Below are 72089 nucleotides of genomic sequence, written 5' to 3'. Positions count from 1 at the left end.
ATATATCCAACCTGTTGCATAAATCAAGAATTTTCTTGATTTGTGCAATAGGTTGGATATACCCCCCAACTTGTTACTCAAGCAATAGGTTGGGGGTGCATTGGATATATCCTGCAACAGGTTGGGAGTGCACCCCCAACCTATTACTCAATGCTCAAGCAATAGGTTGGGGGTGCACCCCTTACTTGTTGCAAGATATATCCAACTTGTTCCACAAGTCAATAAATTTCTTGACTTGTGGAACAGGTTGGATATATCCCCCAACCTGTTGCTCAAGAAATAGGTTGGGGGGTATATCTAACCTATTGCTTGAGCAACATGTTGAGGGATATATCCAACTTGTTGCACAAATCAAGAAAATTCCTTGATTTTTGCAATAGGTTGGGTGCACCATTAACATGTTCCACTTGCAATCCACTTGCAACAGGTTGGGGGATATATTTAACCTAGTGCACAAATTGAAAAAAATTATTAAATTTTGGTTGTATTTTAGGGTTAGGGTTTAGGGTTTAGGGTTTAGTATCTAGGATTAAGGATTTAGGGCTTAGGATTTAAGATTTAATGTTAGGGTTTCAGGTTTATGATTATGTTTTTAGGATTTAGGGTTTAGGGCTAAGGGTTTAGGGTTTAGGGTTTAGGATCTAGGGTTTAGGGTTAATGATTTAGGATTTAGCATTTAGGATTTAGGGCTTATGATTATTATTTTAGGGTTTAGGATTTAGGGTTTAAGTTTTAGGATTTAGGGTTTAAGTTAGGAACCTAGTAGCCATGACCCTACTCACCAAGAACTTGGTCATGAGACTCTAGAGCAGCCTACTAGTCAAGTGCTTGAAACTGAAGAGCAAACTACTGAGGACCTTGCTACTGAGACTCTAGTCTTATAGCAGCCTATTAGTCAAGACCGTGGTAATCAAGGGTGCATTGAGGACATTGGTACTATCTTAGAGCAGCCTATTAGTCAGGACCCTGATAGTCAAGGGCCTAGCATTGAGGACATTGGTACTGAGGAACATGATGGCTGATGGCTTTGTAATCACAAGTTTTGAACTTCTATGTAAAGTGAATATCTAATAAAAAGTTAACTACTTTTATTATTTCTTTACTCATTATTGTGTATAAAGATTGTTTATGAGGTCCATTTTATACTTAATGGTATATTTTAAACTTTATGTCAATGTATTTTTATAGTTAAGGGTGTTTTTTAATACCAAGTGAGGTGTATATGTACACCACTTACACATAAAACCTTTCTAAGGGATTTATATACACCACATTTCTAAAAGAAATGGTCATAAAGGTGTGTGCACACCACTTATACATAAAGGTGTTTATTTACACCAAACTTCTAAGAGAATTGGTCATCTATTGATGTTCTTAGGTGATAGTAGCTCAATTCATAAGAAGTTACGAAGATGTTTATGTAGATCACCTTTGTAATAGATTTGGTTATGCATTGATGTTCTTAGTACTTAATCACCAAATCTTTTGTTTTGAGTTGTCAAATCTAGTTCAAAAAACATTACTAGTATATTCAAAAAATTTGGATTGTTTTTTAGTCCATTTCTCAAATTGGACTTTACACAAGTCCAAAAATTTTGAATAGTGTGTTAAAGAGAACATTATAGAATTAAGGAATAGTTTGAGTAAGTAGGTAAAGCATCTATGAAATTGCATAAAAAGTATATAAGAGCTTTAATAAGAAATGACAATAATATTTTTGCAAAAAACATTTTTACAAAAAAAATTAGAGCTTGGTGAAGTCTTGATAAGCATCTCTTTTATTGAAGAGGAGAGTTGGCATACCTACCACCATCTAACAAGGAAACATGGTAAGAACTAGCTTAACTTTAATTGGGAAGACAGGTGTCATAAACACCCCTCCCTTGTTATCAGGGTCACAATAAAATAGTGGCTTAAACACGGACTTAAACAACTCGATGTGGACTTTAAAGGTGTAAATAAAGGACCTAGAGAGAATTTGAAAAAAAGGAGAAAGAATTTAAAAAGTTAGTTTTAAAAAGTTATTAAAAATAATTGGAGGAAAATCAAGTGAAATTAGGGAAAATTATGGGGAAGGAAGAGGAAAAAATAGGGAAGAAAGAGGAAAAATAGGGAAGAAAATATGAGAAAATTTGTTAAAGATGCGATTGGAGGGGAAAGAAACTTTAGAGCTTTAAGAAAGAAATTGAAAAAAAAGAGGAGGAATTAGGAAAAATTAGGGTGTTTGTGAGATAGAAGGAAAAGGAATTAGAAAATTTAGGAAAAGGGAAAATTAAAAAATTAAGTGGATGTAAAAGAAAAAGGAGAATAGTAAGTGTGTGTGTGCATGCATGCATGTATAGGCAGGTTATTCCTAGATTGTTCTTTGTCCCTCTTGGTCCTCTATAAAGCCCTTTGGGAGGAGCATTTTGGGCTCTTTGTCTTCCAATGGCATCTCTATGGCTACCCACATTACATCAATTATTGCTATGCGAACAGTGTAGAGGGTTGGTAGCTTATCTTCAATGTTTGGGTTGTATCCATTCTAAGCATTCATGCTTGTATTCCTTTTAGACTTTGCTCTTGTCCATTGGTATTCGCACATCCTACACAATGGTGTTCGTATCACCTTCCTAGCTCTACTTATTTTGATGCACACAGCCTTAAGCATACCCATTTGCATCACCAGCCTCTAAATTCCAATGCAAATTTTGAATAGAGAAGGCTTCATGCTTTTAAAGTTGAGATTCCTTCAAAATTCTTAAGAGATGATGCTTACTCAAGAGTCTACATCAATGAGCACTCCATAGTATGGTTTTGAATTTTGACATCGACCATGGGTACCTCTTCATCTCGAATTGCAATTTCAATCATCTTCATGCTTGTGGTCATAGGCTTCATGGTAGGTCGACCCTTCATTAATTTCTAGACTTTGGAAAACCCCTAGCTTCTTCTCTTATATTCAAGAAACCACTAGCTCATTTGGCTTCTTTGGACTCATCTAGATTCAACCGTGTGACCTTGTGATTACTTATGCACCAACACCACTCTAATAGCCGATGCTTGGTCATCTTGGTGGAGCAATTGTCTTGGTCATCATGCCTTCTATAGATAGCATGTCCAATGCCTTTCATAATCTGCATTTTCTCTTACGGCCCTTCTTTGCCATAGAAGTTGGCATGCCACGATAATCGATGTTGGTCTTTCTCCTTAGTAGGGCCTTCTTGCCTCCCTCTCTGTGCAGTGGATCTCTACCGTTCTCTAGTGCTTGTCAAGTCAACACTCTTCGATTGCATGGTTTGAGCAATTGCAAGTATTGGATTGACATCCATTGTTATATGTACATCCACCTTGTACTTATGGCATCATATTTCTTCTTTCTTTGAGCACTTTTGATGCCAATTTCCTTCAAAATCTAGCCAACACTCTTTGAGCACATGCTCTAAGCGATAGCAAATTTGCTATATGGCCATCCACCTTGTACTTATCACCATACTTTCCCTTTCTTTGAGACACCTTTGATCCACATTTAATTCAAAATATTTTTTGGCTTCTATTTTCTAAAGTGGTATCTTTATTGATCATAGGTCGCCTTTAATATTTCTATATGCTATTGACTTCGCAAAATAGGAGCTTTTTCCTTCTTTTGGGTTCTTTGATTCCTTTGTCCATACCAATTGGTTTGTGGAGCAATTCATCGAATGCCTTTGTTGTGTAGGTAGCCTCTATATCGTGCAAGTATGTGCCACTAGTGAGACCACAAAACCAAGATCATGCCACCACTTTGTCTTTAATATTTTTCAATTGATTTGGCAACATCCTCACTCATGCTGCAAAGTCATATCACAAATAGGATGAGAGATAATGTCCCTCTTGTATCACAAATACTCTTCCTTTGCATGGACTTGCAATATCATTGCCATTAATAAGAAATTTTCAACATGGGATGAGGGATTGTCACTCTTGTATTTTGTCCTTATCTTTGATCCGCTCCTTGCTTTTGTGCACTTTATGGTGGGCTTGCCCCAAACACCTCCACTGCAATTGATACCGATGAACTCAAACTTTGCCTTTGTGAGGTTTATGAGGATCTACTTCTCAATTCTTGTAGAAATGATTGAATATTGTCAAGGTCAATGACCTTGACTCCTTTGGTCTTCTTCCTCTCTTCATGAAGAGTCATCTTTGGTAAACTACATTGCTTCCTCACAACCTCGATTCGGTTCTCTTCTTCATTCAACATCCCAATGTCCACTTCTTGATCTACCATTCATGCTGTCCACTCATCTCTTTCCTATAAGTGCCATAAAAACAAAAAACTCCATGAACATTTAGTAACAAGGTAAAATCCAACAATTGCTTTAAAGATGGTATCTTGAATGTAGTAACACCAAGGTGTAATCAGGTCCCACTTTTCCCTCCCTCAATCCTCAGTGAATAGTTTCTTTTCAATTTTAATGTGTTTCTAGATCTCTTGGTTGACTGCTAGTATGTAATGCTGACTACAATAGAAAGCAGTCAGGGTCTATGACACCTGCAAGAAGCTGTACTTATTCTAGCAATGCCTTCTCTTGGATGGATGCAGGTAATAGTCCTCGACACTAGAATATGCTTGAATGTAGTCGGCAATGAGATCAGTATTTATTGCTTTGCTTGCTTGTTATCACCGTGACTTGGGGGCCGTAATTTCTAAAGGGTTTCTACCTTATTGTATTTCTCATGTTTCATTATAAATGTAATATTAAGAATCACAAGAAGTTTTTCCACTCATAATTCTAGGTCCAGAACCACTACCTAGGTGTTCCCAAGGCAAATTTCCTATAGGCTTAACACACACACACACACACACACACACACACACACACACACACACAAATTTTGATTAGTAAATGTATCTCACAAAAATACTTATTTCTTTACACACACACACACACACACATGTATACTTCCCCAACTATGAATTATTCTTTTATGTAACCTCCCATGAAATCTCTCCTTTACACTATCTTTTTAATCAACCCATGCACCAAGCACACTAATCCTCCCATACCTTCACTAATCCCTTCTCAACCCATGCACTAATTCACTCCTTAGTCCACTTGTGACTTAAACTTTATATATATATATATAATCTAAGAATCCATATGGTTGTCTATATTCCTAGGTAAAGTGATAACAAGGCGGGGAAAATAGGCATTACTTGTCTACTCAATCATAACTATGATGTTCTAACATCTAGTTTGTTTGGATGGTGGCAGGTTAGTGGACCCTAACCTCGGAATGTGGACTGCTTGAGGATTCGACATCTTTTTTCAATATCATGTTTGTCAAACTCAATATTATTGAAAATTCTTAATTTTGGATTTTTTTTTGCAAACTTTGGTTATTGAATTTTTCAACTTAGATGTCTTAAACATTTTTTCCTTATATGTTCCCCTTAAAAAAAAAACTTTTTATCCAATTGATGGAATTAATTGTATGGCTCAATTATTGATGGGACTTTTTAATCTTAACACACACACACACACACACACACACACACACACACACACACAATCCCTTTTTTCCTTTTATCCATGCAACTTACATTCCTTCCTTTTTTACCAATTTGGAAATTTTTTAAAAAAAAAGAAGCCTCTCCCCTCTCTTTCTCTTCAAATAAAACTCCACCCACATTCTCTAACCCTTCCCCTCTCTTTCTCCTAATTTCCCTCAACCCCTCTCTCTTTCCAAACTTAACTCTTTTCCGTAATCTAGTCCCTTATGTCCTTATGTCTCCCTCATTTCTTTCTATTTTTTTCCTAAAATTTTAAAATTTTCTTGTTCCCCTTCTCTTTCCTAATTTCTTTTAATTTTCATGTAAGTTCTAATTTCCCCTAATTATTTCCTATTTCTCACTATTTTTTTCAAAAATTTTCCATTTCTTCAAATGATTCCTAATGTCTTCTTAATTTATCCTAATTTTGTCCTAAAATTTCCTAATTTATTCTTCTCTACATTTCTACCCCCTCCCCTCTCTCTCTCTCATATATATGTATGTGTGTGTGTGTGTGTGTGTGTGTGTGTGTGTGTGTACTTAACTACACTTCTACCTCTCTCCCTAACCACACCTCTACTTACCTCTACTCCCTAACCAACCCCAAACTACTCCATAATCAAGTCCCTCACTAAACTCTCTCTCCCCCACCCCCCGACAATTCATTTCCACTTTGTGTGACTACTAATCGCCTTGACTCTCGACCACCATAATTTGCCTGACTACAACTTCCACCTATGATTAAAAATCCCTTAGAGCCTTGCTACTTTATATTCCCCTTATCTTTGCCTCAACTCACCTTGATCTCTATTCGTCTGCAGTGATACATAGCTTTATCCATAGCTATAGCTTCACACAACACTCTCTACAACTGACTACTCCCCGTGGCTTCTCCACACCTTAGCTGTCTCACTGCTACTTTGCATAGCACTCGACTCCATAGCTACTGCATTGCATAGCACTCAGTTGCTCACCCTGGCCCTAGATGTCTTGTTGCTAGTGCAACCCCTCAAATCATCACAATTCTTATATTTCCACCACCCCACAATTCTTATATTTCCACCACCCCAGGGTCCCACTGCATGATTTAAAAAACTTAATCGCATCTATCTACTTTGGACCTACCTCAACTTTCGACCATTTCCCTCTATCTCAACTTTCAGCGAGTTTGCTTCCATAAATTACACAGGTCACTTATGTTTAATTCTCCCCCCCCCTCCCCCAACCCTTTTTCCATTTATGCTAATTCTCCCCCCTAACCTTTCCCCCTCTCAGCTAATCTTTCCAAATATGACCTTTTACCAATGGTTTAATATTATGACTTCAACCCCCCTTTTAATTTTTTAGTTACTTTTCTTTATGATTATTTGTAACTCAATTGTTATTTATCTTTTCCCCTCTCCCTTTATTTCCATAACTCTTCTTTTGCATTTAATTTTCCTTTATAGAAAAACGTTTATTCCTTCATTCCCCCCCCTTTCCTGCTGGTAGCCTTTCATGCCTCTCTATCCTCTCCCCCTATTATCTCACCCTATTTAATTTATCATTCTCCCTACATATAATGTCTTTTCTTATCTACCTTTATAATTCTCCCCCTTCCACATCCCCCCCCCCCCCCTTACCAAAATCCTCCTTAGCTCACATGACAGATGTATGAAGTTTGAATAGATGAAGAATGAACCAAAGTGTTTTAGGTCTTGTAGGAGATGCTTGTAAAGGCACCCATTTGCAAAAGGCTAGACTAGAACCCAATATTTCATATGCAAAATGCTAGACTGGAACCCATATGCAAAAGGATAAGCTGGAACCAATATTTCATGTATATGTGGATGTAACTAAGATGGCACGTCATTTCATTCTAGCTCAGCTAGATAAAAACTTGGATTTTATTATCTACTACATGAGTCGAATGTCCTCAGTGGTAGAAATAAGCTACTAGACCACAAAAAGGAAGCCCTTGAGATTTTGGCACTACCTTTCATCTAGCCCATTCATTTGCTAATTGTGGACTACCAACAAGAATTTCTCTACTTGATCAGCAAATTCATCATGAGGCCACAATTGATTAAATGGATGCTACTATTGCTGTAGGAGTGGGCGATGTCCCATACATTGTATCTTTTCATGTGATGAAGATGTGGGATGTATGTTTTCATGTGCTGAAGATTTGGAAAAATGTTGGTTACCACTATCACATTCTCGTTAAAGCTTGTAGTTGCTAGTAACCAATGTCATGTGCTATGTGCCGTTGTCATATGCTATTTAGTACTATCTAGTTTTAGGTAGTACTATTTAGGTACTAATGTCATATGGTCTCAATATCTAATTGCCATATGCTAGGTGCTGTTATCATATGCTCTCTTTTTTTGCTTAGGCACTTGTTCATTTCTTAAGTTAGATACTTTTTTATACAAGATCAGACAATTTGTAACTACTGGAATTGTCTTATCTAACCCATATGATTAGATGCCATACATGGAAATTCCAAAAAGCTAGGAAGTTCCAAAGAGAATGAGTAAAATGAAAAGGTATGATCACTTAGCTGCACGCATATGCAGAATCCAGCAATACATGCACCCCTCTTGGGAGGTTATCATACTTGGTTGGCACCCTGAAACTCACCTAACACAAGTGCTAGAGAACTTCAAGATGAAAAGGAGAGATTGACCATAATGGACTCCTTGTGAAGTTCATAGAGAGCCAATTTGGTGAACGACCACCTCCTTATAGCAAGGACTTGGTGAAACACCCCACTAATAATAGGCATTAAGTGCATTGCAAAAAAGATACCAACTTTGAGATTGGTGCATCAACTATTTTCATGTCTACATATGGAGCACATATAGATCAATCAACATTGATTAGATACTCGACCTTGTGTTTAGAGCACAAAAATCTCAATTAGTAAGCATTTTATCGTAGGAATATTGTTAGCACACTAGTTTGTAGGTTCACAGTAAATTTGTGTTCTTCAAAGAGCTCTATAAATTTTGGTACCTAAAGTTGGCATTTGGGCATGGGAACACTATGATAGTAGAAGATGGCATATACAAGGTGTTTAATTGGTTTCTCCAAAGTTGGAGCATCAAGCTATGCATGCAAGGAAGCACTTCTTTGGAGAATGACTAGTGCCATGGATTTTTCTATGGCTACAACACACAAACTATCAAGAGTACACCTATGAAAACTCACTCAAATTATGAGAACATAAGACATTAGATGCAATCATCACTTCTTGAGAGACTAAAAAAAATTGCAGGCCTAATCAAAATGGAGACCCCTAACCATCAAAGGAAAATGGAAGCTGATATGGGGAAGCAAAAATGTAAAGAAAACATAGAGAAGCCTAAAAAGGAAACCACAGTCTTGCAATAGAGCTACTTGAGGGTCAATATAGAGGAAAAAAGGAAAGAAAAGTTTCTATAAAGTACAAGTAGCCTGTAAATCAATATGTTTTTTGAAGGTGCTGGAGTGTGTGTGTGTGTGTGCGTGTATGTGTGCATACATAGTGGACCAAACTCTGATCTTGAATACAGAGTAAATATGATCATCTATCAAAGTATGAGTGAGTGCATGGTGTCTTCTTTTCTGTTAGAAAATTCTTTTCACCATTTTTTAACTTTTGCAAGATAAAAAGTGCTCTTTTATACTGATAAATGGTTTGTAATATGTCCATTTCCCTTAGATGGGACATATTAACAAAACAAAATTATTTATCTTTATGAAAGAAAATAGTTTGTATCTCTCTGTAAGTTGCTAGGATGAAGATTAAAACGCGGGGGCATCACTAAGAAGTGTAATCAACAAAAGGGGTTTGATTTTCTTATTGAGTTATAAAAAGTATACCAATTCAAGGATATTAGGGTTATATAAATACCTTTAAATACCCCTTTGGTGGTGGCACGTGCTACATAGGGTTTTTACATGGTGACCCCTTAGGGATTAAAACTATGCTCTTTTCTAGAGATAAATGTTTTCTCAATGTCCTATCAATATGGCCCTTGCATTAGGGATATTTGGGACTCACATTGGGACCCTAACAAAAATCCACTTAAGAATATTCTCTAAAAAAGGAGATTTTTTTTTGCAAATGAGTTCAAAAATTGTCGAACTTAGAATATTTAGAACCTACTCTTTGAGAAGTTTCCAATGATATATACCATGAACATGAATATTCTCCTATAAGAAAGGAATCTTCCATGTATCTTTCCATTCCCATGTCCAAACCCCAACATGGTATATATTATCGGAGAAGGGTCTCAAAGAGTAGGTTCTACTTCACCTCCTTGTTCACATCTCCCAAAACACATGGACACATTTTCTTTCTTTTGAAGGATCTCTCTTTGAGAAGAAGTCTCGTAGAACACTAGCCACATCTGTGACACACTTTAATCTCTCACATCTGGACATTTAATCTCCCAAAACATATGGACATATTTCCTTTCTTTTGGAGGATATGTTGACATGATCGTGCTTTCCTTGCCATGCCCTAATTCAAAGAAGAGCTAGGTCATCTTAATCCCTATCAATCTAGCATATATTGCAAGAAAATAGAAAGGCTGGTAGCCTTAAACTATGGCTGGCCAAACCGAGTATCTTTTGGGATTAACACCCTATTTTTGTAGCCAATCACAATGTGACATAAAGCAATGTTGGATGAAAAATGTGTCATGCACCTTGTCATCTAATATGAAGACATGAGTTGTTCTGATCACTTCCCGTATGTGGCAATAGTAGTACATAAAATTTGTTACCTAACTTGAGTGCCAGTGCATGGATTAGATCTCTTTTTTCTCCTTGAATGTGTAATTCTCTATGGGAAATTGTTCTAGGAAAGATGCCTTATGTGACTTTGAGGGAAGTTTGGAGGGTGGATAGTCCATGTCTATCTTCCAAGTACCAAAGTGTCTACTGGCTCAATACCTATCTTTTGTGCCCACTGCAACATGAATGAGACATCTACCCCAAACATCACAGCACACTTTTGGATCGACCAGTAGTATGCAAGATCAAGTTTTACCTTGGGTGGGAGGCAGATCACTCCTATTGCCAGGTTGCAAATCAATAGTTTCCTAGTAAAATGTAACTGGAAATGTACTCCATGGAGCATCATGGTCAAGCCATAAGTCCAAGCCCTATAGACCCATCCACTCGTCCATCATGCAAGACAAGTGGTCACTCAGCATGGCATCAAAGAGCTCTAGGTTCCACTTCTTAGCCCCCTGTAACCGCGAATTCAAAGCCCCAAACTGGATGCATGAGGGCTGTAGGATCATTAGAATAACCTCTAGTGGCAAGGGATAGGAATTTGGTATCTCGAGGTAGTTCCATGGCCCTAGTCTCCAAAAATATCTTGGCAAAGGATGCCTAGATTGAAGTTGAGGAACTGAGGATGACTAGGAGGATGAGTCCCACCTGCTAGAGCATGCCTAGAAGCCGAGAGCTGAGAAGGGGGGAGACTATCTGCTCTGATGATGAGGAGGCTCAAGGAGGATGCGCCCTTGTACTTATCAGAAGGTAGGGGATCCTAGGCTAGCTGGGGGGGACAAGTCTTGCTTCAAAGGAAGGAGAGGTGAGGGGAGGAGGGCGGGTGGTGATAGTGACCATAGCAAGAGGGACAAGAGGTAGAGGGGGGGCAAGGGAAGCTCAAAGGGGGGGGGGGGGGGGGAGGTGGGGGAAGGGGGGAGAGATCTAGGAGGGGAGGGAGGGGAGGGTGTGGAGGCAAGGCTATCCTTGCTATTTTGGTGCACTAGAACTCTAGACCTCCTCCTTTGCTACCATGGCCAGGTGCTCTATTGAGGCATCGATCATCAAAATATTGGGAGTTTGATACTGGCATGCATGCAACTGCGAGCACTAGACCTTCACTCTAGCAGGATCCATTGGAGGAGCCTTGGCCCTAGCCCCCAAGGGGGATGGATTGCTTGGAGGGGGGGGGGGTCCTCAATTGTTCCTCTGTGGATGCCTCTCGCTCTCTCCATACGTTGAGTGCACTATATATGGTGCTTTTAGACCCACTTGTTGGGCTACTTCTTAACCACCTTTGTCCACTCTCCCTTTGAGGGTGTCACCCAAGGGGTTTGGGACTCCTACTACTATTGCTGCAGCCTGATGGGCTACTGGTTCTTAGTCTCCTAGGTCTCTTGCTATTGACTTTGTCTAACCTATGAGGGGTTATGAGACTACTGTTGCTACTGATGCTCATGAGGGAAGCTGGACCTATCCACTCGTAGTGCCAGCTAGTGATCCTACTGAGGGAGGGATTATTGCTAACCTCGAGGACAATTGCTAGTTAAATGTCCCTACTTTTTGCATCGAAGGCATTGACCTAGTAAACTTGACACCTCAAGCCTCTGGCAGAGCTTACCATCCTTGAGGGTCTCAAGGAGGATCCACTCCAAAAGGGACTTAGGGTCCTCTATCACCAGCTTGAGTTTGGGGACACCCTCCTCTGCCACCACCGTAGCGGCTCACTCTAGGGGGGACTCCAGTACTGCACCAAATGCTCTACCAATAGAGGGAAGAATGGGCTTGTACTCCTTGGGGAGCCCTGGGAAGCAGATCATCACCCAAAAGTGAGGCACAGGATGAGTCAACTCCATGTCCTATACTGTGAAGCCGTGAACCCAACAAAAAAGGTAAACAAAGTGCGATCCAAGGTAGATGGGGCTCTACTCTACTAGTGCTAGGTTGGTGTCAAGTGAGTGAAGTGGAGAAGAAAGAGTCATTGTCCCTATATGGTTACCTCTTGAATATGGTCCCCCTATACTCAATACGAGAGTCCTACCACTCAATCTAGCTATATAAGTCACTATGTGATGCATGATGTCCCACATATCCCAAGGCTAGTAAAATCAGGATACGTTGGCCTAAAAACCCCCGATTCAATGTTACACATGTCAAGGTCCCCATAGGGCTAGTGATTCCACATAAGATGACAACCAATCAACAAGTGTCATGCTACAAGTACCTCGCTTATTTGAAGGATGCCAAGTACCTCACTTCTTGAAGGATTGCCTATACAAGGATTACCAAACCATGCCATTGGCAATTGCCTCCAATGTGGGTGCACCGTGGTGCTCTGGCTGCTGTGGAGTGGATCATCTTTACAAGAATAGCCCCATGAAAATGCCACCTAGAACTATCATAGGCCCTAAGGCTAGCATTAACTTGTTGAATGTAGAAAGAGGCCAAGTATCTTTGGTGTCCTTAAATGTGATAACTAGGACCATGCCAGAGCCTTTAGCAAGGAACTTCTACATATGTGAAAAATTGTGATCGATTGGGGTTGCCAATGTGTCATTAAGCAGAAGGTGCTATAGGATACACTCAATTAGCAAGAGCTACAACTCAACCGGTAGGAGTAATAAGGGATATCAAAATCAAGACCTTTGGTGTAACCTACCGAGTTTAATTTGTGGTGATGGACTTCCATGACCAACTAGATGACTTTGACATCATTTATGGGCACTATAAGATTTGACTGGAGCTTAAATAGAATATACTTGTGCAAGGATGAGTAGGCCATGAGGGTCAACCTTCAAACATGGAAAGCCCACTCTATGTTTGAAAACTTATTTGCAACTTGAGTCAGATATCACTCAATAGTCGACCTCAATAAATGTGTTGCAAACATGCAACAAGAAGAATGCAAGAGACGACCGGGACCAACAAACATTTATTTCATTAATTTTAGACTCATATGTACATTTGGACTAATCCTAAAAATCCTTCCCAAATGGAAAGTTTACTTTATGAAAATCTCATTCGAGAATCAAAAGTTTACTTTCTGGCACTGTCATTTGCACAAAATAAATTTCATAATATCTCTCTATAATCATTTTAGGGGAGAAATGGGGTCTCAAAAGGGCCTTCAATTAGTGTTTCCTAATTTCAAGGACATTAGGGAGGGATTTGAGGTGTACCAACAATGAGAAGGCTCCAAGGTGTGGGATGATTGTATGTTGAGGTGGAGGGTGGGAAGGCTTGGAAAGAGCCCTTGTTGGTTGTTCCCCTTACAGTAGGGACCACCCAAACCATCCACCCCCCTCCCTCCCCCCCTTAATCCATGCTTAACCTTCCTCCCATGTGCACCTTCCCCAAATTAGCCCCAAATGGCATTCAAGAGGAGGTGGGCCATCTTGTGTGAGATTTGATTATCCCTCCCAAATCAAAAGTTCACTTTTTGACACTATCCTTTCTCAATTAAAAAAAATATTTACTTACACTATTATTTTGAACTAATAATGCAAAAATTAGGAAACATAATTCATACCTTACTCTATGTTGCAAAAATCCTAGTATAAACATTTATTTTAAATAAATTCAATCCTCTTTTAAGGACTAACTTTTTCTTAACTTATTACTAATTTAAATATACAAAAAATCATGAAAATAATATATATATATGTATTTTATTTATTTATTTATATTTATATTTATATAGTTAAGGTCCATGCATGAGATTAATTTACCATTAGAGTCTTCTAAAATCTCCAAGACTTAATAACGGTGTTAATAAACATCTTTTAGTGTTTTGAAACTCTAAAATCGCAAAGACTTAATAATGGTGCCAATAAAGACCTTTCAAAGTTTCAGAAAGCAACATCGGTATAATCCCAAAGAACTTTATAAACACCTTGCAATAGTCACAATGGTTTTTAAGATGTGTTTGCACTGAATGAATTCAGCACACATCTTCTAATGATGCATCTTGATCAGAGAGAGAAGGAAAAGGGACGGGAAGGGGAGGAGACATAGAATGGAGGGGGAAACAGAGGAAAAGAGAGGGTGAAGCCTCAGGGAAGGAAAGAAGGTAAGGGAAGAGCGACAAGAGGAGGGGGGGAGAGAGAGAAAGGGGGGGGGAGGTAGAGAGGGAAGGGGAGGGGAGGGGAGAGGGAGAGGGAAGGGACAGTAGGGTAGCTCTCTCTCACTGCCATGGCAGCACACACACGCAAAAAAACGCAGCCCCTTGCATTGCCATGAGAAAGGAAAGAAGGGAAGAGAGAGTGAGAGAGAGACAGAGAGAGGGGGGGGGAGGGAGGGGAAGGGGAGAGGGAGAGGAGAGGGAAGGGAGGGTAGGGTAGCTCTCACAAAAGGAAGGTAGAGAGAGAGAGAGAGAGAGAGAGAGAGAGAGAGAGAGAGAGAGAGAGAGAGAGAAGGGGGGGGGGGGATGGAAGGGGAGGAGAGAGGGGAGGGGAGAGAGAGAGAGATGGAGAGAGAGAGGGGGTGGGGGGAGGGGAAGGGGAAAAGAGAGAGGGAAGGGAAAGGGGAGAAGAGGTCTCTTAAGCTGCACGGCAGCAATAATTTTAACACAAAAAAGGAGGAAGGGGGATGGAGAGGAAAGGGGAGGGGGGAAATGATATTTTAAAAACAACTTTAATGGCCCGCTGCGGTAGCGAAATGAGGGTGGGGAGGAGTGAGAGAAACGTAGGAAAGGGAGGGAGAGAGGAGAGGGGAAGGGGAAGAGAGAGAGAAATGTATTGAAGGCACCCAAGGAAAGAAAGGGAGAAATGAGGATAAATTCCAACCTTCATTAGCTCTGATATGTCCGAATTGAGCCATAGATATGCTTTGAAAGAGAGGAACACAAATGGCCACTCATAACCCCAAGATGATTGGAACTATAGTCCCCTTAAATATGATCAATATATTGAAGGCACCCAAGGAAAGAAAGGGAGAAATGAGGGTTAATTCCAACCTTCATTGGCTCAGGTATGTTGGTTCTACCACCGCTCACCATGAGTTCCCCTCCAATTGGGGGGCTAGGCTAAATAGATTAAAGGCTGCATGAGGATCTTTGAAAAAAATTGAAGGGCCCCCACAAAAGGATAATCCCCCACAAGAGGCTAAAACCTCACAAGATGTTAAGGCCCCCAAGGCTAAAAGCAAGAAGCCTTCTCCTGCAAAGAAGCAACCTGCTCAAAAGGACTTGGATGACAATGAGGATGAGAATACGGATATACAACAAGTCCCAAAATCTGTTAAGTCCTACACAATACAACACTAAGATGCTTTTAAAGAAAGCTACAATAATGGAAGAGGAAGGAAACCAACAAGGATTTGATGGTTTGGCCAAGGTTAAAGAGGTAAACCTAGCAACAATGGTTGAAAACCCTAAATTAGCCTACACCACCTATGATCTGACACCATGACTAGAAGAGGCCTTGACTTACCTCATCCAAGTACATGAGTATTTCTTTGCATCGAAGTATTTTGACATAAAAGGGGTGCCACCAGAAGTGGCAATTATCAAGTGAATCCTAAATATGCTTCAACTGTCAAAGAAGAGATTCAAAAGCTCATCAACATAGGATTCATATATGAAATTGGACATATGGAATAAGTGTTTTTGATCATCATTGTGATGAAAAATAGTGGCAATATTTGAGTGTGTGGGGACCTTAAAAAGGTTAATGTTGTCACACGTCGAGATCACTATTCATCTCCATTTTTTGAACATGTACTTGACAGAGTAGTTGGCAATGAGGCTTATAGTTTCCTTGTTGGGTTTTCTGGCTACAACCAAGTGTTGATTGTAGTCAAAGACTAACATAAAATGGCATTTGCCACCATAAAATGGGGGATATTTGTATTCACTTTTAAACTCACTAATGCCCCAGCTACATTCCAAACGTTGATGAGCACAACCTTTAATGAATACTTAAGGGACTTCTTAGAAGTTTTCATTAATGATTTGTGCATTCAATCAACATGGGATGACTACCTTAGACATTCAAGGCTAGGCTTTGCAAGGTGTTGACTATATCCCATAATCCCCTCAAATGCCAAATTTGTGACATGGAATGATATTATACATGTTGTGCACATCCAAGAATGGAATTTCTATGGACTATAACAAGATTATCTCATTCTGGAGATAGCACCCCCCACCAATGCCAAGGGTGTACAATGCTTTATTGAACGTACAAGCTATAACAAAAGATTCATCTATAGTTATGCCAATATAACTAGCCCCTTGTATCAGCTTCTTATTGTATTTATCTGGATTAAGGAATGCCAAGCCTCATTTGAAACCCTTAAACTTGCATTGGCATCAACACCTACATTGCGGGCACCAGATTGGAATTTAATATTCCATGTATATATGGACACCTTGAAGTTTGCATTAGGATGTGTGTTGGTGTAGACAAGCAAGTATAACTTGGATTACCATGTATATTTTTCAAGTTGCGAACTTAAGGATGCTAGAATGAACTATGCAACCATGGAGAGGGAAGGCCTTGCAATGTTTACACCATGAAAAAGTGTTGCCAGTATTTGTGGCCCAATAAATTTGTGTTCTTTTATAGACCATTAGGCACTTCTTTATTTTGTAAACAAACCATGTATATTATTGGATGCACCACATGGTGGATGCTTATATTATTAGAGTTTGATTCCACCGTAGGTTCACAAGGGCAGAAACCATTTTATGGCAAACCATATGTCTAGGATCCCCAACGGACAGCAAGCACCTAGCATCGATGATGATCTCCATAATGCCCCATTGTTCCTTGTTGGTTTGATATTGGAATGGGTACAGGAGGTTGGCCATTTTTTGGCCAGTGGATTTGTGCAAGACAAGGCCCTTAACAAGGATAGGGCTCCAAAAATTATTAAGGATGCAACGCCATATCGATCGAGATTGCTGGTCAGCTATACCGGATGTAAAAGATGGCATTATGTGCCACTGTGTTTGTGCATATGAGTTTGTTGAGGTATTAGAAAAAGCCCACTCAGGCATAGCAGGAGGCTATATTGTAGGAGAAAGCATGGCTTGAAAAGTATTACAAGTTGGGTTATGGTGGCTCACAATTTTTATACACGTGGCTTAATTCACTAAACACTACATTCCCTGCCAAAGAGCATCCATCCCTCAAAAGAAAGACTACATTCCCCTCACAATAATTCTTACAAATCAACCCTTTGAAAAGTGGGGTATTGATTTTTTAGGAACCATAAGTCCATAAGCCAAGGGACATAAGAATGATACATTATCATTATGACTGACTACTTTACCAAAGTGGGCAGAAGCCAAGGCAACCAAGTAGGCTAACACTAGAGAAACAACTAAATTCCTATTTGATAATGTTATATCACACTTTGGTCTCTCCTTGGAGATAGTCAACGGTCGAGGGATTTATTTTGGCAACAAGACCGTACAAATCCTTATGAGTGAGTTCTTGATTGTTCATCAAAAATCCAATCTTTATTGCCAGAAGGCAAATGGCCAAGCTAAGATCTCAAAAAAGACCTTATGTAACATTGTGACGTGCATGGTAGAGACCAACCAAAATGACTAGGGTCCGGGGGCATAAGCTCACAGTTGCCTTGTGGGAATATCATATCACTTATAAGGTTGTCACTAATTGGACCCATTCAGCCTTGCTTTCCAGGTAGAAGCAGTGATGCCCATAGAGATTGTATCTTTTTTTTTCCCCCAAAGCAAGGAACCTTCTATTAATGCTTGAAAGATTTCATACAAGACAGCAGCCCCGAAGGTGCTGAGTATGGAAAAAACTGAAAAAGGCTGAAAGAAAGAAACCTGCTTGCTCCAGAGAAACCTAGCTAACTGACCTAGGGGATCTATTGAACTAGGGCTAATAGCCAAGTAGGGGGGCTATACAGCCAACGAATCCCTCGCGAAGTGAAGATGTAGAAAACACCTGCAAGCCAAGCCTTGCAGAAATGAGCACGCCTCTTGATAGGTGCCTTGGAGCCTGGAGTCCCATGCTTCTACCAGATGGCACCTAGGGTAGCCGAGGGTGGAACCGAGTGCTCACCCATCACAAGACTATAGCAAGCCACCCAAATGTTCCAAGTCGTGATGTTGGCTACCACCTCCCAAATACTCTCCTCCCTAGGAGGAGGAGGAGCTAGGCTGTCAGGAGGGACTGCCTCATGGAGAGTAGTCCTCTGGATGCTCTGACCCTATATTCGATAGGTTGGGGAGATCTCATCAATCTAAAATGCATGTCCTCCCTCTGTCAACCAAGCCACCATCCCCTAAGTGTAGTCTCTATGAAGACTTTGCAAACGTGTCATGATCCTAAGGGCTCTCATCTAGATCCTCGCTATGCTATGGCAGCTCCATAGGCAATACAAGATAGTCTCCAAGACACCATCGGAGTAACAATGGCACTGCCCCTCCACTCGCATCTGCTCCACAATCACGGTTTGATGGGCAAGCCTCCGTGGACAGCCAACTTGAAGAAGTATGAGATCTTCGTCGGCCGCAAGCTGGACCACAACCATGTCTAGAACCTAGATCGCACATCCCGAGGCACACTTTGGGTCATCCAATGTCTCTCCCTCGAGGGGGTCCACCTTGACGAGTCCATCTGAAGCCTCCTACCAATCCGTGTGGTGTAGGAAAAGAAAGGCACCTCATCCACCTACTCAATTAGGTTGCCCCTAGAGGGCCAGAACCACTCTCCCGGATCCCATTGGACCTCTCTTAGGGGTCTACTCTCCCACAGCCAAAGGCACCATCTAGAGGCATCTTGCTTTGAGATATTGGGAGGGTCAATGTGCCACTCCTTCCCCAAATGTCCTACCACTCTGATCATCTGCCAGTGTATCCCATCGAGACTCCCATCCATCTCGAGGTCCCTCTCAGTGAGTGGCTGAGTAGGCCTCCAGGTCCTACATGGAAGAAGCCGGGGTGTGTGCTGCCGCACTACATCAACATCCTCAAGGGAATACTAATATGGGAAAACTACCCCAACCATTTGCTGTCTCTCCAAACGTGAAGTCCTTCCCACTAGGAGTCAGGAATGGCTAAGTCAATCCACTGCCCTGCCCCTTGCGAATGTGCTAGGGCGTTAAGCCTCACCTCTATCTCCATAGGTAGTATGCTCCAACGGCCAAAGGACCCTACTGGACCACTATCCCACTATGCCCAACCAATGTGAGTCCGCTATTAGAGCATACATCCCTCCTGATGTCTGATCTCTGGGTGCCACATAAGGGGCTAGTGCTCAAACTCCTCTCTGCATCTAAGTGGAGCACGGATGAGACCCCTTGCCAATCTCTGCCATACCCTGTGAAGACTTCTTAGTCCTTCCCCGTAAGGGGGGCCTTTGAGAAGATCTATCTATGTGAAGGCTGCCACTACCTGCCAGTGCGTGGGGTGTTCCTTAGAAGCCCTCACTATAAGAGGAGCTTCCAAGGGTCTGCACCTAGGGTGAGGCCACAAACCACCAACTTGCCTAGAAGGGCCCTACTCTGCATCTCTGGATCAATGACACCCAGGCCTCCCAATTCTTGCGGCATGATCACCGTCTGCCAAGCTACTTGGGCCTTAGTGTTCCTCATGCCATTTGAACCTACCCAAAGGCAGTTCCATACCAACCGTAGAGTTGCCCAATGCATCCTCTATGAAAGCACTAGCAGGAGCGATATACCAAGCCATGGGTAAGAAGGACCTAGTTTGCCACTAAGGCAAGACCTGCTAGGGAGAGTTTGGCCGAGCTCCAATAGAGAAGCTTGCACTGAACACTCTCAAGGACTAGGGCAATCTACTGCTTTGCTGTAATGTCAATACCCACCTGGCATCTGAGGTATCTCGTTGTCTGGCCTCGTGGTATAAATTTGAAGCCCAAGTCACTCCCTTACTCATGGATCTCCTGTCTCTCCTCAAAGCCTATGAAGAAACCTATAGATTTCGTCCAGTTGATCTGTGCCCCCGAGGCCTCACAGTAAATAGCCAGAGCACCCCTGACTCTCTCCGGACTCACTGTGGTGCCCTCAACATACAAGGCTATCTCATCTGCAAACTTTGAGTCAAGCAAGCCTCTGCCACAAACAAGAAGAGGAATGGAGCAAGTGGGTAGTCCTGGTAGACGAGTGAGAGAGAGGAAAGGCCTCACCTGTGTGTCCTCTGATAAGCATCTGACTAGAGCTCCTTGCATATAGCATTGAAACTCCTATGATCCATATGTCTGAGAAACCAAATCTCCTCATAGTGCCCTCCAAGAAAGACCACTCCACCCTATCATGGCCTTCTCAAAGTCTAAGAGAAGGATGGCCAGTGGCTGTAACTCCTCCCTGAACCAATCCACTGCCTCCCAGAACATGAAGAATTTGTCTAGGCTGCTGCGCTCTTGGACAAGCCCAGTCTGTGTGTCATGGATGATGTCGGTAAGATGGGGCCGTAACCACAAACTCAAGACCTTGGTGAGGATCTTGTATGTAGTATCAAGCAGAGTGATCGGCTTCCACTGTTGGATGTCTGACCTATCTCCCCCTTTTGGGATCAAACAAATCCACCCCCTGCTCAAAGATTGAGGGAGAAGGCCTATGTCAAAAATCTCCTGGCAAGCTAGATGGAAAGGGGTGGAGATAATCTCCCAGAAGTTCCGGAAGAAGGCCGGAGTTAAGCCATCCTCACCCAGGCACTTCTGGGTCGAGAGAGCCTTGAGGGCTTCCTAGAGCTCCTCGTCTGTGAAAGGCTCCTCAAGTCTGCTACATAAGTCTTGCAAGACTACTGTCGGAACGTGATCCCAAACTAGCTCTCAGACCACAAGACCAGCTGGGGTCATCCTCTCCGTCTAAAAGAGCTAGCTATAAAAATAAGTGGTCATGTCTAGAATCTCATGCTGTAGATGTGTGCCTACCGATCGGGGCCCCAGTGGTATGGAAGAACTACTTCATCATCTTGTCTCCCTACTACACCCATCAGGCCCGGGAGGAATGATAGGAGAACTCAGCCCACCGCACCTTCGTGTCCTGAAGCTCGAGACGAGTGCTCTCGAATCTGTCACTAAGCCACTAAGAAACTGGTCCTTCTCCTTGAGCCTCTCAATGGAGGCGAGGTCTCTCCTCAAAGCCCGCTCACACTCCTGAAGGGTCCTCCTCCGCCTAAGGACGTGAGCTTGCAGCTCCTCACTGCTCCTCTAAATTGCATCGGCCACCCATGTAGCTCAGCCCTCACACGGTGCTCCAAATCCCTGCCATGGCCTGCCGAATCTCCTCGTTCTACAGGAGGTCCTCTGGAATGTGGACCCCCTTCTGGGGGAGACCTCAATGGGAGTAGATCTAAGTGAAGTACCACTAGAGAGTGGTCTGGCATCAAGGTACCTGCCAGAATCTCGATAGATCCACCTTTGTGTAGTACCCAGTCCCCAACATAGAAACGGTCTAATCTCTCTAGCAATCCATCGTGTCTCCTTTGTCCAAAGGAGAAGAGAAGGCTACCAAGTGTCCTGCTAAAATTTGGCTCTCTCCACGGGTCTCTGCCACTGATCATGAAATTGAATTGCTCCTAGGTGCTACGCTCTGCTATTGGCATCTCAGAGAATGAGGCTCCACCCTGCTTGTCTTCCCCAAACTCCAGGTTGTAGAAGTCACCTCCAACAATTCAAGAGTCTACATCTGAAAGACACTCTGATAGTCTCCTCCAAAAGGCTGGGCGGTGCTGTCTACATGCTAGGGCATACACATTCAGGATCCCGATCTTGGACTCCCCTGTCCAAACTCCCATCCAAACTGCCCGTGAGCTCACCCTGATCATAAACCTCTAGAGCCAAAGTTTGTGACTGAGATGCAGACCCCTCCACTCCATCCTACCGCAAGGGACCACTCCTCTAGACCTCTCCCTAGGAGAAACTGATGGCATCCTCTGATGTCTAAAGCTGAAAACATGTGCTCTTGAATCATAAGCATGTCCACTGCCTGCCCTACCACTACCCTCTGCAACTCCTGTCGGAGTATCAGGTACTATGGCTGGCTACGAACACGGTCGTGGAGCTCGTGTACGTTCCAACTCACTATGGTCCAGCTCATGAGGATGGGGGAGTCAAGAACAAGGCTCTCCTATGAGTGGGTGCTTGTCCCAAAAAGACTGCCTTGTGTGATTTTACCGAGGGTTTAGAGGGTGAGTAGTGAGTGTTTGTGCATCATCGTACTAGGGTGGATACCGGCTCAATACGGATATTCCATGCCCACTTCATCATGGAGGCTTCCACCCCAAACAACTCTGCACACTTCTGAAGGGGCCAGAAGTGTGCCTACTCCACCCTTGCCTCTAGTAGAAATCTGATAACTCCTCTTGCCAAACCACTCGCGCATGAAGCTCAATTGAAAGTTCACCTCCACACCATGGGCATACCAAAGGTCTAGTCCATGTGGCCCCATCCACTCGTCCATCATGAGTGTAATATGATTCCCCAAAATAGCATCGAACACCTTCGAGAACCATTTCTCCAACCCTGTGGAAGCAAACGGAAATCTCCAAATGAGGTGTGTCGGAGATCCCACTGCACTGATCAAGCACCCCTCTTGGGGCTGAAGGACCATGAGCATTTCCTTCAATGGTAGAGGATATGAGTCCAGAATCTCCAAATAGTTCCAGGGTCCTAACCTCCAGAAGTCCCACAGTAAGGGATGCCCAAGCTAGAGGTTAGGGGTTGCTAACTGGGAAGACGAGCCTCCTCGCTCAAGATCCCTCCCTGAATGGACCTATTGCTATGATGAGGAAGTAGAAGGGGGAGTGATCGTTCCCTTGCCAGTTGGTAGGGGTGTCGAAGTGGAAGAACCTGCTTCTGAAGTGGAGAGGGGGATGGCAGGAGAGGGAGCGATAGGAACACAGGGGATAGAGGGAGGGGGGCAAGTGGTGAGGGTGACCATAGAAGGGGGGGCTAAGGGGTAGGGAGGGCTGGGGGAACCTTAGAGGGGGAGGGGGAAGTGAAGAGGAAGGGTCCGGAGGGGAGCCACCCTGTGATCTAGCCAGCCAGTCAACAACAACTGTGTCCATCAAAGGGTGATAGTGGACAACTTTGTTTGACGCTCATAGTGCTGTCAATCTCCTCTATCCACCTTGTGGCCTCCTAGGACCCTTCTCTTAAAGTGCCATGATTGCCCAAATGATCTTTTAGTTGCATCCCAACACCTGCAAGCATCTAATGAGGTGAGCTCTTGGCACTATGTCAAAAGCTTGCAGAAATCCATAAAGCAAAAATAAGCCCTCTGTCTTCGTGCTCTGGCCTCCTCAATGACATATTAGAGTATGATCTAGAGTGGCATGATTAGCATGGAAGCTTGCCTGGCCATCAACTTAGGCTCCCTGCTATGTAAATTGGCTAACCTATGCAAATTTCATCTTGTGGCGTTGTTGTGCATGTTGCATCCTGTTGATATAATGATCACCTTAAGTGGTTCATTGCCCTATTAGCTAGAAGTCTAAGAATTTATTTGCTTGGATGCTTGTTTAGAAGTTGTAGCTTGAATGAAGAGAATGTGGACTACTTTTTCATTAGCCTTCTCCTTTAGTGCTAGCCTTTGTCACGACTGAGTCTTCCCTTCACCTCTGGAGTGTCAACAAAGACTCAGTATGAAGACCTTTGTATGTGTCGATGTGTGGATTTGTATGTAGTATATCTTTATAATATGGTCTACACCCATTGTTGGACACGACAACATTAGTGGGGATGTCATAGTAGCTAGTCTCTGCTATGTATGATGGAGTCTATGGCTTTCAACCATATGAGTGACTATCACGACATTGAAACTACACTATGTGTTGTGTTTTTTGAGGATGAGTTTGGGCATGTTCCTAGACTCATCTAGATATGTATAACCTATGTATCTAGCAGTAAGGCATAGATCTTAGATGTGACATGCCCAATCATAATTTTCCAAGCTCATGGGATCAACTACTAGATTAACTAGTGCAAACCTTGACAAGTGGTGGTTGCACTTTGGTGGTGCCTCTTTGGCACAAAGATAAAAATAGGAAGCCAACTCCAATGGTTGCACTAGTTTCCCTTAGCACCATCTCCCTTGATACCTAAGGATACTATAACCCCTCCTCATTTCAAGCCCCACTTCAACCAAAATGACCACATGTAAAGCAAATTTAGAGGAGGAAGGACCACGTACTAGTAGGCACTACAAGCACTACAAGGGACCAACACCTTATTCACCTCTCGGCAATGTGCCTTACCAACAAAGACCCACCTTAAGAAGAATCACAGAATGTGCCGAGCATGACCAAGTGACAAGGCAGCTCACACTAGGTTCCAAAGACATTATTACAAGCCCAAGGGTATTATTAGGGCAACCAGCGATTATGATTTTTGAAGCACCACTCCTTTAACCCCTCGGCAACAACAAGTACCATTTATACAAAGGTTGACCATGTGCCAAATTGACGGTAACAACTAGAATAGTAGCCAGGCTTGAATCACAACCTACAACCCTAGATTCCAAGGATGCCTAGAGTAATCCCAAAAGAACCTACTTCCAAGAATGAGGTAGCTCCATAATAACCTACTATCCTAGCCTCGTCATCAACATCTCAGTGCTCAACTCATTTCGATCCACACTAAAGGATGTCAAGTGAGGGACAACAAGACAAGATCCCACCAATTTCAAACTCAATTGCACCACAAGAACCTATCTTTAGAAAAGGGGTAGCATCACAAGCACCTCTTGAGGTAAAGGATCTCAAAGCATTGGACGTGATGTTGCTACCATGAGAGAAACATGGGGTACCAACAAAAGTTACCATCAATGCCCTCAATGAGTCTACCACAAGACCCTCCCCATGGATGGTAGCCGCATGACTCACAAACTCCACATCTTGGGTGGCAATGAGGTATGTCACTCTACAACATTATTTAAGAATTGTCACCTCCTAAGCACTCAGTTGCACTCAGCACTATGTAGGTTTAGATGAGTCTCAAGGTTAGGCATCTAGTTGCATATTGGCAAGAAGTGCATACTCAAATTTCAATAATCATATGGCACCTTTCAACATTCTGCACAAAGTCAACATGCACTAGGTGAATAGAGAATTTTCAATCCAAAGTCTAGTAGCTAACACATGCATAACATTTCACTCACATTTCCAAGCATGATGGCAAGGATAGGAGTCCACCTCTCAGGGGATCATTTTCAGGGTGAACCCTTCTACTTGCCCACACCACCAACTGTACTTTTTAAGAGTCAAACTAGGCTAAGTCAAAGTCATAAAAAATGTCAAGGAATGTCAAGGGACCAAAAATTGTCAAAAAACGATCAACTAGAAGATCACATTAAAATAAGGCTAATTTAATGCATGTTAAATTAGCAACTTAGTGCACATTGAGATAGCTAATTCAGATAATTCTCCAGTACCACATGGAGATAGCAATTCAACACCCTGTTGAGATGTTAATTCAATGTATGTGGGGTTAATAACTCAGCATTTAGTCTATTTTAGTGTAGGTTGAAATGATGTTTCAACGCAACTGATATAGCTAATTTAGTGCACGTTGAAATAGAAAGATATTAAAACAGAAACCCTTGTCCCATAATGTTGCATTAGCAGTTATAACTAGATTCTTGCAAACTTTATCCAGAAATCTTCAAAGCTCCCTGCAACTGATAACCAACTTTCAAATCTATCCAAACTTTATGAAGGGGAAAATCTTTTGGTGAGCTCTTTAGGGGACTCTAAGAATCTTGGTGATATTTTTCAACCAATATCTACCATGTGTACCCCCACAAAACTGACTACAATCGCTCCAAAAACTCTTGCAGTCCTACCACCCACACTCGAATCTGGTTCTTGATTGTACAAAACAATTCTCTAGAGAAATTCCGCATGATGCTCCATAGATTCACAGTACCGAGGGATGTGCAGATCAATATGGGATAGTTGGAGGAGTTACTTGTGCTACAAGATCTATAGAAGGAGTGGAATACTCAAATCATGTGCTGGCAATAGTGCCGTAGTCTCGAGGGATGTGTAGATCAAAATGGAGAGTTACTGGCTACGATGTAAGGGGAATACTCTTGGAAGAGGTAGGAGATGATGAGGAGGACTGTCTCTTTCTTTGAGATTGCCACGGCATTGTAAACCTTAATTGTAATAGAATAACATGTGGACTTTATAACAATGCTAAACCTTAAGCGTATAAAAATGAACCCAAGAATTACCAGCAATTAATGAGTGCATAAATCGTAACCTAATGACATGTAAATGATGTGGCCACCATTTAACATTAAGGATAAATAAATTACATAGGCTTGTGTTCGTACAAGGATTAATAACATTTACATCAAAGCAAAAACCTAATCTCACATCATTTTATCTAACATGAGTGTAAACATTACAACCTTCAATCCATTTGCAAGAGTAATAATGGAAGAACAACAAAGAAAACCATATGCATTGACGTTGCAGTCATGATAATAATTTGATGCCAAAATGTTATTACGAAGTGTGGAAGTAACCAAGCTACTACTCCATGTTACTGTCACTCGTACTCCCAACAATCACCATTGTCTAGATCACTTGCGACCTCATCTTCTAGCTCCTCTCATACTGTTTGTGGATGATGTAACCATGATCCATGAAGATTTCTATGCAAGCCATTATATATTTTTCACATGAAATTCCGTGGATACATTTGACATGTCCCAGTTTCTTCAAAGCTTCTTGAGTCTCTTAAGGTTGGACCATGCGAACTTTAAGGCACTCTGCTCAAAGTCCTCTTTGATCAAATCCCAATTAGGCACTTGTGCAACCACATTGAAGTTGATCCACTCGAAATCATGTATAATTTTCTCTACCACATGGTGAACGAGAGTGTGCATGCACCATATTGCTTGAACGTGGGTGGTGAGGATGGGTTGAATGATGATAAGACAGGATTTGGGTGTTCCATTGATCTGATGAATAAAAACAAGAGAGTGGGGGGCATATGTGAGATGAAAGATTGGGTTTAGGGATTCAAAACTTATGGAAGGAAGGTTGAAGCCCATCCTCTGACGCTCTATTATTGGCGTGTAGCCACAAGTCAACACACCATGCATGTCTCATGCATGTCCATGCAAGGGCATTCATGGCATCTACTAGAATCCAAAAGGAGGCCATCGGGCTTGGCTGAGATAGTAGGGTGGACCCGCATCACAATGTGGCTTGGCGAAAGCCTGTGTTGATCATGGGGCCCATTTTTTGGAATGGACATAAGACAAAATGAACCCCCTACATCTATCCCTAGGCACTGCTAGACTGGTAGGAAGATGTGCAAGTAATGAAAAAACAAAGGCAACATGGTGTTGTTGGAGGAGGTAAGCGATGAGAAGGACTAGCAATAGAAATAGGAATCTCTTGGAGGAACAAGTGATGATGAGGAGGATTGGTAGGCAGAAATGTGAATCTCTTTCTTTGAGATTTTATAGCAAGCTGCTGCCAATACTCATTCTGGTATGGTAAGTCAGATGCACGGCTATATGCAAAAACTTTGCTTCTGGCTGGAACTTTTTGCCAATTCCTTCTTTCTCTATTTATAGTAACCTCACCCTCCCTAGTGGCAACATGCCGATCTATTTTTGTCCCAGCACTATGTTTCGGCTTTTGAACTCTCCATCCCTTGTCCAAGTGGAGATTTAGCATCTGGTTATGTGAGAGAGAGAGAGAGAGAAAGACGGAGAGAGAGAGAGAAAGAGGGAGAGAGAGAGAGAGAGAGAGAGAGAGAGAGAGAGAGAGAGAGGCGAACTATGTGACAAGATAAAGGCAAGGTCTTCCACAATTCTTTAGCCTTATAGTTTGCCTTATAGAAAGCCTGGGCCTTGGAGTTGGCATACCTCCCTTCCACCGAGATTGGGCACTTTATCGATTGCTATATGGGACGAGAAGCGCTTGGTGTATCTCCACTTTGCCCTTCTATACGTACTCGTCGTGTCTTTGGTCCATGCTTCAACTGCAGAATAGTAGACATGTTGCATGTAATTTGCCTATGGTTGTTGAAGGTCCTCACAGTTGTAACCTTCTTTTATTGAAGCGGTCATTTTTTAACCAAGCAAAGAAACCAATACTTCCCTGGACCATCCACTCCACGCTTGAAATTTTTATTGGCCATTTTGGACGTGGTTGGCTAAGACGAGCTGCTACACATTTCCACCACAAAATGAAATGGGTGTGTGAGTATGAACAACGTTTTAAGATTTAAAAAAAAAAACAAAACGTCATGGGGAGATTACATTCACACAGTGTGATTATATTCAAAGATTAAGAGATTATATGCATTAATCACTCAATCTGTGAATATAATCTCTAATTCCACAGACATTGGCCTCATGGATTATACTCTAGGAAATTTAGAACTCTAGGAAATTTAGAACGATATCTAAGTCAATCTAAGGGTTTTGAAAGTGTGGTGTGCATATGTAGATAAATTTTCTAATCTGCTCCTAGTTGCAACTATGCAACACCGATAAAAAACTACAATTTATCTCGCCATTCCAGCCACTCATCAAAACACCTTGTTGCAGCAAGTAAAATTGTCCTTGCGGTTCCTCGAATGGAAAACCATGGCCAAGATGCTCACCAGTGATCTAATGGCAAAACTATGGAGAACAAAAACACTCACCTCGGCTAACATTAGGGACGACGCCATGGGTGCCAGCGATATAATAGAGGGCGAGGCGGCAAACGAGGGGGTTAAGAATCTTAAGATTCATGAGGGGAGCGTGAAGGGCTGGCGATATTGATCTGATAGCCATCGTTGATCAACAATTAGATGTTGGGGAGAGCAATCTGTTTTGGGAGCATTTACTAGGGACAAACACACGGGTTCCAGAATCAGATGTGGTGAAAGAGAGCAGGGTCTGTGTGGGAGGTGCTTTGCAAGAGCCTTACGGGGGTGTGCAGCATGGAGGATGGGGGTGCTGGGGCCTGGGTGGAAGCACGGAACTTTCCCTGTCCTATCACCTACCATAAAATTTACAACAGGGAAATGGAACTGTGTCGAATGCTTACCTTACAGCCTGAGCGACAGAGGGGAGAATGTGGTGTCCATGCTTACACCATCATTCTGCAACGTTAAGCTGTGTGAGTTGAGCTTCCACCGTTGAAGCTGCACACACAGACCTGGAGAAGGTGAAGCAGGGGCTGAGGTTGAATGCAGGTGCAGAAACTTAGCTGGTGGAGCAACTTATCTGGCGTAGGAGAAGGCAGACCTGGAGAAGGTGGAGCAGCTTTAGTTGTTGTCAAGAATTTTGAATTTGTTATGTCTGACAAGGAGGGAAAAAGCAGAGCGAGGTGATAAGGTGATTGGAATTCACCTTGAACGGGATTTAACCCGATGGACCAGGCTAAGACGCCGTTGGGACGGAGAAGGTCCCATGACGGACCCCATGATCCATTTGAGGAGCGTAAGGCAAAAGACAAAATCTCCACGATGGAGATTATCCTCAGGCTGCTGGTTTTGGAGCCGGTGAAGTGCTCACTGTGAGCTTGCAAAGCATTGGAGGCTTGGCCGTTGTTAGGCATTCATCTTTGCTGGGGTATTAGCGAGTGTTGAAGGCGTTGAGGTCGGTGAGATCTGGAGCTGTCTATGTGCTAAGAGTCGGCTGGAACCTGGAGCGTCACCGTTTGCTTGCATGAGTGTTGGAGCTTCCCAATGTCAAAGAGCTTTGACACAACTATTTTTTGCTCCACCAAATAACTCTTGTCATAGACCCTTTCATCAAGGAACTCTCAAGAGGAATCTCCAATGGAAACGCTCTCCATGGAAGCTCTAAAAATCTTTGATAAAACTTTCTTTATGCCTCAACAAATTAAGAGAATGAGCTCTCTCATAATACCTTTCAATAGCACTCAACACACTTTCATACCTCTAACACTAAAATACACTCTCTTTCTCTTTCGAAGAGGAGAACATACTCTCACTCTCTCTCACAACACAAGAACGCTTCGAACGGAAGAATGAACGGAATAACTCTCAAGAATCTCACTGAAGAAGAGACAAAAGCTCTCTCCAAATCTCTCAAACTCGAATGCCTCCGGCTTGTTGCCTTGATAAGATACAAGGGCTTGGGAGCACCATAGGCTCTGATACCATGTTAACGGAAATGAGAGAGGAGTGTTACACAAGATACTAACTGTACACTAACTTGTATTCCAAGGAAAATAGGAATATATACATGGACCCCTTAAGGTTAGGATTAGGGTTTATCCCATAACCCTATGGTGCAATTTACATACCATTCTCAACATCATAAAAGAACAATTGAATTCTATTCCACCCACCATGATAGGTTACATTGAATTACTCATCACCACCACGATGGTTTGGTAGGTGAAAGATGACACTAAGACATATATGGCTTATCAATATGGCCCTTGCCCCTAAAGGGGACCCCTTAGGGGCCAAATTCACTTTGATCGATTAAAGGCCACTCATGATTATTTGGACACGCCAATTGATCAAATGTTGTGTGCAACTAGGAATTACCATGATTGGCAATACTTAGACACAGGAATAAAAGACCACCCTCATCTTCATGAAGATCACTATTTTTCCACTAGTCATCAACTATTTTTCACTTCTCATTGTCTTCCCTATTTTGTCCCCTATTACCATATAGAAACTCTATTTCTCCTCTGCTCATCACCCATTTCTCCACTCCTCCCTTGTTCGCCATGCCTGCTATTACCAATATAATATTATTATTAACATGATAGTTGTTACCAACATCCATCCTCTTCTATCTTTTTCTTCCTAAAAGTTGGCCATGATCAGACTTTGTATGGTAAGGACTAAGGGATGTCCTTTTAAAATGCTAAACAAAGGAGCAGAGAAGATACGAATCCTTCTTATAGAAGGTTTAGCATGATTGGAGGTTTTGAATCACCCAACTAATCACACCTATACTAACATAGTCAATTCCACCTACTAAGGTGGTCATTTACACACACCAAACCTTATCATCCTTACACCAATCTCTATCTCTAAGGTCTCATAGGCATAATACAACCTTAATGAGCCTTTTATTACATTTTATTCATGTGACAGTATTGGATCTACATCACTTCCTCCCTCCCTAAGAATGCCCTGTATATGAGTGCATTTCATACATTCTAACCTTTCCCAAGGTAAAATTATTATCCCTCAATAGGAGGAAAATACAATGTGGTGGAATGATCCATTGAATCAATACAAAGCAGATGTAGGCATTTCCATGATACTCAATAAATAGATCATGTGTTGGAGGATTGGTGAGGAAGTTTGTGTTGGTATCAAGGAAATCAACATAGTTCTTCTTGAGATAGGTTGTTGAAGGGAAACAATCGTTCATGGGAATGGTGTTATCAACACTCATGGTGAAATTCATATCAACTTCATCAAAAAATTGATGGATAACTTTGGGGTAGATGATCTCTCTCATAGTGAACACGAAATGGTGTCATTCTAGAACAAAGTTGCTTTCTCTAGCTCCAAAAGTTTGAGTTTATGTCCACACTTATCTTTGATGGACATCATAGAAAATTCATACTTGCATTTAGGCATACCAGCTTGCTTAGCTCGCTTTTTAGCGAATGTCAAGGCATAATTATGCTGGAAATTTTGCTATAACAAAGTGTTGACTTCATCCAATTGGGCATATATGAACTCAAGAATGCTTGATTTAGCATTCATCAAGTACTCAAAAATGTACTCATTGATGCAACCCATTAGTGATTACACACTCTTGTCACAATCACCAATGTACAAATATAGTGACAAAACATTGCAATGCATGAAGTGGCCAATTCCATGCAAGAATATCCACGTGACGGTCCCAAAATAAAAAAAGGTTTCTAATAATGAATGGCAAACAAATATGTGTGATAGTGAGAACCATCAAAAGAAATGCCTTACACATATGGAGGGTGCTGTGCAAGGGCACCAAATAAAATGCCAACGTATCAAAGCTTTGGATGGATGTTGGATTTGAACAAATATAGAGACCGAAAAGAAAATTGGAATGTTTGATAGAGCATATCAAAGAGTACTGTCAATGATCAACTAAGAGCCATAAATGACTACAAGCCAAAAAGAGAACTAAAATTCTTGATAGAGCATATCAAAGAGTATTCAATGACCAACTAACAACCATATTAAAGAGTACTTATTGAGTACTCTTTGATGGAGCATATCAAAGAGTACTCAATGACCAACTAAGATCCATAAATTCTATCAATAATGAGAATTTGAGTTGCGATGATGAGCATAGAGGTACAAAATAAGCCAAGGAGTACAATCATTTAATCAAAGAATCATGAACTATCAAAGAGGCACCACTCTATAAGGCTGCAATGATAATAGACTATAAAGAGTTACATATCCATAAAAAAGCTTTGTAGAAATGAGAAAATTGAGCTACCAAAATGTGTTCAACATAGAGAAATATAATAATGGAAGTAGGCCAACAATGTAGATAAAATCTTGAGTTTAGCAAACAAAATCAGTATACGAGATGAAATCAATAATTTGTTGTATAAGTTCTTATGCGGAGAATGGTCAATCTGACAAGAAAGCTTGGGCAATAAGGATGAGATAGATCTACAAAATTGCATATTTAAATTTTGTAAGTGGACTAGTTCTTCTTCAACCTACATGAATGGAAGAAATATCATGAAATAACAACCTTTTCCTTCCTTTAGTTAGCAGAGAAAATCTGCCTGAGTTAGTTGACAAACTTTTTCCTTCCTTTAGCTATCAGACAAAATCTACCTAAGCCATGGAAACACCATTGAACAAGCTCTTTCGACAAATACACACTTTGCAATTGACTCTTGTTGAGACTAATAGCCAAAGAAACTATGCTACCAAAGACTTGCATGGAAGCAAAATATTATTGTAAGTAAAAAATGATGCCTCTACAGCCCAATATCCCTGAGTGATGAATTGATAGGCTCCAAGCAGAACTTGTGCATTTGGGTTGATAGGAAAATGGCATTGAATTAGTAAATGTGGCAACATATAGAAGTCTATGCCTTCAATCAACAAATAGAAGCCACCAGGGACTGCTAGATAGCTTGTAGAAATGTATGCTTAAACAACTGTAGCCAAATATTGATTGGATTATTCAATTGCATTGCCAAAGAACTCCAAACCTCAACATTGAAGACTAACTTCTCCAAATAATAGCACATGTGTGTATCCAACGAAATGAAATTGAAGTAGGCTGAGTGATGAGATAAACAATGGAACTATTCTTCTATAAGTTGTGTAAAGAAAAAGAGATTCAATGACACAATTTTCAAGGAATCAAAAGCATTGCTAGAGCAATAATAAAGATGAATTGCCATGAAGAATTATATGTTTAAAGCATTACGAGTGCTATGTTACATATAAAGCATGCATCCTAAAAAGTATAGGGTATAAAATTTATTCAAAAACATCAAATTTTTGTTCTACACATACATGCAACCAAGTAATTGATTATTAAAAAATACGCTATGTGTGCTTCTCCTCAACCAAAGAAAACAACTAATTAAGGACCTTAGATGTGGTTGAAGGGGTCTCCAATGTTGTGCTAAAATTATGCACATCCATTTGAGGACACGCTCCATAACGTTTTCTCTTTTTTTATTTACTAGAACCAATTTAAAAAATGGAAGATGAACTAGTGGGACTAGTGCATGGTGGTTTTATAACATTGCTAGTTGATGATATTGGTATCTAGATTCATCCTAGAATGGAAGAACTTGAAAATAAACAATTCGTGCATGTGCAAAGATCTTTTAATAGATCCAACGCTATTTATAATTTTGTATTGGTTATTTTTCCATGCAATTCTATATGGCTCATAAGCATGTAAAAAGTCATTGAATTTCATAATATATAGCATCAAACTTGATAGCATGTCCTTTGGCCTATTTATATTTTAAAGCAATTTGGGCCACATTGCACTTGCCTCAAGGGTAACTGGGTAAGAGGGCAGAAATCACGGTGGGTGCAAATTTTACTATCCCTATGCACTTTTGAATTTCACCTCGTGTAGTGCTAATATTTGAATATTAAAGTGCATCCTCATACTGCTACCCTACAAAGAACTTTCTCCTCCTACTACTCTACAACCTACCATGTGTAGAGTCAACTCGATGTGACCTCATTCTTTTGGTTTGGCATAATATTCTTTACTTAAGTAAGGTGTCTTCTATTCATTGCTTGCCTCACAAGCTAGCTAGTCTCCATTTTTGATGGTAGCTCATTGATTGTCTCAATGGTAGCAGGGTCTTTTCAAACACCATGTGCTCAAAACAAGGAAACTTTCTTGTTTTTGTAGTGCATGCATCATAGGGGATCATGACAATTATGAGGACATTGAAACTATGAAGAGATGGGAGAGTTCACGTTTTCCCTCTACATGAATATGGAGTGACAAACAATGGAGAGATAAAGAATGACTCACCATAGTTTGGAGAGTGTTCAATTACCGCACTGTGAGTGTCTAGAAGAGTGGGATAAGTTTGCAGTTTTTGCTGACTTTGGGGAGAATGAGGAAGATGATCCATACTTTGTATTTCAATATACCAAACCGAAGCACAAGGTTGAGGAAGCATTTATAGATAATTGGGAAACAAGCTATAAGAAGTGGGATGTAGTAGTTGGAGCTATCTAGTACCAAAAAGCATCCAAGAGAGGTCACAATTATGACTTCTTACATAAGAGTCCGCAAACATTTGTTTACTCTCATCTAGTAAGGGCTATTAAGTTCCAGTTGCAAGTTGTGCCTAGATGAAAGAAAGACACGAGTATCTTCAACATGGATTTAGACATGCATGAGCACATCATGGGGTGCCTTCAAGTAGTGGATGACTAAGATAGTACAAGATAATGCATTTCACTTATCCTAGAAAAATGGAAAATGTATTTCACAGTCGGCTTGTATTTATTCTATTCCAAACCCACTGTGCTTGTTTTAGTAAATCCCAAATCTTGAATCCCAACTGTGCTTGTTTTAATAAGTCCCAAATATTGAATCCCGATAGTGCTTGTCTTAGTAATCCCAAATGGTTGTATATATTTTAGTCTTACAAAGGTATACATTTTTAAAAAAATTGTATGCCACTTATCTTGTAAAACCAGTGGACTGGTGACCACAAATCCTGAACGGATGAATTCTATGCCATTCATCTTATAATAATCGAAGGAAGTTAATCCTAGACGACATATCATGTGCAACCAACCACCACATTGTTGCAATCCTAAAACAGCTTGTATAAATGCAATTGTTGATATGTCGTTGAGGGGTCTCTTTTAGGGGCAAGTGCCATATCAACTTGCCATTGGACATATATGGCATGTTGATATGACCATTTCCTCTAAAGAGGACCCCTCAAGGGCCCATATATTGTATGCAAACAACCAGTGTGTTGGTGACCACTTATCCTATACCATGCTAGTTGCAATCTTAAATTGTGAGACCACTTATCATGTACTAGCACTGTGCTAGTTGTGATCCTAGAATAGCTTGTTTATATAAAAGAATATCCTACTATAGCTTGTCTAAATAAAGGAAACTTGTATACAAATGGCTGCAAACATTCAACAACTTTGAGTGGTTTCATAATTGAATAGATACATCTCATACATTGTCTTTTAGCTACATCCAATTGCTTCTATGTCTTTTAGGTACGGATGCTCACTTGTAGGATGGGCGCTTCTTGCTCCTTTCCTTCAAGGGGCTACTCCACATTGTACTTTCTGCTTTAAGCTTCCTCATCAAGTCGCTTTGAGCTCTTTCAGATACCTTTGCTCACTGATGGAAGGATCGGCCTTGATGAAGGGATTGGCCCTTCAAGATCCCTTCTTTCATAGTCCTTCCCTTCAAGTCCTTCTCTTTTTGCATGGTAGATCCATTGGCAATTTCTACTACAACATCTCGCCTCTCACTATAGATAGATATAGCAAGTAAGCACAATTGATGTTTCCTGGCAATGGCATTCTACAATTAGGTTCTCTGCAAAGCGAGTCTGCATCCACAAACACCCCAAAGCAAAACACATGTAGTGCATGGCTGCATTTGATCCATTGGATCATGCACTCATCTATGATGTGTAGATGACAGGCTATGCACTTCTTACCCTACTACATCTCAATAGGATAGTCATTTGTTTTAACTATTGTGTGGCTATCAATTGGTACCACAATTGGACCCTGTGCATCAAAACGATATTTCTTGATTCCTTCCTAGCTCATCCTGAAGGTGTGGATGTTCTCTCCAACACCTTAACTTGCTACTCACATGATGTAGCAGCTCTGCCTGCTGCTGTTGAACCTAGTGAAATGATCTAACAACATCTTTGTAGGCCTCTTCTAAGAGATTCACTCTATGTTGGGTTTTAGTCAGGATGGAGGACTAGTTGTCAAAACTATCAAGAGCTATGGCAAGCTTGCACAGAGCCCTAGTATAATATAATTTCAAGGAATTGTGAATGTCCTACCAAAATTCCACATTCTCTTTGTTTTCTCCACTATTGCACCTCTTTGCCTGAACTGCATCCTTCCTTGACTTGAAGCTCTCTTGTAATGCCTACATCAATGCTCTGGTTTCAGCATTCTCCTTTTTCAATTGCTCTATCATTTCATCTTTATCAATGTTCAATGTGTTTTACATTTTGCAAAGTGGTTGGTGAAGAGCCTCCTTATCGTTGCTCACCTCAACTTCAGGCACCACACTCACTCTAATCAATATAAATTCACTTGGACTCAAATAAAAAACCAACAAGAGCACAAGAAAAAAGCATGTTCTTCATCAAAATTGACACCTAAATAACCTAAAATCCTAGGCTCTATGGTTTCAAGGACCACCTTCCAAGCTAGGCCCTAGAATCTTGCAAAATTGCTACCACATATTGGTGACATGCCTTTGCTACCATGTATTGGCCACATGGGTTTGCTTGCTTGTCCTTGGTACCGCTGCTTGGTTCTTCAGTGGTAGCACTTGGATCACTAGTGCTTGGTTGCTTGGACCAACCCTAGTTTGGTTGGGTAACTCTATCTTTGTCTCTCCTCCATGCCCTAATTTCTCTTGTCCTACCCAATCTACTTTTCATTAGGAACTTTAAAACCTGCACTCCCTCCCTTGCTGTGCTTCTTAGATTGCAAGAACACTACTACATTGCTTTGTTTTTTATGTACTTGTCCATGGAGAAATAGCATTAGGTACTTAGCAAAATCCATGGCTAGCTAGTAGAGGAAATAAAATAATAAATCTAGCTAGCATATTGTAGTGCTGGTAGTTAGCATACTAGATGCCTATTTAGCATAAAAAGAAACTATAATTCTAATTAACATAATGAAACAATGAATCATGGGTTCTCAATTAGCATAATCAGTAGATAGTTAGCACAATACATAGCTTGTTACCATAGAGTAATAAACAATAAAGCTACTTAGCATACCTAACATTCTCTCACCATTAAAAAATAGAAACTATATTGCCAATTGGCATAATGAAGTTATGCATAATGGGATGCTATTTAGCATGCTCCTTAGGTAGTTAACAAAATCTAGAGCTAGTTAGCAAAGAAGAATTAAAAAATAATGAAGCTATTTCAAATATTATATTTGCAAAAGTTCTAGGTATCATATTGCAATTCTAGCTAGCATAGTAGACATTAGCTACTACAGGTAAGCATGTAGAAAGTGCTAAGTTCTAATATTTAAACCAAAGAGTTCAAGATATCATTTAGGAGAACTAGATAGCATATTAGAGTGCTAGTTAGGAAACATACAATTACAAAACACTCACCATAGCATTGAAAACCTTTTATTGGCATCCTTGAACAACTAGTTAGAGGGCATTTTTGGCTTGCATCTTGAAATTTTGTGGATAGTCTTATTAAGCACATAGTTGCAAAGTAAAGAAAGTGATATTTGTGCCAGCAAGGCAACATGACCATGGCAACGAGCTTATCAACCTCAAGTGACAAAACACATCCACATAGCATTTGATATGGCATAACTCTTCTACTCTAATTCCCATTTATTCTTTCTAAAAATGGTGCAAATGTGCCCATACCCAAATCATACAAGGAGGTGGCAACGCCTAGGTTTGATGATTGGATCTTGCACTCCATCTACAACACTAACTACAACTGCTATTGCAGTGCTTGAACTTTGCTTTCCTTCACCTCCACTTAAGTCAATGAAACAAAAGGAAAGAACATTATTTTGTGCATCTACAAAACATTATTTTATGCAAATTAGCAATAACTTATAAGCATGGTAACATTGAATTCCTTGCCTAGGTGAAGATATCCTATCTTGGAAGCCCCAAGCGTTCCAAGAGTAGATTTCATAGTGTCAACGATAGCCTCAAGCTCTAATTGCCTCTTTGACATGATATCCAAATTCATTGGTAGGGACAACAATTCCTCCCATGCTTCTTTTAGCCGCTTTCTTAGAGTCATGACAATCGAGGTCACCCTATCACTACTGGACTTTACTATCATTGCAACATCTAACTCCTCTTCCATACTTCTAAGGCCCTCTTGGACCTTTCTCAAGAGCCCTCTCACTTTAAGGAAAATTACCTTCATTTTATGTACGTTAGTAGGGCTCATAAATGATGGGTAGGGAATTGTGGAGTGACCAAGGCATAATCCCTTCATCTTGAGAAAATAAAAAGGTGTTCCATCAAAGAGGCTTGTGGATTTCACAGTCTTTTTTGTGGTGGTGGCCATGCAATGTAGATGGTACAAAATCGTCATCCCCTAAGTCCTTAAACTTCTTTTTTATGCAAATATGTCATTATTCATCCTCGATCTCTTGAAATGGCTGTCAAAATGACCCTTATCTTGCCATTCTTGCACAACAAACTTTGCCTAGTGAAAATATAGGACTAAACCACTAAATATAGCTTTGGGGAAAACTCCTTCACATATCCCCTATGTAATGTTGTAGTTGTGTAGTCCATAGAGCTGGAGACTCACATGTTGTGGGGTTCTTGAAAGTATGCCGATGAAGACTCCTACTCCAAGCTACTCCTTGTGGGAGCGATGCAATCATGAATGGTCCAAATCTGCCACCTAAATGGCTCCTAGAGTTGTTACAAGAGTGAATCCACAAGAGAAGTAATAGAGAAGGGAGAGGAAGAGGGAGAGGGTATGGGAATCAAGAGATAAGAGGGGATTACCTGGCTTCAAGGCAATTCCTAACAAATTCCATAAGCACATTGTGCATATTACAAGATTACATGGGAAGGTGAAAAATGTAACAATGTTAACCAAGGCAGCTGCATGCCTCCCTTCCTATGGTTGATCCATATGGCCTTGGATCAAGAGTGCACAATCCATGATGTAGATTGGGTGGCTGGGATGACTAATGGTCGGTCGAGCAGTCGTTGTGAGATCCTACAAAATGAGTGATGCATCTCCCAAAAATGTGTGTTATGCATGTCCTCAAAAGTCCTAATGCGATGGGCATGGAGGTTTAAAACTTGGAGGTACATGCAAGTTATTTGTACATATGTGGGGCTGGCATCAGTATCAAAAATCAATTCATGCCTTATATTTAAGTGGCATTCTTCCATTGTTAGATCTCACTTGGGAATGTTGTGGGGCAGAATAATAAGTTGCTAATAAAAGTGATGGAGGCTACGACTATGGGATCTGATACCTTGGCATATGTATCGATAAAGTGTTGCATATGATATGTAAGTGTGTATGTGGTAGCCACCTATAAGAGGTTGAAGGAAGGAAAATTATAGAGAAAATTCAGGTCTCTCACTTGCAGCTTTCAAAGAAGCTCCATTTCCATATGTGAAGTAATGGCATATACATAGGATGTAAGTGGTAGTCCCTACTAGCATTGCAGTACATTTGCTAGTTTTTTGGCTACTTCAAAAAGGGTATCCTCTATGCTGGCTGAATTGTAGCATTTGCATCATTGATGGCACAACTTGGGGACTAGGATATAGCTACCTCGAGTCTTTTTGTCATGGGAAGCCTACCACGATCAAAATGTTTCCTCGATGAAGGTGTTCAAGACCTTTTCTAAACTCTAGTATCTTGACTTTAGTAGGAAAATTTGTAGACAAGAGGATGCATCAACACTAGCTCCTAAATTTTAGTTTAATTGGGTGGAGAGGAAGGTGCCTAATGTCGATATCATCATGGAATTGGAGGTCATCTCATTGAAAAAATCCATGGCCAAAATTGGGTGTGTGTGCTTAGTGATGGCAAAAGATTTCTAGGAGATATAGTTAGGGGAAAGTGGGTTAGTGATATCTACATGGTATTGTGTGGAGGCTCTTCTAAGAATGTTGAAGTGGAAGTGGAGGGTGTCTTCCAATGTGTGGTTCTAGGTCATGCATACTAAGGTTGATAGAGGCCCGCAGGACACGGTCATATTCCTCCTCTAGATGACTCTATTTTTTGTTTCTGTTAGGGCTAGTACCTGGCTGCTTTTAGCACAGGCGATGCTGGCCGTACTTCTCATGCTAGTTTTAGAGGTCTATGTATAGAGATTCTATTTGTCATAGGAGTTGAGTGGCATGGGCCTTCTCATTGTTGATTTGGTACTACTCAAAGGTTTCGTCCACCTCTACACATCTTTTTAGCCCATCAGTGCGTGTCTTTTCTACAGCTAGCTCACCTTCCAGGGATGTGCACTACTGCTCTTTGATGGCCAGGGCTATCACACGGTCATTCATTGCCATCTCTTGCAATGTTTCTCCCACTATCTAGAGTGTCACGACTTTATGCCTTTTGATTCTTAGCTCCTTGGTTTAGGTGATCGACTTTGGATCATGCAAGAGAAAGGTTGGAGGTAGGACATGGTCATATTCCTCCTCCCATTGACTCTCTATTTTTGATTTTTTGTTAGGGATGCTACAATATTACGGTTGGTACTTGGTGGCTTTAACTGGTGATAGAGATGGGTGTACTTCTCATCATTATTGTAATGGTCAGTGTTGTGTAGAGCTTTTATCTATCATTGCTAAGTGGCATGGTCCTTCTCAGTGTTGGTTTGGTACTAGTAACTCAAAGCTTTCTTCCACCTCTACACATCTTCTTTCTAGACCATCAGTCCATCAATGCATGTCTTTTCTGTAAATAGCTCTTTGAGGGTCAGGGCTGGTCATTCATTGCCATCTCTTTTCATGTTTTTCCCACTACTTATGGTGTCACGACTTTATGCCTTTCGATTGTTAGCTCTTGGGTTAACTGATTGGCTTTGGATTGTGTAAAAAAAAGGTGGGAGGTAGTGTTGGCAAGGGTTTCTTCATTCCTCTTATAAATACTGAGGGCCATTTGTTTGCCTTGGATGAAGAAGACCATGGATTGTTCCTCCATTAAAATTGGCTTCTCCAGGTCTATGGCTCTCTAAGTGCTTTGTATTTGGTGGAAGAGTTTAGGTTGGAGATGTAATGTGGCCTACTAACACCTCTTGTACATCTACCAATCTGTGCCAATTGAAGCCATCTATTGTGGCAAGGATTACCCCAAAAAGTGAGCAAACCTAAAAAGCGAGTGAGACCCATCCAACAAATGCTTAACATGAACAAATCCATTTATTTTTTCGAAACCACAACACCAATCTAGTAAATTAGTGAATATGTATCCAATCCACATTTGCCTAAATTGAAGCCAATTACACTCCAATAGTCTACTATGTAATTCAAGAAAACTCCAAAATAGATGCTCTTTGTGGTAGAGACTTGGAGACGCATCAAACAAAGGCTTAATTTTAACAAAGATATTTAGTTTTGCCAAACATCATTACCACCTAGTTGAAATAGTCAATACATATCCAATCCAGACTTGGCAAAAATTAATCCATTCACCCTCCAATAGAAGAGCTGAAAAGAATCCAAAATAGATGCTCTTCATTGTGGAGAGTTAAACATTAAACTTCCCATGAAGGGACAAAAAGGACTACCAATCACATATTTTTTGGCAAACTACAATTGTGCTATCCTGTGAAATAAACTATAACATATTCATCTACTTTAGAATATGTGTTCTTTTAAACTACTTGGTGAGGTTTCTTCCACCACTCAAGGCTTGTAACAGTTCCACTTTTGTGAGAGCACCTTGATGCATGAATTGATGGACTGTTGCACTTAATCCAAGAATAAAAATGAATACAAAGTATATGTGCTTGCAAGGTATGTATGCACTCTTCTTTGCATCACATTATAAAAAGTCAAGACATTTACTGTAAGAAAGGGGAGAAGTACCAAAATTTGCCGATTTTCAAGGAAAACTCCCCACGGCCTTTCTTGCTCTATAGCTATCTCAAACTCATCCACATCGACTTAGATCCACCAAATAGTCTCTTATCACCTCATCATCCATAGTCTCTACTAAGGTTAACTTTGGTAGGTTCCATATTGCACACCAATACTTAAGGATGAGCCAAACACTAACTTGTTCCTTATGCCAAACACTAACTTGTTCCTTATGCACCAAACACCCTAGGGCTGATCGAGCTAGCATGGAAATAGGGTTGATACAAGATTAGTCATCTCTCCCAAGAGGTAGCCACTTGGCACACAAGTTGAACTTTCCCATCACACCACCATCCTAATGAGGCCCACAGCCTTACTCCAAATTATTTTGGCAACTAGAAAACATTAAAAAAGATGGGATACATTCTCTATTGCAAGTCCGCAAATTGGACAGTAGGCATAAATGTCTTTTCACTTGGCCATTCTTCCTCTAAGGCAAAGCCACTTATGCATGATCTTCCAACATAGGAAACTCGCTTTCCCTGACTTGCAGCCCCCTCATATTTCTTTGAAACAATCTTTCCACCATTTCAGAGATCTTTGTGCTGTCTATTTATTATTTAAGAGGCCCCACATAGAGACATTCTCTACTAAACTCCTATACATTACCTTGATATCGATGGTGTTCGCTTCTTTGCTTGATGTAGCTTGATGCATGATGCTTTGTTCCTCCATGTGCCTTAATGCTTTATGTGTAGATGCCATGTTCTGTGCTATGGTCATCTCATGCGCTTGTGCTTCCGGCATGCTTTTTGCATTCATGCATCGCTTTTCCATTTGTTGCAAAGAATATTGGCAGTGTTTAATTGCTCACAATGATTCTGATCTGACAGGTGCGTAGAGCTCAAAAAGACGATCACTTTTCCTTTTCGGAGCATGTCCAAATTCTTCCTGGATTGCAAGTTACGCCTTGTCGATGTTTTGATCAAGAAGAGGGGCAATCAATGATGTGGCAGAGGGATTCACATGTAGATTACAAATTGTGCTTGGCAGGGGCTATGTGATTAGGTGTCATTGTGCCACATGGTAATTTTTTAACCCCTAAACTTAAACCTAATCATGGTAAAGTGTGGTGAGTTAACCATGATTTGTTTTGATCTACCACGTGGCAGAAAATTGACCAAGCCTTTACCTGACCTTACCTCGGTGGGTTTCGTTGACTAACCCTATCTACCACGTGGCATTTCCACATGGCCTAAGGTGATGAAACCTTGGTGTGGGGAGGCCTCAAGCACAGTGGCGATGGCGCAATGCTCTTCTCTGCAATGGAACACCGATGGCTTGCAACTTTGAGTTTCAAGCACTCCCTTCTCTCCAGGTACCCCGTGATTATCTCAGTGAAGCCTCTCGAGGTAACTCTCTAGTCTCATAGCACTGAGGGTGGCATCGCCTGCTACCCTCTCCATGAACCCAATGTCCTTCTCCATCATCCCGAATCTCTAGAGGAGACCGCAACCGATTGCTCCGCTTGTAATCGCAAAAATTGTGAGAGTCGTTGGAGTGGGTTGTGCGCATTGGCCTTGGAGCAAGCCCGTGAAGAGCCAGGAGCTAAGTGCTCTGGAGCTTATGCGTTGCAAAGGATGGTTGCTGATGTTGACCGTCTGCTTACCACCATTTCAGACGCTCACTTGCCATTTCAGATGAATGCCAACTTCAACTTTGGCACGTTTGCTGCTTTCGTTTCTGATTTCCCACAGCTGTATAGGGTTGCTGGGTCATAGCTCGCACCTCTCCTTCAGTTGCCACTCGACATGAAACAGGATCCAACCGTAGCGCCTTGGCCCTTCATGTGAATCGAGAACTGATTACTGTTAATGATCCGGATCCAACCTTACTTTTCGGAGACTTCTTATGTGATCAATTGGGCTTGAAAGGCTTGTAGCTTCCCTGCAGGCAAGGAGGATGTGGGGCTTGCATAGCCATGCAAATGAAGCCTCGGGGCTTGTTGCACAAACGTTTGGAGGAGGCGCTGCTATTGGTGCTTGATTTGTTGAAGCCTTTGTTGAGCTTTGGTGCTTGGGGCTGGCTGTTGTTGTTGTTGTGGGCATCGTGCCTTTTGCTTTTGCATGCAGGAGCCTTCTTGATAATCTCTGGGCCGTAGTAGAGTCGCTTGCTTAGTTTGAGCCTTACTCATTGCTCGTAGTCCCGTGTAGATTCTGCTCGCCTAGGTCGTTTAGAGCTCCATATGAGCTATAGTTGAGGCCCGAGGGAGTTTGAAGTGTATGTATTGGAGGTCAACCTCCCAAGTACTCTCTCTCTCACACAAAGAATCTCTGTGAATGGAAATCTCTCAAAGATCGGAGAAATTTCTCTAGGTAGAAGAGAACTCTCAATCTAAAACTAAAACTAACCTAGGAGAACTCATGAGCTCCTAGGCATGCCTATAACTAATCTAGGAGATTAGGCCTAAGCTCTAATACCATGACAAAACTATAGCATGTGATCACCACACTAAGCCTAGTGCACACAATATTAGCGAAATAACTGTAAGGAGGCTCAAAGCACACTAAATAAGACATGAGAGGGAGATAGCAAATCTATATCTCTTGCAATGTGTGTTCAACAATACATGGTAGGCCTCTTATATAGAGAGTGCCCTTTGAATAGTCAACATTTGTGGGATCCTCTAATCCACATCTCTCCTTGTGGGGATATCCTTGATCCACATCTTCACATTTTATAGTCCACATCCTAGGGTGGCTACTTTAATTCTTTCCTACACCATACCTTTAGCCTCTAATTATGTGCTCATGGCACCACAACTCTCAACAAAGTTCATTGTTTAGAGACAACACATATATCTATATCTACCCCCCCCCCCGCTCTCCCTCTCTCTCTCTCTCTCTCTCTCTCTATCTATCTATCTATCTATCTATCTATCTATATCTCAATCTTTCTATCTATCTATCTTTCATTCTATTTACCTATCTATTTATCTATCTATCTATCTGTATATGCCCCTAAGGAATGCATTGGGATACACACGGGTCTAGCAACATTAGTATTCTATGGGAATGTTGGGAATACCACTGAATAGGATTGAAATTGATAGGGCTCTAGATATAAATGGGAAAAATATTAATGCTAGGTTTCTATTGGGGTAAAGGGCAATGTGCCCACCCACTTGTATAGTGCCCATGTATACTCATATATATATGATAGAGGAATAAGCTGGAGTAGCTTTTGCTCCACCACTTTTGGTGTCTCCTTATCCCTTTATGTGTGCTCTCCTCTCCCACAACTAGTATCAGAGTGGGTCGTGGTGTTTGATCTACGGGGAGCTTCGCAAGGGCTTATGGTGTGTGCGGATCGAGCATTGAAGGAGCTTTGGATCGATGTCTCTCGTGGAGAAGACAGGGCAGCCATAGCTATACAAATCTGAGCTCGGGAGCTCGAGGAGAAGAGCCTAAGGAGAGAGTTCAGTGGAGCTTCAAGGATTTTGGCTTGGACTACTTGGATTCGAAGCTGATGTAGAAGGTGCAGAATTGGAATTCATGATGTGGGCTGCACTCTACAAGATCTCCATCTCCGATTTTCTGAAGCTCAGGTGAAAAGGATGGCCATCGTTGAGAATAATGCGCAAGTCTAGATCCAACTACTATATGGAGCTTGCTATTGATGCACAGTTGGAGCAGATTCAAAACAATCTTGCTGCATTTGCTTGAGTTCAAGCCTTCAGGAAGGAAGAATGGGATCATGATTGCCATCACCAAGTGTGCATGTCCCGACCTTTCTCGAGATAACCTCGCTCGATCATGCTGTTGGGTGTGTCTGGCAAGAACGCGGAATCCACAGTCATGATAACCACTGGAACAACAGCCGGTGCCAGAGAGACTCGCCATCCCCAGGGTGTAAGGTGCTCGGTTCCAAAATTAATCAGGTTTCCGCATAGAATTCCGATGGTGATGGCTAGCTGGAACATGATATTGAGAGCTCTATGAATCTTTGAGGGAGCCATCTCGAAAGGATACACAAGCACGGCCTGATTGGATAACCCAACACCCACACCGAGCAAGATGCGGCTGATGATGAGCATGGCAACATCCTTAGTGCCACCATTGATGGCAGCACCGGCGAGGAAGCTAACTCCACCAGTGAGCATGGAAGGTTTTCTTCCAAACGCGTAACAGTGTAAGCACAAAAAGATGCAATGAGGCTAGCGATGTAAAGTGAAGAAGTGAAAGTGGTGAAGATTTGGCTATTGAATTCACAATAATCGTTGGGGCTATTGTGCTTGTTACGTTCGGCGAAGGGGAAGGGCGAATTTGAGCAGTGAGCAAGGGTGTTCTCATGTCCACAACAGAGAACAGATCGCGCACAGAGACTCAGATAAAAATCCAGAACCTTTGTTTTGTAATTGTCCAAGCCAGGCATTGGCAAGTTATTGGGTTGCATATATTCTTGTTTATGCCTCTTTATGGCTGAGTGCATTTGATCCTTTGGATCAGCCAGTTTATTTGGAGACCTAGTTGGTCTGGACAGCACTATATTTCTTTTTGGTCCTTTGGGTTGCCTATTGCACTGTACTGCTCATTGGTTGTGAGCTATTGTGCCACAGATATGGCATCTACAGCTAGTAGTGCCCTCTTTGATATTGAGCAGTTGGATGGATCAAACTTTCTGTATTGGAAAGAGAAGATTTATGATGTGTTAGTGCAGAAGAGGTAGCATAAGCCCATGTAATGCAAAGGTGTCAAGCCTAATAGCATTAAACAGAGTGATTGGGATGACATGGATGAGCAAGCATGCTCTATCATTCAATCATCACTCTCGAAGTCTGTCTACTTACAGGTACAGGATGGTGTACAGGGTGTATACTGCCATGCATATGAGTTCTATCCTAGTATATGCCAGATGTATGACCATGATAGTGTTATGTTACAGCATGATGGGTTGAAATGCCCTGATGGGCTGAAATACAGCCTTGATATGCACTCCAGAGGTAGATCAATTGGTAAAAACATGTCATGTTCAAGGGGGAATTCCAAGAGCAAGTCTAGCTCTCAGACTTGTGTTAGATGTTTCTATTGTGGAAAGTATGGCCACATGAAAAAGTACTACTGGAAATGGCTAAGAAAATGCAAGAAGAAGAGCAAGGCTAAGAATGACAAGAAGAAGGAGAAGAAGCATGTTGGGCTTCAAGGCGTGGATGCTAGGGTTTCCACTGATAGTAGCAGTGATGAAGGCATTCTTTTGTCTATCTCGGACACCTCCTTCTTGGCCACTGATGTACCCATTCTCGGTGATTGGATGTTAGATCCATGTGCTTCATGTCATATGACCCCTCATAGGTCATGGTTCAGTGCATATCAGGAATGCATTGTGGAGAGTAGTTTGATGGGCATTGATCATTCTATGGATGTCTATGGTTATGGGGATATCCACCTTGTTATGCCTGGTGGCTCTATTCTTGTTCTACAGAGGGTTAGACATATACTAGGACTTGCTATGAGCAAGATCAGTACTGCACAGTTGGTTGAGGCAGGTTAATATGTCTCTTTGGGTGATCATGCATGGAAGATTGCTAGAGGCAATTTGGTTATGGCTAGGGGATCACGGGTTGGATTCTCTTATGCATTGCATGTATCAGGTGTCCAGGATCAGATGCTTATGATTAGTAAGTAGCCATCAGTTAGTTTATGGTATGCCATACTTGGACATATGTCTGCTGCAGGTATGGAAGCCCTTACAACATTGAGATACATTCCTATCTCTTAGATTTTATGTCATGATTGTCATGATGGTTAGCACTCTGGCTAATTGTATTATAGGTGTACTATACTCCCTTAAAGGCACACTGCCTATTGTTGGGGTAAAGGGCAGTGTGCCCACCCACTTGTATAGTGCCCATGTATACTTATATATATATGATAGAGGAATAAGCTGGAGTAGCTTTTGCTCCACCACTTTTGGTGTCTCCTTATCCCTTTGTGTGTGCTCTCCTCTCCCATAGGTTTCATTACATTTGGAGTAGCATGAGTCCTTGTTTTAGGGTGCATATGCATTTTTAAATCACTTGTGTCACTAATTGATTTTGATGAGGGTAAGGTCCAATACGTAATGAGACAAGAATTTTGTAGCACTCATACATCATGCATGGCAAGAAATGTGCACGTCCAACCATGCAGATGATATCCAATCCACATTAAACTTTGTAAAAGTAAGCACAAGGATATCACTCACATTAAGTCTTCCACAAAGTATTATTCTGATTGGATACACACACATATGCTAGAAGCACACCGATGCATATTTTTTAACACTAATGCATTATGCATGGTAAGAAATGTGAAAATATAGCATGCCCAACCATGCAAATGATATGAATTCTATTTACATAAAACATTGCAAGAACAAAGATGTTACTCACATTAAGGCCTGTGAAAATGATCATACCCTTCAAAACATACAAACATTTTAGAAGCACACCTACACAATTTTTTAACGCCCATGCATGATGCATGGTAAAAAGCACGAAAATATGCATGCCCAACCATGCCGATGATATATTATTCACATAAAGCTTTGCAAAAACAAGGATATTACTCACATGAAGGCCTGACCAAAGTATCATACCCTTCAAACATACATAGATATGGTAGAATCACATCGATGCATATTTTGTAACACTCATGCATGATGCATGGTAGGAAACAAGAAATATGCATGCCCAACCATGCAAATGATATTTGATCCACGTGAAACTCTGTGACTACATACTATGAATGCCCCATCCATTTTAGAAGGCAATTTGATATGTGTTTGAGTAGCATTTGAATAGTAAAGTAAGATTGTGTTTCTAGTTACACATTGTGAAAGTAGATGGCTGCACTTAATTTGTATTCAACAAGCATCCTAAATCAACGAAACATGTATACATTACGTAAAATTTTCTACTCATTTACTCATATACCAAAATTTCTATCAATACACAACAATGAGTTTCATCATGTGAAATTTTCAAATGAAAAATATGCAAGATATATTTTATATGATACTCCCAAAATCTATCAAAATACTTTCTGCACAACATATTCCTACAACCATATATCTACCAGAAAGTGGGATCATTCATTAATAATATACAAGAAATGCATATATAGTTCTCATATGAAATTTCAACACAAGAATTTCCAAACACATTGGATTTTGTACCTAAAAATCCATCTCCTAAATTTGCCACATAGCAACCCTAAATCCCTAGGCAAGTGAAAATAGAAAGGGTTATTTATATTAATTATACCATTGATAGAGCTGTGCCTCATAAATTATTCGCCAACATTCTCTAAGGACATATTTTTGCCGAAATTGAAAGTATTCACTCTATGAGATCAACAAAAATGTTTATCCTCCACAAACCGCTATTAAAATACTATTTTCCTACAAAAGAGATTCAATGAAAACTGACCCAATACTTGAGTAAAGGAAAACTAGTATCGCGCAAAGCATGGTTTGAAATAGTAGGTGGTATTAAGATAGACTTTGCATTCATTTGAATAGTACTTGAGAGCCATTTAAATTAGTCATTTACATTCATGCAATTGTAAATTCAATGATAGAATAAGATTTTTTTAACGTTCCCACAACAAAAAAACGATATACTGCCAAAATAAGCCAACCATCACAGTTATATACAAACAGGTTACCTATCAAAATGATTAGTTTATATTTATTTTTTTGCTTTTTAAGAAATAATATTCATTTGTTGACCTCGTATTTTGCTCAAAGGTTGTTCTATTGTTCATTCATGATTGCTTCTTACGATGTTATTAATTTTTACAGAATGAATCATGTTATGGACATGATTCATGACATAGGGTCCACTAGGATCCAATCCCCCTGCAAATATTAAGGGTGGTGCTTTATTATTGATTTGGTGATGCCAAAAGATTTGTGCCTTTGGGCATTGAAGCCTAACAAATACATGAGTAAGGATTTGTTGTACATTCTATTAATGTCATCGTTATCCTTCGATCTTACATTCAACTTGGTTATCTTGTTTGTTGACTCGCATTTAAGACATGCATCAAAGAAGAGGAATTGTCAATATACTTGATTTAAAAAATATAAATTTTTCATATTGCAAGTTATTTATATTTATATATATATATACACACACGTCACAAGGTCCACTAGGACACGACACAAGATCCACTAGGACCCTTGCAAATGTCAAGGGTGGTGCTTTATTATTCATTTAGTGATGCCAAAAGATTTGTGCCTTTTAAGCATTGAAGCACAACAAACCCATGTGTAAGGATTTATTGTACATTCTATATAATGGCATCATCATACTTCGATCTTGCATTCAACTTGGTTATCTTGTTTACGGACTCTCGCATTAAGGACATGCATCAAAAGAGAAGAATTGTCAATATACAAACTTAATCGATTTCTTTTTAAAAAAAAATTTAATTGCAAGTTATAAATGTAACTATATAAATATATACCTCACAATGTGTGAATGTTTATTAGGTGGCGAGAGTGTGCGAGCAAGCATTGTAAGATGGGCTAAGGATCTCTAGTTCAATCTTCTAACCTACGACAAAGGATAGCGTTAGAAACTTACAGATAAATACACCACCCAGTGACTTGAGGAGGGAAAATTAAAACTTAATGAGAGTTGAATCATACCATATGTATATATAGCTCCCTTTGGAAAAAAAAACATGAATACTGTCAGCATGCACCACATAGATATACATGATTCATGCACTCCCGGGTGCAAACGTCCTGTAAGCCTCAAAGCTTATTTCTCTTTTGCTAATTCTTCTCAGGAGTTTAATTCTAGGAGGAATAGTTGAGCGATTGAATGAAATGCAACCCATCTGCAAATTGTTAAAATGAGATGGAACTATCAAAGCCGTCTTCTAGTGATAAAAGGAAACTCGTAGAAAATACTAATCTAGCAAAGCCTACACATTCATATGAATGCGGGATGGAGATTTGGATGAACTCAATAGTATTTCTTTGGAGAATGACCATCTCAAGTAGGCTCACAAGTCGTTTGTGTAAGCTAATTAAGGTGAGGATGCTATGATGGTTCTGGATCCTTCAATTTGACCTTGATAATAACTGCAGCTTGCAGACAAGGAACACTAGAATTTGGCTTTGATGGAAACAACAACTATACGCAGGCACGTCATGGAATCCTCTTTCTGCTAAAGGGTTGCTGATTACCAATTTGCAGCCATTTTGGCTGTTCCTGAGCTCTTCTCGCTTCACGTTAATTGACAGAAATCCTCTTTAATGTGTGCTTGATAGTGTATTGTGTTCATGAGGCTCATTGGAAGATGCTAAAAATGCAATATTTTTCACGGTGCATGAGCGTCCCTAGCTTGACGAGAAGGAAATCCTTCGGCCAACGATTACGTCTTATCGTATCACCTTGATGAGTCCCCAAAAACTCCCACCTTCTAAAGAGCACCTTTTGTTTCCATTGCAACCACCCACAACACAAGGCATATGATTCAAAAGAGCCCTGCAAATACCCAACGCTTTTAGAACATTGAAATCTCAATGTCTATGCAAACTTCCATCCTGAGAAGACGAGCGGAACGGGACAATATATACCAAACAGAACGAAAAAGCAGCCACCAAACTGAGCAAAGGGCTTAGTCTAGAGAGTAAAGAACATGGCGTAGAAAACCATACTGTGATTCGAGCCACAAAGAACCATGTCATGAGGCAACGTTGAGATAATGCGTGTACAATGAGTAAATACCCCCAAGGTAAGTCATCAAGATTATGCGTGCCAAGAACTGTGTTAAGTTGGAACAAAAAAATTGGTTACCTTCGAGCAACAATTCAAGATAGACTGTGGTCAAGGGCTACCTGAGAGGTCACCATCTCAATAAGGGACGCAAGAAGCACTGGGTATCAACAATGGTGGCCACGCTCAAGATTGCTCCAGAGCTGGTTTACGATGCAGAAGAGAGAGAGCACGCGGCTAGAGCAATGTGTATATTGTTTGCACACCAATTTGTGAAGGACGACCAACTCGCTGGTTGGCAGAGTTTGGTGATCGATTGATTTCATCGAGGAAGAAGCGCAAGAGAGCATGCGAGGTGGACAACTGCTCAACGTAGATATTATCACCTACTCCAATCTATGTTTCGGCCAATTGCAGCAACGTATTAGGTGATAGTTGCTCAAGAGGCAAGCAAAGGGTTGGGTTCCCAACAAGGAAAAAGTTTGCCACTGTAACTTGAAGAAGAAGTTCATATCAACAGTGCCAGCAATGAAAGAGGATTGAACTAAGAAGGAGGATACACTAGGCTCAAGGCAGTCCATGGTCCTCTATGATCCAAATTTTATCCTCGCCTGTGAGATTCCCGAGCAGCACGGGGAATCCTTTGAGAATTAGGGGGATGTGGACAAGGTGAAGGTTGTGTTTGAGCAGGGCTACCTTTGAGGTCAGGCGGCGTGTTGGTCTTGGTAAATTATAGCTCTTCTGAAAAGCTTATATGCTTTTCAGCTTAGATCAGGAAATAAAGTAAAATTCACACCGTTAGATTTCTACAAAATCAACGTCTATGATTGTGACAAGTGGCTTCATGAGGATTGAGAAAACCCAAAACCTTTATCTACCTCTTCTTTAAAACCTCAGCAAAAGTTTGGCTGTCCATGTGCACTCTACTTTTTCATGATGTACACGTAACTTAAACATGGAATGGTGTCCACATATCCAGAACCTCTACTTCGCAACTTCTTGCTGCTGTCAGAACACAATGTAATGTTAGAGAATGAGTGACAGCTAGAGGCAACGACATTCCATCAAGGTTCCTTTCATATCAACAGAAATATGAATGATTCATAAGCATGACAGCATAGAAACACAGAACATACGACAAAGGAGGAGAGGAAAGATAGAAAGATAGAAACACAAAACATACGACAAAGGAGGAGAGGAAAGATAGAAAGATAGAAACAATTCTTGCTGCCAGCACGCAATTTAATCCTAAGAATGAGTGAGAGGCAGAGGCAAGGACATTACATCAGCTTTCCTTGCTGTCAACAACAAATGATACAAAAGCATAGGAGCACGGGGAAAGAGAATATAACAGAGAAGACGACTGAAGAACATTCGGGCCAGAACACTATCCTCCAAGAACACAGTCAAGTGCTAAATCCGAGACACGCTACCCAGATGGATGAGAGAAAGGCTCAGAAAACGAAGTATTCTAACTGAGTAAAGGGAAAGAGAATATAACAGAGAAGACGACTGAAGAACGTTCAAGCCAGAACACTATCCTCCAAGAACACAGTCAAGTGCTAAATCCAAAACACGCTACCCACATGGATGAGAGAGAGGCTCAGAAATTAACTGGACGCACGAAGTGCGTACCATTTTTCTCCACAAGCACTAAGTAGACGCTCCAAATATGAGGATTTCTGAGCACACGTACCTATGGAAAACTGACACTTGTCCATTTCTAATGAAGCATGAAGTAAACGAAACTGTTTGCAAAACATTAGCGACAGTAACTCCTACAGCCTAAAACCTGCACACCACCGTAAGTAACTGACATGCAGTTCTTTTGATTTAAGAAGAGGATGATGCCCTTCGTCGCAATCCACAAATACGAAGTACCACCACAGGAATATCAAGCATACACTTTTATTTTCGGCCATCTGCACGTCTGGACAGAAAGAAGAGCAAGCAGTCCGCTCATATGATGCGCAGCAAAAAAATTGAGAAACGTGAGGAACTGCAACCAATCTCCCCATTTTGTACACTTAAGGAGAAGGATAATCATCTCGCAACCAAACATAGTGACTAATAACATACATGCGATAATCTGAAGAAAATATCCACCACATCTGTCCCTAAATCGAGATTTCAGAATTTCTGAGAGGTGGCAGCAAGTGAAGCGTTCTTCCACAGACCACCCTAATGCAAGCACTCATAGCTAGCACTCATACCACCTGAAGTCGTAGCAGAATAATTAATCGAAATAATCTCAAAGAGACGCACAATGTAATAAGTATCCATAGAAAGGAAACCCCAACTGCAAGCTCCGAGTCCAAGAGTATACCCGGTGGGCTACCACGAACGAGAGGTGAGGGGGCGACCTGGCAACAGAGTTATGAAGAGCATAAAACTCCATCGCCATCACGCAGAATGTCAGGCACCATATATTCCACGCTTCTTGCAGATACGCCGTTTTGCCGCCCCTCCATTCACGCCGGCACGAGCAAAGGAAGAGAAGACTGGCAAGAAAGGCAGGTAGCATATCTGAACACAAGAAAGCATCAGGTTGGCCAGGAAACGAGGCGGGGCTATAGGGTTTTGACCCTAAAGCTTATACCTTAAACAGACCACTAACTTACAATTAACAACTAACCAATCTCATAAGAAATGTTAACTCACACTAGCTTACCCCTAAGTTCTAACTAAGAAACATGGGCCTACTAACCGAGAAACATAATCCTAAACAAAGTCAACATGACTTTCTTTAAACTTTTCTGGCCTTTCCAAAGACCCCTGCAAGGGCCAAAACTCACGGCCACCTGGAGCGCCATTGAAAATAACGACAGAAGTGATCACTCCGTAATGTACACATCAAATATTTATTGTCGTTGTGCAGGCTGGAGAGCACAGGAGTTCAATGGAGAAATCGTCAAAACTGTATTTGTTCCAGTTTCAGTTGAACTGTGCCAATACTGGTTCTCACTTGGCGTTGATCTAATGCGTATTCGCTTCGAGGTCCTATAGCCGGTTAATTTTTTAGCAACCAGCTCGCTCATGTGGCAGAAATCAAGGTACTTGCGACCTTATTCTGTAGTAGCTCTCTTCTTGCGCCCTCCCTTACGTACACTGTCCAGGCTGGCCTTCTGCACTCCCTCTCTCGGTGCAGGCAGAACTGCGGATGCTGTGCACAGGAAGTTGCCTCAGCTGGAGGAGGGTACCGAAGCTCCTACCTTTACGAAGGATGTATTTGAAATTAATAATTTGATCCATTCGTATGTTAAGCGTGGCAGCATGTTGGATGCTCACCATGTGTTTGACAGCATGCCCAGACGCAATGTGGTGTCGTGGAACATTATGATTGTAGGGTACGCCAAGCAGGAAGAGGGTGCGAGGGCTTTGGAGCTGTATGCGCGGATGCACCAAGAATCTGTCCAACCGAATGATCGAACCTTTCTAGGCGCATTGAAGGCTTGCTGTAACATGACATCGCTGGAAGGCAGCAAGCAAATTAGAGGGAAATCCATGAAAGTAGGATGCCTGGCCAAAGGTAGAGCCATCCACTCCCAAGTAGTAAAGGCTGGCTTTGAGTCAGATGAATTTGTGGGTAACATTTTGGTGAACGTCTATTCGAAATGTGGGAGCATAGAGGATGCACGGCGTGTCTTTGATGAATTGCTTCATCGTGACATAGTAACTTGGAATACCATGATCTTGGGGTATGCTGAACAAGGAGACAGTGTACTGGCTTTGGGGTTGTATGCATGGATGCACCAGGATGGTGTCCAACCGAATGCCAGAACCTTCGTTGGCACATTGAAGGCTTGCAGTAGCCTAGCAGCCTTGGAAGAGGGCAAACAAAATCAAGGCAAATGCACGAGAATAGTGGTGAAAGGTAGAGCTATCCACTCTCAAGTAGTAAGTTGTGACTTTGACTCAGATGCATTTGTGGGAGCTGCATTGGTAACAGTCTATGCAAAATGTGGTAGGATAGAGGATGCACGTTGTGTCTTTGATGAACTGCATCATCGTGATGTGGTGACGTGGACTACCATGATTACGGGGTATGCTGAGCAGGAACACAGTGCACTAGCTTTGGATTTGTACGCACAGATGCACCAGGAAGGTGTTCAACCTGATGATCGAACCTTCATTGGTGCATTAAAGGCTTGCAGTAGTCTGGCAGCCCTGGAACAGGGTAGACAAGTTGAAGGTCAAAGGAAAATAAGGTGCGTGGCAAAAGGTAGAGCCATCCACTCCCAGGTAATTAACGGTGGCTTTGAGTCAGATGTAGTCGTAGGAAACAACCTGGTGAATATGTATGCAAAATGTGGGAGAATTGAGGATGCATGGCATGTCTTTTATGAATTGCCTTATCGCAACGTGGTTACTTGGACCAACATGATCCTGGGGTATGCTGAGAAAGAAGAAACTGACGCGGCTTTGCAACTTTATTCACAAATGCAAGAGCAAGGTTTTTCGCCAAATATCTTTACCTTTGTGGCCATCCTGAAAGCATGTGGCAGCACTGCAGCTCTGGAATTCGGAAAGGAGCTGCATTGTGAAATTGGCAGGCTTGGTTGTGAGACTATCCCAATGTTGGCAACCAGTCTTATTCACATGTATGCTAAATGTGGGAGCATGGTCGATGCCCAACGGTTGTTTGATGCACTGCCCACTAGGGAAGTTGCAGCATGGACTGCATTGATTGCGGGGTATGCCCACCAGGGAGAAAGTGAACTTGTGTTTTATTTCCTTGAGAGAATGAGGGTGGAAGGCATACAGCCAGATGGGGTCACATTTCTTAGTGTTCTCACTGTATGCAGTCATGTAGGTCTAGTGGACAAGGGTCGGGACTACTTTCAGTCTATGAGCAACCAGGATGGCATTATTCCGAGTATGGAACACTATGCTTGCATGGTTGATCTCTTTGGGCGCGCAGGCCGAGTGGATGAGGCCATGGGCATGGTGGGAAAAATGCCATTCCAACCTAATGTTGTCATTTGGATGAGTTTGTTGGGTTCCTGTCAAAAGTGGAAGAATGTAGAGATTGGGTGGCATGCCTTTGAAAATGTGTTGATATTAGATGCAAAACTTACTCCAGCATATGTCTCAATGGCAAACATTTATGATGCTGGAGGACCCTAACAAGGTCAAGGTGTGAAAGATGACTCAGGCACGAAAAAAGCAAGGACAGAGCTGATGGACTGACCTTAGTGGAGTGGTGCTTATGTTGGTGGTCAAAGCAAAGATATACATGCAAAGCTGAGAGCTCTTATGCAGGCAGAAAGAGAGGGTCTTTTTGGGGGGGCAGAAAAAAGTTATATTTGTATTATGTCATCAGATCTATACATTGTCATTCCTGTCAAAAAACCTGAGTGAGGAAGTAGCAAAAAAGAAAAAGCTTTATTGAGCATAAGCAGCTATACTGGGTTTCTAAAGACCCGCGGAGTCCAAGATCTTGGGCACTGATGACGACATAAGTGTTGCTTTGCTTGCGAAGTATGTCTTTCTTTTGTTTTTCATAAAAGTTTTTGTTTACCGCTTTTTCCTTCTCTTTCATATTCTCTTTTATTTTCTGTGTAGATTTTTTATCTTTAGAACAACAAAAAATCTAAATTTGTATGATTGGACTCATTCTAGTTTTACAAAGGTATATATAAAATTTATTGAGCTGCTGCAATATAAGAGAACCACAGATCATCTGCCTTTCAACTATAAGAAACAACAGTTCTACTGCTCCTCACGTTTGACATAAATTGAGAAAGGGGCCTGCTGCTCATGACTAGTTGGCTGGTCTTGATTGGTCAGTCCGAATTCTCTTCTAATTTCCATCCAATTTCTCCTTTTAGCCAAAGCTGGCCCTAGATGTGCAGTCTTTTCTTGAACAAGAGGCTAGCCCTAAGGACATCCTGGTCAGGGTTTTGTGAATTACAGAAACCCATATTGAATCCATGGTCATGAAAGCCCCTTTGCCAGAAAAGACAATATTTTGATAGCCTCAAAGGCTTTCCAAATGGATTTCCAAAGAGAACTCCCTTTGGTTGAACATGGTTCAGGGTACAGAGGGCAGACAGTGTGGGTAGCTCTTCCATTTGGGAGCCCTTATGGGTCTGACTATGGTGAAATTCCTAAGGAGAAGTTAAGCCCAATCCTTGTTGGGATTTAATATAGTAGGTAATTCTTTGTTTCAACCAATTATAGGAATCCCCATGGGCACTGATTGTGCTGTCTTTTTATCAAACTTTTATCTTTTCACTTATGAATTTGAGTTTATGCAACATCTTATTTCTATCAATGCCTGTCCTATCATTTTACATAAGCTTAGCCAAGTTAGGCGTTTTATAGATTATTTATTTATACAAGATATTCCTGACTTTCACGACTTTATGTACAAAGACGCTTGTGCTTTTGGAGAAGGAATCTATCCTCGTGACTCTTGTGAACTGAACTGCACTTCAAGAGGGGATTCTTGTGCTTTCTTAGATCTTAGACTTTCTCAATCTTCAGACAAACCTCATTCTTGAAGAGAGAAACTTATGAATTCATTTCTAACAAAAGAATGGAAACACAACCTCCATTCTTGTTAAAAGAACTTTGCATATGTTTGGAATGCAACCTATCCATACAAAAAAATAAATTGCCAAAGTTTTTTACTCCAAATAACATTTGCATTAACAAACCCATAGAAAAAGTAGCGGCACTAAATGACGTAGAAGAACACTTGGTGTCCCCCAAAATAGTGTTTGCACAAATAAAAGAGCCTAGTTTTGATGGTCGACTTGGAATGAAAGGGAGCATTACAAATGTTTTGGCTAACACATCAAAGGTCCAAAGAGTCTTGCCATGGTTTCTAGATGAAGAAGCAAGTATGATAATTGGCATAAAGGAAAAAAATGGAGTATAAGTCAACGTACCTTGTCGGAAAAGTTAGACCTTTGATGCTCATGAATGCGATGCATTTTCTCTTGTCCACACCCTTGTATTGAAACAATAACATCACCATACATAATGAATGGTACAATAATGTTCAGATACTTAATGGACAACAGAACACCATGGATCAAACTATCATGCAAGAGATAATGGAAGGAGATATGGTTGGCACAAAAATATTAATACACAATCTTATGAGTGCTCAACAAGACAAGAATAGAGAGGAACTAAACTTCCTACTTTGTTCTTTGGAACAACAAGATCAATAGGTAGCCACAATTTGACATATTTAGGCATTGTTAAATGGGAATTAATGCATAACTCGTTGGTGTTTGCACAAAACATACCAAATCTATTCTTCAAAGCAATGAAAGTACTTATTCTTTATGTCATGCAATCTATTTGGGTTTGCTTGAGGAAAGGCATGACATGCTCTACAACAAGACTTTTGTAGAAAAATATGTTGGAAACATCAAAAACATTATGCAATCTCGAATAGGCTTCCAAGATTTTGAGTCATTATAGACCTCCCCCAACTACAAGGAAAGATTACGCAAAGAGGCATTCGCCATGATTTGCCAAATAGGTCCACCAACCCTCTTCTTAACATTATCTTGTGTTGAACGTTTGTGGGAGCCTCTTATGTTACGCTTGCAAAAAAGCTATTCCACTAGCAAAGGGGATAGATCATCATTTGGCCGAGATGAATTTCTGCGTGAACTTATAAGAGGTAACACTGCAGTGTGTGCATGTTATTATAACCACAAGCTACAAGCAATGATCTCTCTTTTGATAATTGATGACTCTATCATAGGTACCATGAAAGACTATTTCTTTGTTATTGAATTTCAAAGCAGAGGAAGTCAACACGAACATGGGATTGTGTGGATTGAAAATGCTTCTATTTACAATCATAATAATGAATCGGAATTCATATCTTTCGCCGACAAATATATAACATGCAATAACAATTTCTTAAATGACCATGAAAAAAATTCAAACACACAAGCACACATCCACATGTACCAAAGACAACAACAAAGAGGTGTAGGTTTCATTATCCAAATCCCCCACTACATGAAACAATGATATTAACACCATTGGAATTTAATGACAATAACTATTACAAAAACATGTATGGTAAAATTAACATTACAATGACCTCCCTCTCTTTAACTAGTACATTGACTATGGCTAAATGGATGCAAACACTTAACATGGACATTCCAATAGATGTGCTTTCTATAAGATCCCAATTAAATAAACCAACCCTATTCTTGAAAAGAGAGCCAAAAGAAGTGTTCACAAATGCTTTCAATAGAAAAATTAGCTTCCTTTGGCAATCTAATATGGACATCCAATACATCATGGATCCATATGGAGCAACCTCTTATTGCACCTCATACATCACAAAGATGGATGACACAATAACACAAAGCCTTCAACACCCTATGAAGGAATGCATACAAGACAATTTCCATACCCACACAAGACTTCGAAAGCTAGCAAACACTTTCTTGCTTACACAACAACTGAGTGCTCAATTAGCATCCTTATCTTCACTATATAAAACATCAACAGAGTTCATATTTATTAACACAAATGATAAGGATAATAGAGCTTTGATATTAAAAAGGAAGCACCAATTACAAAAAACTTGATGTTGATTCCACAAGCATAACATGTGAGACATTGATTGACAAATATGCAAAAAGGAATACAATGGACAACGTTTACTTGGCTAGCCATGCAACTAAGTTTACTCACACTAACAATAACTCAAAGCAAAGATGCAAGCCAAAAATCATAAGATTTGTTAAGTTCAACAAAGTAAAAGATCCAATAAACAACTATAGAGAGTAATTGTTATTATATTATCCATTTAAAAATAATTAGAACCAGGAACTCATTAAGTTTGGCACGTGGGAGAGAGCTTACCTTGCTGGAGAAGAAATTATAAACAAAAAAAGAGCTTAGACAAATTTGATTATGGAAAATTACTTCCAACGCAAGAAAATATAAAATATTTAAACATTGGAAGTAATATCAATGACACCTAGACTCCAAATAAAGAATGCAAAAATCAACATATGTACGGCTTGCCTTTGGACCCACCTAATATTGTCAATCGTTAAAGAGCAAATAATTTCATCATTTCTTCAAAAAAGCACATACTATTACCAAATGATGAGTACTTTAAGCAAATAGATCTTTGAACAATGAGCAGACTCAAGAAATATTTGATGATGTGCTCCTTCGGAAGAGAACCCACTGAGATGATAAAATCAATCTTTTCCTTGCTGAAGGGGCAGGAACAAGTAAAACATATCCTCTTCTCCTCATTGTTTAAGGCCTAGTCATCAATAGATTCTACAATCAAAGAATGGTAGATAGCAACATTGAATCGCTAAAGTTTTTCATGTTGTCCTATACAAGAAAATCAACTTACCATATCAATGGTACCACAATACATTTTGTACTGCACTTACTAATTCAAAGTAAAAACTTGACTACAATGCCCTGTGACAAACTGGGCATACTAAGTGCACTCTACAAGCACATGTAGCTACTCATTTTTTATGAAGGTGCCCTTGTTGGTAGGCGAACCCTTAACTTCACTGACCTTCGCATGAGATCTCTCAAAAGAAATTTGAGAGCTTCTTTGGAAGCTTGGACATCCTCACTTGTGGGGACTTCTACCAAGCAAAGCCAATTAAGGATGCATGGGTGTTCAAACAAAGCGAGGAAACATTGGATACCATTGCCAACCCCTATTGGTGTAACAAAGTCAAATGATATGAGCTCAATAAAACCATGAGGCAAAATGACAATGAATTCATAAATGTGTTAAACTCATTTAGAAAATGTTCCCACACACAAGAACAAATCGAATACATGAACACAAAATGTTTCCATCCACTGCCCAAAGACCATACATTCCCTCATCTTTTCTACACAAATTCACAAATGAATAGACACAATGATGCAATATTTGAACTTGCACAAGGCAAACCATACACCATCAATGTTATAGATCACTTCACAGAAAATGGAGCGATGTCATCAGTAAATGGAAATCCCAAGGTTGGTATGGTCTTAAGTGCAGTTCTTTTTGCACTATTTTGATATCATTTCACTTGAACTTTTGTTTATGGATCATGCTCCAAAAACTCAACAAATGCCAGCTCATTGGAAGAAAGGCTTGATTAAATTATCCTTTACATGGATTGGAGATTCAAGGAAGAAGGCTGCTCATTGCACAAATGTATGCTGATGACTCCTTCTTCATGACACTAAAACGGATCTTTCATGTGTTATGTGTGCTTTGTCATTGTATGACTTGGCAGTTGGTTTGCATCATGTAAAGTTTCAAAACTCCAAGCTATATGAAAGTTTGGCATCATATTTCATGGTCAGGAGAGATTGTTTCGCCTACAAATCTTGTGCATCATTTGTGGGGGTTAAAGGTCACTGTGCCTTAACCCCGGTTATGTACAATACTCAAACACATATATAAATGTATGAAAAAGAAGATTAGGGTGGTTCTGCACCCACCAAAACTTGTGTGGCTCTCTATCTCTCTCTCTCGCTCTCTCTCCCTCTTCCGTTCTTGCTTCCGTTGAGAGCACTCTCAACTGGTATCAGAGCCCGAGTGATCTAGCTGAGCGTGCGTGAATGCTTAGAAGCTCAGCTGCTCTGTGGGAGGAAGGAGAAGCTTTGTGGGAAACTTTGTGGGTGACTTTACTTGCATCCGAGTGTGCAGAGACCTTGGAAGAACCTTTGGAAAAGTCACTTTGGCTTTGTGAAGTGGTTTTGAGAGCCTGTTAAGAGCTTTCAAAGAAAAAGTCGTTTTTTGAGCTTTTCCCTGTTCTGTTCGATGACAGAGACTCCGTATTGACTTGTAGAGGCAACTATTGCTTGCTTTTGGTATCCACATTACTTCAGGAGCCTGAAAACACCTTCATTCCTGAATCTGGGATCATTTCATTGGATTTCTGAGTCACTGTGTTAGTTCCTGCGTTTTTTGCCCGGGTGTTGGAACTCAAGTTTGGAGCAACCATTTGCAGATCTTTCAGTTCCAGTGGACTCAGGAGGTCCTAAAACTTCTATGTTGCTCATCATTCGCACTCCGGTGGAGTTTACAGATAGCTCTGTTTCCAAAAACGTTTTTCAGTCCGTGTGTTGGACCTAGTGATTGAGACCACGGTTTCCAAAACCGTCTGTCCCATTGCGTTCCGGACGCCCAAAAACCCCTACCTATCAGTTCTTGCGTGATTCGGTGAAGGATTTTCAGAGTTATAAATCTCTGTGTATTCGATTTCGTCTCTCTGTTATGCATTTTTCATACTAAGGTTTTGAAACCTTAGATTTATGCCACATGGCAGTGGATAAGTGTTGACTCCCATTTCTCACTCATCGGTTGGGATTTTGGAGTTCTGGCAGAAGAGAGATATTTGCAGATTTTCTTGCTGAGTCCGATTATGCAATGGCGCCCATGTTTTGAAGCATCTCAGGTTCTATTTTCAGTAGCGCTCATTACCGTGGGACTATGATTTCTTGAGCATACCTTATGCAGATCACTCTGGTTGCAGTTTGAGCAGTGTGTGCGCTCATTCGTGGTATGCATTGGGTTGCAATGGATTGATTTATAGGCCATTTGGATGCATTGCGGTCCTTGTTGGATGCGCTGATAGGCCCAAATTGCCTTGTGGGATGCTATTTTTTATGGACGCTTTGCACATGGATGCTATTTTATGCTGAGAGATAGCTTTGACACATTGCAGATGATGCACTGATAGTGCTATGCTCTCTTGGATGAGACATTATTGATGCATATGCCAGTGGACGGTGTTTATGCTTGAGTCGTTTGGCACTTATTGGCATTTTCTTTTGGGTCAGATTTGCTCATATGGATGCATAGTATATGCACATGAGTCAGATGCATCTTTTGATGCTTTGAGCTTTGAGTTTTGGCGATATTTCACTCTATTGTGGCATACACATTTGGGTGCACCTGGTATTTGGTGTGGTTCTCTCTTGAGGCACTAGCATTTGGGATTTTGCTTTATTTGCATCATGGCATCCCCTTCCATGCCTGAAAAGGAGTTTTTTAGCATTAAAAAGTTTGATGGGACAAACTTTTCTTTGTGGAAAGAACAAATAAGGGATGTGCTTATTCAAAAGAAGCAGATTAAACCCTTGGCAGGGATTGAAGCTAAGCCTGCAAATATGTCTGAGGATGATTGGAATGAGTTGGATGCATTAGCAAAGTCTACTATTAGACTTCATCTTACAGAGTCAGTTTATTTCACACTAGTAAATGAGCAGACTACGGAAGATTTGTGGAAGAAACTGTGTGCCACTTATGAGAAGGAAACTGCCTCTAATAAAGTTTACCTCATGAAGAGGTTGTTTGAGCTGCAGATGAAGGAAGGGGTCTCCATTGCTTCTCATTTGAATGAATTCAATATTATTTTCAGCCAGCTTCAGGCTCAGAAAATGAATTTTGATGCGGAGACTAAGGCAATATTTCTCTTATGTTCATTGCCATCCTCATGGGATACCTTCCGTACAGCTGTCAGTAACTCTGCACCTGGTGGAGTACTGAAATTTGATGATGTTGTGGGTAGCTTGTCGGCCGAGGAGATTAGACGGAAGTCTATGGATGGGCAACAAGCAGGATGCAGCCTTAAATGTGCAAAGGGGCAGATCACAGTTCAGGGGGAAGTCCCAAGAAAGAGGAAAGTCTCGTAGCAAATCCAGGGCACGAAACATTGAGTGTTACCACTGTGGCAAGAAGGGCCATATGAAAAAGGATTGCTACAAGTTGAAAAGAGAGCAAAAGGATAAGAAAAAGAATGCAAATTGGGGTGCAAATCAAAAGGAAGAGAGTCCAAGGGAGGACAAAGGAAAAGTGAAGATCGAGGAGATCAATGCAGTCACACATGATAGTGACAATGATGTTCTCTTCATGTCTAGTTTATCTGCAGAGTTGCTTACCACTTCAGATGATGCATATTCCCAGGATTGGATTTTGGATTCTGGTGCTTCATTCCATGTTACTCCCCATAGGGAATGGTTCTCCACTTATGATAGTGGAAAGACAGGTTGTGTGCATCTTGGAAATGACTATGCATGTGACATAGTGGGAGCAGGTGACATAAAGTTTTCTTTTGCAAATGGGTCTGCATTTATTTTGAAACATGTGAGACATGTGCCTAAGCTGACCAAGAGTCTTATTTCAGTGGGTCAGCTAGATGATGCTGGTTTTCACACCACTTTTGGCTTTCAGAGTTGGAAAATTCAGAAGGGCTCTATGCTTTTGGCCAGGGGTGCCAAGTGTGGGACTTTGTATCCCTTACATGTATCAGGGGTATTTGATCATGTTGTTGCAATAACCGAGCAGCCAAGCACTTCTTTATGGCATTGCAGGTTGGGGCACATGAGCCAGAAAGGAATGAAACTCTTATGCCGTTTGGGTTATGTACCGCATTTGAGTTTCTCTGATTTTGAATTTTGTGAGCATTGTCTCTATGGGAAGCAGACTAAATCAGCCCATAAAAGAAGGGGAAAGAAAGAGTTTAAAATGCTTGATTTGGTGCATTCAGACGTATGTGGTCCCATGCCTACACGGTCATTAGGCGGGGCTGAATACTATGTGACATTCATTGATGATGCAACTAGGAAAGTGTGGGCTTATGCTATAGCTCGAAAGAGTGATGTATTCCAGGTATTTCAGAAATGGCTGGCCTTGGTTGAGAATCAGTCAGGTAGAATGCTTAAATGCCTACGGACTGACAATGGTGGAGAGTATCTCTCTCATGACTTTCAGCATTTCTGTGATACTCGTGGGATTAAGAGGGAGCTTACATCCCCTCGTACTCCAGAGCAAAATCCAGTTGCAAAAAAGATGAACCGTACCATTCAAGAAAGGTTGCAATGCATGCTTTCCAATGCAAGTCTTTCTGGTGGTTTTTGGGCTGAGGCAATGAAGACTGCAGTGCATGTGATCAATAGATCACCTAGTAAGAGTTTGGATGGTGGTATTCCTGAAGAGGCATGGAGTGGCAAGAAGCCCTCTTACTCTCATTTGCGTATATTTGGGTGTGAGGCATATATGCACATGTGCCAAAAGAGCTTCGAAAGAAGCTAGATCCTAAGTCTAGGAAATGCATCTTTCTAGGTTATGGTGAAAGTGGAGAGATGGGCTATCGTCTCTGGGATCCAGAAGCAAAGAAGATCATACGCAGCCATGATGTGGTCTTCAATGAGAAGAAGATGCATAAGGCACCCATGAGGGATGTGGAAATGAGGAGAATCACTTTCCAGGATGTGAATCCACCTGCCTATGTTGATAGATAGCAAGCTGTCCATGCACCAAATGTGTAAGAAATGGTACCACCAAGTACTCCCACAGGTATACAATCAAGGGTAGATGATGGATCATCTATTGGTGGAAATGATGAGCCAAATGTGGCTGATATGCAAGTGGGACAGCAAGCTGAAATGCCCTTGAGAAGATCATCTAGAGTGTCTAGACCGCCTGATAGGTTTGTTCCAGGGGTAGACTATGTGATGCTTACTGATTGCGGGGAGCCTTCTTGCTACAGAGAGGCTATGATGCGTGAGGATCAACACAAGTGGGAGTATGCTATGCAATCAGAGATGAGTTCACTTATGAAGAATAAGACTTGGGACTTGGTTTCTTTGCCACATGGAAAGAAAGCATTGCCATGTAAATGGGTCTACAAAATGAAGGTCACAGGTGATGATGTGCCTAGGTACAAGGCCCGTTTGGTTGCTAAAGGGTTCAAGTAAGAGAAGGGTGTGGACTTTGATGAGATATTCTCTCCACTTGTGAAAATGACCACACTTAGATGCATGCTTGGACTAGTGGCATCAGAGGATATGGAGCTTATGCAAATGGATGTCAAGACAGCTTTCTTGCATGGGGATTTGCATGAGGAAATTTACATGGTGCAGCCGGAAGGCTTTGAAGAAAAGGGCAAAGAGCATTTAGTTTGCAAGCTAAAGAAGAGTCTCTATGGTCTTAAGCAAGCACCTAGAGAATGGTATCAGAAGTTTGATGCTTTCATTCATTCCCAGGGTTTTAGAAGGAGTGAAATCGATCACTGCCTCTACACTAAAAGGGCTAAGGATAGTAGCCTGATAATCCTGGCACTATATGTGGATGATATGCTATTGGCTAGCAAGAATACTTATGAGCTAGATGCATTAAAGGCCAAGTTGCATGAGGCCTTTGATATGAAGGATTTGGGATTTGCAGGTCATATTCTTGGTATGCGCATCACGCGTGATCGGAGTAGGAAACTCCTTTGGCTTTCACAAAAAGAGTATGTTACAAAAGTATTGCAGCATTTCAATATGGAGGGGGGGAAGGCAATGAGTACTCCATTGCCTCCATATGTGAAACTGAGTCACACAGATAGTCCCAAATCAGATGAGGAAAGGGCCATGATGGCCAAGGTTCCTTATGCATCAGCAGTTGGGAGTCTTATGTATGCTATGATAGCTACTAGACCAGACATTGCATTTGCAGTGGGAGTTGTTAGCCGATATATGGCTAATCCAGGAAAGAGGCATTGGGAGGCAGTTAAGTGCATCATGAGGTACATGAAGGGTACCAAGGAGATGTGCATTTGCTTTGGTAAAGGAGACATGCGTGTACTTGGGTACACAGATTCAGACTATGCAGGGCATGTGGATAGTAGGAGATCCACTTCTGGTTATGTGTTCACCTTTGCAGGTGGTGCAGTGTCGTGGATGTCTCGCGCACAGAAGTGCGTTGCTTTGTCTACCACAGAGGTTGAGTATGTTGCAGCCACAGAGGGTTGCAAGGAGGCTATATGGCTTGATCGGCTAGTGGGAGATTTGGGGATTCATACAGGTGTACCGACATTGCATAGTGATTTCATGAGTGCTATTCAGCTAGCACGGAATCTGGTCTTTCATGCAAAGACCAAACACATTGAGGTCAGGTACCATTTCATCAGGGAGGTACTTGAGGACAAGCGCATAGAGCTTGTCAAGGTTCATACAGATGATAATCCTGCAGATATGCTGACAAAGAGTCTACCTAGTTAGCGGTTTGAGTATTGTCGTGTATTGATGGGCATTGGATAGTATGCTCACTGGTTGTTCTCCCTTAAAGGTACATTGTCCTTTAAGTGGGAGGTTGTGGGGGTTAAACGTCACTGTGCCTTAACACCGGTTATGTACAATACTCAAACACATATATAAATGTATGAAAAAGAAGATTAGGGTGGTTCTGCACCCACCAAAACTTGTGTGGCTCTCTGTCTCTCTCTCTCGCTCTCTCTCCCTGTTCCGTTCTTGCTTCCGTTGAGAGCACTCTCATCATTTTCATTACCCTTTGGGGTAGACAGTCATTAATTAACAGAACAAATGGATTGGGTGCTAGAAAAACTAAAGAAGGAATTAGAATACTGGAAGCTAGCTACTTGGCCATTGCATGTTCATCTTCACATAGTGGAGTAAATCCTGGTTGCCTACATATAGTTTTATTTGAACCCCTGATAAGGTTTGCCAAGCAGGATATTTCCCATTTTGTGTCTAGTAATATGGAGCTTTTTTGGTGGCAGGGACCGCAGCTAGTAGATCCTACCATTGCCCGAGCACAGGCATAATGGGACAAGAAAGACAAATATGCATATCCTCTGATCAAGCAAAATGTGCAAGACATAATGCTAGGACAGCTCAACACAGTAAAGACATCAAAAGAAGCATGGGATATGTTCATAGCTCTCTATGAGTCCACGAACACATCCAAGATTCTCATACTGAGAAACCAAATCAACCAGGGTTTTCACAATAGCAGTGAAACCGGTCATGCTTACATATTCAAGATCAAGGAGGATTATAGTAATCAACTCGCAGTAGTAGGAGATCAACTCGCAGTAGTAGGAGAGACTGCGAATTCCACATAAATGGTTCAAGTCATCTTGAATGGACTAGGAGAAGGATACGAGAATCTAGTCCATAGTATTGCCATCCAACCGCAAATTCCAACATTGAAAGAACTCCAATCAGTTTTACTTGGTGAAGAACTCAAGATGCAAGCCATTCATGCATGCAAAGGTCATTCCAATGATCAAGCATTCATAGCTTTAGATAGAAGCAGAAGCAGAGCAGAGGAAGAGGTAAAGGAAGATCATTCCAATGAAGTGGTCATCATCAACAACAAAGTCAGAATCAAAGTCAGAATCAGCATCAGCATCATCCTCAGCAACATCAACATCAACAAAGAGAAAATCATTCCAACTGAGGAAGATTCCAAGGATGATGGAATGCATCCACCAATGTGTCAAACATTCAATGCAGTTATTGTCATAAGTTTGGACACTATGAAAGAGATTGCTGCAAAAAGAAGCAGTACGACTAAGGTTGTCAAAATCGAGCGGTAGCACTTGAGGGGATTTTTGAGGAAGAGGAAATCATCGTAGTGGACATTCAAGTCATAGTCATTATGCAAATGAACCTGAGAATATGTTCCTTGCAAGCGAGGATATGCAAAAGACTGAAATAGTGTACCTTGACACTGATTGCAATTCAAAAGGGGAATGCAATTATCAAGTCGACCAAGCTAATCAAGATTCTTAGTATATTGATAGCGGTGCATCATCTCATATGACAAAGCATCAAGAATGGTTCACAAAGATGAAACCATTAGAAGGATAGAAGAATGTCATCTACATTGGCAGGTAATACACCAAATCTAGTTCAAGGTAAAGGCATTGTCCCCATGAACAATTTCATTGGTATAAAAGGATTGGTGAAAGATGTACTCTATGTTCTGAAACTCAGCAACAACCTCTTATCAGTTGGTCAAATGACGGAACACAACTATCGAGTCATCTTTGATGGAGATGAATGCACAATCAAACACAAATCCAAAGGATATTAGCTACTTATAGGAAAAGCAGTCAAGGAAGAACGCTTGTTCATAATACTAGCTATAGTACCAAATTTTCATGCCATGTCAGCTCAACTGCAACAGATGCCACTTTTCGCAAAATGGCATAAGAGATATGGACATGTCAATTTCAAAAGCTTGATAGAGCTAAAAATTTAGAATATGGCAATTGGAATTCCAAAGCTACAATTTCTTGGAAAAGTTCGCAAAGCATGATGCTTTGGTAAACAAAAGCAAACCAACTTCAGTAGAAGCATCTCTCGAGCATGAGGTATTCTTGATTTGATACACACAGATGTATGGAGTTATGCCCAGACCCGCAACATCAATGGTTCACTTTACTACTTCACTTTCATTGACAACTATAGCAGATATTGTTGGGTCTATTTTTTGAAAGAGAAATATAAAGACTTTTTCAGATTTCAAGAATTCAAAGCCATGGTTGAAAACCAGACAGGGAGAACGATCAAAGTCATGAGATCAGATAGAGGAGGTGAATACATGTCTTCAACATTCATGAACTTTTGCAAAGGTCATGACATTCGAAGAAAATTTACATGTGCAAATACTCCTCAACAAAATGCAAGAGATGAAAGGAGGAATGGTACTTTAGCAAACAGTGCTGGAGCAATGCTTAGTGAGAAGCATCTGTCAAATCAGTATTGGGCAGAAGCAATAGCCACTGCAAACTACTTAATCAGCTTCCGACCAGAACCGATTCAGGGTATGACACCTTATGAAGCATTCAATGAACACAAGCCGACATCTTTGCATGTTTGGTTTCATAGCATATGTCCACATACATGACGACCATCGTAGAAAATTGGATGCGAAGTCACGTAAATGCATCATGGTAGGCTACAGTGAAGATAGCAAAGCATACAAGTTGTATGATCCGATCAACCAAAAGGTCATTATGTCCAGAGATGTAATCTTTGATGAGGAATTAGAATGAAAAACCTCAAATACATAGGAGATAGATGCACCGATTACTCAGTCATCTATAGAAAAGGTTGATGAAGAAGAGCAAGAATTGCCAGAAACACCTCGAGACGAACCACAGCAACTCAAACAGTCTAGTAGGGAAAGCAGACCACCTGCCAGATTGACATATGCTGAGAAAGGCAAAGCAATTCAGGCTGAAACCACCAACTATGCTCTTATGATCACCATCATGGCTACAGAAGAGCCAGTGTACTTTGAAGATGTAGTTAACAAGCCAAAATGGCAAACTGCTATGAATGAAGAAGTGGAAGCTTTGTACAAGAATAATACTTGGGAATTATGTGACCTTCCACTAGGAAAGAAGGCCATAGCAAACAAACGTGTATTATGTGAATAATACTTGGGAAAGATTCAGAAAAGCCTACAGTCAATGGCAAGTACTATCGGCAACTCATCGGATCTCTTATATATCTAACTATCACTTTGTTATGCGGTAAGTTCACTAGCATAGTTTATGGCAAATACAAGACAGTTTGGGATAGAATATAGAGGAAGTCATCCAAGGTTGCAGGAATACTATGACAGTGACTATGCCGGAGATCATGAGACCAGGAGATCGACATAGGGATATGCATTTTTCCTTGGTCAAGGTGCTATATCATGGTTTTCAAACAAACAGCCAACTGTTTCTTTGTCTTTGACTAAAGCATAATATAGGCCTTTCACTACAGATGCATGTGAGGCTATATGGCTCAGAAGACTATTGTAGAAAATAGACTACTTTGATGAATCAAAGCCAACAACAATATACTGTGATAATCAATCGGCTCAAGCATTGGCCAAGAATCCAATATATCACTCCAAGACAAAGCACATTGATGTCAGAGAGCACTTCATTAGAGAAAGAGTGTTACTTGGTGACGTCACATTGCAGCATTGTGATAGCAAAGAGAGTGTTGCAGACATCTTTACCAAGCCACTCCCGGTAAAGAGCTTTTTAAGAAGCATCGACAAGCTCTTGGTTTGACTCACAGAAAGGACAG

At 41.1% G+C, this 72089-nt stretch overlaps 1 protein-coding gene, 1 long non-coding RNA gene and 1 pseudogene across 4 annotated transcripts; 1 reads left to right on the top strand and 2 right to left on the bottom strand.

Moving 5' to 3' along the window:
- Positions 1-46226: 46226 nt before the first annotated feature.
- On the bottom strand, positions 46227-46622 carry LOC147896478 (sugar transport protein MST6 pseudogene; annotated as a pseudogene).
- Positions 46623-51009: 4387 nt separating this feature from the next.
- On the bottom strand, positions 51010-54736 carry LOC147896477 (uncharacterized). 3 transcript variants are annotated; one of them, XR_015541830.1, is made up of 3 exons: positions 54559-54736; positions 51908-52001; positions 51011-51059 (listed from the first exon to the last, which is right to left on the bottom strand). It is a non-coding gene; the product is annotated as an uncharacterized LOC147896477 (long non-coding RNA). The 3 variants fall into 3 exon arrangements; XR_015541831.1 differs by lacking the exon at positions 51908-52001 and having other exon boundaries at positions 51010-51059; XR_015541829.1 differs by lacking the exon at positions 51011-51059 and having other exon boundaries at positions 51556-52001.
- Positions 54737-55025: 289 nt separating this feature from the next.
- LOC147896476 (pentatricopeptide repeat-containing protein At4g13650-like) lies at positions 55026-57663 on the top strand. Its single transcript, XM_087381601.1, has one exon. It carries the CDS (start codon positions 55269-55271, stop codon positions 57357-57359), a length of 2091 nt encoding a protein of 696 aa, XP_087237727.1. The 5' UTR covers positions 55026-55268; the 3' UTR covers positions 57360-57663.
- The last annotated feature ends 14426 nt before the right edge of the window (positions 57664-72089 follow it).

This window comes from Dipteris shenzhenensis, chromosome 11 (genome assembly GCF_047967505.1).
Source record: "Dipteris shenzhenensis isolate YYH24624 ecotype China chromosome 11, Dip_SZ_1.0, whole genome shotgun sequence".
NCBI lineage: Eukaryota > Viridiplantae > Streptophyta > Polypodiopsida > Gleicheniales > Dipteridaceae > Dipteris > Dipteris shenzhenensis.
Note: the sequence above shows the minus strand (reverse complement) of the source record. Positions and strands in the feature narration are given on the sequence as shown.

What these genes read in the sequence shown, in the direction of transcription:
- LOC147896476 (XM_087381601.1), top strand. Translation starts at nt 55,269, where the DNA reads ATGTGGCAGAAATCAAGGTACTTGCGACCTTATTCTGTAGTAGCTCTC.